At 39.9% G+C, this 72,089-nt stretch overlaps 1 protein-coding gene and 1 pseudogene across 3 annotated transcripts; one reads left to right on the forward strand and one right to left on the reverse strand.

Moving 5' to 3' along the window:
- The first annotated feature begins 4,909 nt into the window (after positions 1–4,909).
- LOC148036192 (uncharacterized) lies at positions 4,910–49,902 on the forward strand. Of its 3 annotated transcripts, XM_087678202.1 has the most exons (11): positions 4,910–5,313; positions 5,483–5,575; positions 8,517–8,559; positions 8,681–8,750; positions 8,894–8,939; positions 9,031–9,129; positions 9,242–9,310; positions 28,056–28,335; positions 47,806–47,954; positions 48,270–48,963; positions 49,065–49,200. In XM_087678202.1, exons 2-11 carry the CDS (start codon positions 5,567–5,569, stop codon positions 49,070–49,072), a joined length of 1,467 nt encoding a protein of 488 aa, XP_087534328.1. In that variant the 5' UTR covers positions 4,910–5,313; positions 5,483–5,566; the 3' UTR covers positions 49,073–49,200. The 3 variants fall into 3 exon arrangements, with proteins under 3 accessions (XP_087534328.1, XP_087534325.1, XP_087534326.1); XM_087678199.1 differs by having other exon boundaries at positions 4,919–5,313; positions 48,270–49,902; XM_087678200.1 differs by lacking the exons at positions 4,910–5,313; positions 5,483–5,575; positions 8,517–8,559; ... (2 more) ...; positions 9,031–9,129; positions 9,242–9,310 and adding exons at positions 15,412–18,729; positions 18,848–19,022 and having other exon boundaries at positions 48,270–49,902.
- Positions 19,387–20,623, reverse strand: LOC148036193 (uncharacterized; annotated as a pseudogene).
- Positions 49,903–72,089: the final 22,187 nt, after the last annotated feature.

Consider the following 72,089-nt stretch of genomic DNA (forward strand, 5'->3'; position numbering starts at 1 on the left):
GGACATCTCGATTCCTCCAAGGGGGAGAGAATGTAACAACTCCAAAATCCGAAATTTCCATATGAAAGCCCTCATAGGGATAATATTTTTTTTGAGTTAAGCAAATTTTTAAAAAATTATTTCCCCTCTCCTCCAGCCGACTGTCGAGCTGGAGGAAGAGGGGAATAGCAAGTGGCTCCTTACTGGAGCTTGCCTGGGCTAGTGGCCATGCCCGACGACACGCAAGGGAGGAGGGAGGATCCCCCTCCCCTTACCTATATAAATGGGGGGGGGGGGGGGGGGGGGGGGATGCAAGCGGAACGGCGGAGAGAGGGCTGCCATTAATGCATAAGGGGAGACTCTGGAGTATCGTGAGGGAGAGAGAGATCAAGGTCGGTGACGCCCTCCGCTGCCGTGAGTGGAGAGGAAGCGCTGCAGAGGCCGCTGTAATTACGTCTGCCGCCCAGTAGTCCGATTTCCGCCGCCGTCTATTGACGACCTCCAAACTCCCCCCCACGTGTAGAAGCATTAAAGCTTCTAGAAGCTTCTAAGGGGCTTCATAAGCCCCCTTTTCCTCCCAAAAGAAGTCTGACCTTAAAGGTCTTATTCTCCCCCGTGTTTTAAACCCTCCTTAGGCCCCCTTCCTGTGGCATCTTGAAACCCCCCCCCCCCCACCCCCCTTAAAATTCCTATTTAAGGCTCCCTTAGGCCCTTTTCCCCCCATAAAAGGAGTTTAACCTAAATGCCTTTTTCTCCTCGTGTCTTTAAAATCCCTCTAAGGGCTCCCTAAGCCCCTTTTTCTTTCCCCCCCTCGAATTTCCCCCTTGGACCCCTTAGGCCCTTTCCCACCCCCTCAAAAGCTTTTACCTTATATCCCTTTCTTTATTTTGTCCTGTATCGTAAATCCCCCCCTAAGGGCCCCCATTAGGCCCCTTTTTTTCCCGTGTAAAAATGAGCCTTACTCGCGGAGGGTTTTCACAATACCCCCTTTCCAGATTTTAAACCCTTTCTGTGGTTCCTCCCTCCTCCACACACCCATCCCTTCAAAGAATTTCTACGAAGGAAAGCAAAAGAAACTCGTAAAGTACGGTGGAATTTAAGAAGAAAGTTCGCAAAGCCGCATCTACGACGGAAAGGCTGCATTCACAATGCCTCCTAAGAGCGGCCAAGGCGCAACCACAGGAGGATCGTCTCATAGCATCCACATGGACATCTCACCCCAAGTCCAGGTTTTCATTCCTAATTTTTATTTGGTATTGTTATAATCGTGCGAGAATAATTGTTGGAAATAAGGATGCATTTTTCGTCTTAAATGCTTTATGAAACTGATAAGCATTTAGTCCATATTTACAAAAAATGGAATTAAGATAGCGTACTTCGTTTAAACATTGAAGTATAAATTGCATGTCGCATTATTAAGCCATATCTTCTTTGCAATGAGTCATCATGAGAAGTGCTAGGAATCCTTAGGAAAGTGCAAGGCATGAAATGATTCTTATGATGCATAACTCTAGGCAATTATTGTTTGTCAACTGCATAAATTATTAGAAAAAGGTTGCTTGTTTAGCATGAATTTTGTTCGCAAGTTATAGGAAGATTAGTTGGAATTAACCTAACCTATGCCTGACCTTAAATCGATAAGTTAGGGTTGAAAATCAATTTACGCGTAGACAACGAGTCATGTGTTTATGGAAATGATAACTTAATTATCTTCAAGGGTTAAACAAATTGGCATAAACCTAAACACCTAAACCGCGGAGTACTCGTTTAGAAAGAGTTAAATTCCAAGAAATTCACTAGGAATTAATACGTGACCTAATTGCACGTATTGCTAAATTTGAAACTTCTATACCCTAAATACTTGCCCACATTCACCGAATGTAGGGACAGCGGAACATACTTGAAAAGTGATCTAGGGTTTGTCCCTAAGAATCTACACTAGAAAGATGGAACTTGAAACCCTAGGATTGACGACATCAGCCTAATGTAATTAGGAACAGATTGTTTCGTGACTCCATTCGATGAGTAGAATAGTCTCATAGTTCGATGCGACACTTGTGCAACAAGTGCGGAGTCGTATGATCTTGTGATTGGATCACAAGGGAATGGCCAATTCTCGCAATGAGGTTGGCAGGTCTTTACGCAAGTTATCTTGCAAGAGGATGAATAATCATCCTAATTTAGTATCTTTCTTGAGTAAAGAAGATTGCTTGGAAGCAAAAGACCAGCCGATAAATTGGAATAATCTATGAACCTAAGGTTTGACCAAGTCGGGTTAATGGGTACGCCATAACCTAGGATATAGGGGATCTTGCCAAGTTGCAAGTCATCCCGGATCGAGTGCTGGGCGCATTCGAAAGGAAGGATTCATTTCTTAGCAGTTTGCCAACAAAAACGACCAATGGAAATGTTTGTGCTTGTTACAGATTTAAGAGCACTGTTTGGCTTTATTTGATCAATGAATTAAAAGATAAATGGATATCTAATACTTCAGGTTGAAGGCATGAAGGGAGAGGCAGCTTCAGTTACCCCCGACTACCTGCCTGACCCTAACCAAGGGGGTTGTTAACCGCGCCGGGAAAGTGGACCGAACCCACTGCGAGAGGTCTCTCCATTGAGCGCTACTTGGAGCAGGAGGACGCTTGGGTGCCAGGGGGGCTCTGGCCGTAAATCCCTCGCCTTCCGGGCCCTACACAAGAGGCTAACGTGACTCGGGATTGGATCTCGAGGCCCGCATACTAGTCTACGGGCGGAAACTTGGATGAGTGATCCATGTGGATTGCTGGATAGCCTTCGGGTGGATTGTGGATAAGCCTACGGGCTAGACTTTTTGTATTTCAAAGATAAATATGATAACTTGTTAATAAGGAACTTGTTTGACATTGTTTTTTTCTATGTTAAGTGATATGATTACGTGAAAGAACTAGTGCCTAACAGGCTAATTAAAGAAGCTAATTGTTACATGTCCAACTAAATGTGTTAGATAATTAGATAATTAAAACAACCCGAGGAAAGTGTGGTGGATGTGGCCATAGGTCCATCCTACGGATGGGTGGTCCCGGTTGGCCGGGAACTTTTCTCAAATCACGATGGACAGCCAGAAGATTGTCAACGAACACGAACAACAAGAGCGTTGACATAGAATTATAACTGATCTCGATTTACGCTGTTTTAAGGGAACGGAATGGGACTATGCCTTATGGCAGAGAGGTTGAGCTTCGCATCCCTCTCATTTTCCATTCTCCTTGAACCAAGTGCAGCATGAATCCACTTCGAACTTGGCGTTTCTGCATAAAGTAGTTCGCTTGGGTTCGACGTTAGTTGCCGTTAGGAGATGACCAATAGGAAAACCCTAAATCAGGTCGGTCCAAAGTGGGAGCGGCCGGAATACTTCCGCTACGTGGCAGGCGCGGAAAGTCCTAGATCACAAACCTCGTAACATTCCATGGAGTGCCGTGCGGAGCTTTCTAGATGTCCTTTCCGATGGACTGCTAAGACGTGTCCTAAAGATAACAGGTGGACACGTTACAACGGACACCTGAGAGACTTTTGACACCTATTTGCTCCACCATTGGGGTGAAGTAGGGATGTCCCCTCTCTCTGACATTATTTGGACTGCACATTGATGGGATCGCTAATGATATTTCACAAGAAGAAGATAGAGGAGCTCCACTAGTTTGCACTTGGATACCTCTCCTATTGTATGTGGATGATATTGTATTGATGACTCTCTAGAGTGTCAACAGAAACACTTGGATGGATTACACTCCTATACTTTGGACAGTGGGCTCTTAGTGAACCTTGGTAAAACCAAGTGGATGGTATTTAATACTACACCACAATGGGTCAGGAGATCAACACCTACATTCACATATGGACCTGAGGAGTTAGAGTATGTGGACTCTTATACATACCTAAGAGTCTTATTCACAGGGCCCACCTTTTCTATGCGAGAGGTAGCAAACACTAGATTGATTTGCAAGACAGTCATGAATTTTACTGATTAGTGATGCCTTGGCCTCTTTCTCGTCGAGATACGACAGCTTTGTGACGTGCACCTCAGGAGCACAAATGCTCTAGGACATTGTGGCCCTTTACAGAGGCAGCTCACAAACTTCTTTGCAAAGGAGACTCACGAGACTTCAGTACAGTTACAAACCCAGTCCACATGAGAGACTCTCTCATCACCATAGTCCACACACAAACAAGGAGTACTGATTGATCAAGCCGTTCAGCTTAGTTGATCCAGACATCCTAGGTCTCAACACAGACACTGACGACACCTTCATAGGCAGCTACAGGGGATTATTGCTCAGGCTAGATCTAGGCCCTCCATACCCACATGAGATCGTACCATTTGGAGCTCATTGTTACTAGATAGAGCTCTATGTTTTACACATAGCCATAGTTAATTTCCTTTCTTATTTGGCTTTATGCTACGTATTTTGCCCAGACATTTGTACCATCATACACATGATTGTAACTCATGGTCTCATAGGTCATTTTGGCCTTTTGTAGATGTTAGTATATCATATCATGTCATTTCATTTCATTTCTCTCTCTATTTCTCTCTCTTTTGCATCACAGTGATTAGGCACTTAGATCCTAGTTAGAACCTAATGTTTTCTACAAGACCTAGGGGGCTAGGAGGAATAGGAGCTTCTCCACCATTGGCTCATCAAATGTGGCCATGGGGATCCAAACATGTCAATGCACGGAACAATTGGGAAGGAGCCACCCTATGCCTATTATATTCTGGGCTTGCTCTTAACACAATTACCTCCTTCCGGGTCTAAAGTAGAGAGACATGGGCTTGCTCTTAACACAATTACCTCCTTCCGGGTCTAAAGTAGAGAGACATAGGCTATACAACCCACTGGAAAAAAAGTTGTGCAGGTGAACACACCTACAAGAAGACGTAGTTGGATCACACGCCGTCGATTCCTTTCTGTATTCGTTTAATGTTCCTTTTTCGTTCTTTAAAGCAACTCATGTAATGCAAGCCGTTTCATGGAAAAATACTCCTCCTCTTTCTTCCTCCCACCCCATGGCTTGGACATCGCATGATCGCACACAGCCAGATGCTGTGCTTGCCTGTTGGAAGTCCTTCTCCGGCACCATAGATCCTTGACGCCTCTTTCTGGAATCATTGATCGGCAGTGAGATGCTTGAGTTGTTCTCGGTAGAGACAAGACACAGTTCATCTTATGCGCAGCTTGCTGACGTAAGATGTGAATATACCACCAGAGCTTGGATGCCTTTATGAAATTTTCTGATGTCGTGAAGGAATGGCAACAATTGCTCTGCCAGAGCCGTGCAGAGAAGCTTTCCAAGGTTGCTCCCCTGCCGTCTGTTTTTTTAGAACACTTTTTGCTTCAGCGTTTTATGCGATCTCAGGGCTAGCGAGCTGTGATTGCTTTGTCTTTGCTCAATGTTTGATGAACTCACATGCAAATCACGCACTTTCCAGCTTAGCAACTCATTTAGCGTGGCAATCCTGCAGGTACCGTTGCCACAGTTTCACAAGTGCAATGGATGTTTGCTATCCATCAGTAAAAGATAAGGCAGAAAAACAGACTTGCCACCAATGTTCCAGGTCTGTCAATACGCTAAACTAACCTGTGAAGCTGCAAAATATCTTCACTTCTCTTGAATTTGAAAGAAAAAGAATGTTGTGGCAAACAAGTTCACTAAGGACACTGTCTACATACATAGGGCAGCACAAGGCCTCCTACATTTCTCAAGTCATCAGAGCTAGATTGCTTGTTAGAGTTATCAATGCTGAAGCTGGTCAAAGAGAGATAGGTCGCTCTTTTGTTGGCAGCCTAACTTGTCTAAATTGCATATATCACCTCATTGTTTGGTTTTGATTAACATGCTAAAGGGAACCCTCTTTTTCCTAATGAAGGTAATGATGCTACTCAATATGTTTGTTTCCTTATGGCTGCGTCTGGCATCAATACCTTAATTCTAAATTAAGGATGCATAGTTTGGCTAGTGAGATTTCGGGTTCTTACATGCATCCTAAATCTTTTTCATGATTGTTAATTACAAACTGTGAGAAGAAAAAAATTGAAGCACAAATATTAGGAATCAAGAGATTTGGATCATGAGTCGAAGACAACACATTGGAGGATTCAAAGGATTTAGATCATGAGTGGAGGACATTGCAAGTTCCTTGGAGTCGGATGACCAAACATTAAGACCATTGCAAGCATGGAAACCCTTATTATGTGACTTCTATTACACACTAGCTAATGTGAGGACAGTATAGGAAGCTTTAAATGACTGGCTTGAGAGGTTTTGTTTTCGAGCAGGAACCTATCAGATAGCCGGCAAAGCTATCCACATTCTAATGGTAGAGTTCATGGTGGTTCACTATGAATGAACACCATAGTATCCACATGTGAAGGGATGAGCCAAAATGCAAAAAGAAAATACGTGCATGATCTGTACCCCTTACAGTGGTATTGCAGTTCCTTCAAGGCAACTGCATAAGTGACACCCTTCAGCTTACTTTATAAAGGAAGCAGCTATGCCGATGGAGTTCCCAATTTAAAGCTCTAGGATAGCTTCCTTAGATGCTTAGAAGTGCTTGCTGCAAAGCTAGGAACTGTAGCATGTGTTAACAAAGCACGATTTGGAGCATTGGGTATTTTCAAAAGATGAAATTAGTATATATACCCTCCTCCCCAATGCAAATACACACGTGTGCGCACAGAAAAAAGCAAAATTGAAAAGTCTTGTGCAGCCACTTTGTTCATCACTTGTGAATTCATAGACATTCAGTCTTTTGATGAGAAGAAGTAAATGATTGTGGTAATATTGTGGGTCATGAAACAAACAGTTTCAAATGATCTAAGACAACAAAAAGCAGATCGGCACTCTAGGATTCACTGGGAGAAGCAGTCAGAGAGCAATTTTGACAAGTAAGAGGAGATTATTGCTGCAACATTTTGGCACTTCTCCATGCTTATTGCTCCTCCCTTTTGACTTTGAATTGTATCCAGAAAGAGGAGATTCACTATTGGTTTGCCAACAGAAATGGTCTTCAGAAGGGGTGAAAATGAAGGAATCACTAGCAAAATTGTTCCTTTTGGGGCTGCTGTAGCAGTGGAAACTCTGATCTTAGCTTCCCTTCTTGTTATGCTTAGTGTGCATTGCTGCTCCTGCGAGCCAAACGGGCTCACCCCCAAGCCGGGGAGCTAGTAGCACTCCAGGTCACGACCACATCCCAAGGGTTGGCATCCATTCCACCAGCCCACACCATCCTGGTGTACGGATGTGTTGGCTTGGGCCAAGAGTCCAAGAGTGGTGATCACACAGTGAATGTGCACAATAGGGCCTTGAGTCCTACAAAATAGGACTCGGCTACCCTAACCCCATAGTGTTGTTAGTGCATTCGCACTAAGTCACTTCATGACCATTGTGACCAATGCTACAAGCGCCCATTTGGATGTCCAAGGATGTAATAGAAAACCTTTTAAAAACACCTAAGGGGCAAGAATATATTATGTATTTTTCTTTATTGATCCTCAACTTAGTTCATATGAGTGCCATGATGTCAAATATCTCTAGCTATGGCGTTGAATTGTAAGAGTGTGCAGTGGAAAGAAAAAAAAGAACATAGAGACAATGGAATAGAGAGACTGCAAGAAGAGAAGAAAATGATCTGCATTGAACAAGGAACAAATGCTGAATATAGAAGGAGGACTGATCAATCCTTGCACGCAGCCCACAGTGCCAGTGAGGGCACCGGATTAGGCTGATGATAACGGCAGCACCGGAGATAGAGGACAAGGATGGAGTCAAAGTGTGCACCTGTAAAACTTGCAAGGGAAGAATGGGAGAATGTGTTTGCCAAGTGGGAGGAGTGCCAAATATATAGGCACAACCATAAAAAACTGGCTGATTGTACTTTGGGGCCTAAAATATATCTTGGCAAATATGGACCATGTCCGGTAGGTGAAGGCAGACTGGTGTATGTAGAAACTGCTGAGGAAATGCAAACATCATCCTGATTGGAGGAGAAAATGCATTAAAAGGCAATGAAATGGCTGCTCTAGAATGAGCTACTTCCTCCATCAAAACAAGTGATAGACAGGTTAGAGCTCCTGAAGTCCTCGTCTGACTCAGATTGAGGCTCACAGGCAGGAGATGACAAGGCATGACAATCATGATTGCTAACATGAATAACCAAATATTATTCACCAATTGAGAGGAGGATGGCTAACTGACAGAATTTCTATTGCTGGATCTTTGTGGCTTAATGAGCTATCACTGGCTTACTGAGAGCATCCAAAAGCATATACAAGCTCATGTCAGTAAACAAAACATTTTGCATTGCAAATATTGGGCCCAAGATGTATATGCAACAAAGGATGCATTAATCATTGGCTACAGTTGGGTCTTCAAACTGCTAAAGTAACAATATAACAGGCCAGATTGTATGCTAGTGCTAAATCAAAATACTTTATACATTGTCAAGTTTTCTGCAGTTTATTATTTTCTGTAACTTCAGTTCTTTTGCTCAACAGGATAAAGGACTTGCTGAGCTGGATCACTCGAGCTGTAGTTCAAGTGAGTTTCTTGTTTTCTGAGATTAGCCATCATATTCCTCGTGTGGGTTGCATTTCCTTGCGGATAGCAGCATCCTGTGAATCGGGCAGACATAATTCAGTCAAGTTTCATGCCTGTACAGAGAATACTTCTCCATTGGAGACAATACTTTCAAACAGTGTGCTAGAAGGAGTCTTAGACAAATTGCAAAAGTAAGTATTTTGAATGTCTTAAAATCTTGATATCTAAAACCTAAAATTGGCTTGAGACTAGCAGTTGGTTCTCCTCTTTTGCAATATTTCAAAAGTTATTGAGATGCTTCATTTGATCAGTCTGTTTGGTTTATTAATTCCAGGAAAGACACTTATGGAATGTTCGCTGAACCAGTTGACCCCAAGGAGGTAACTTTTTAAGCTGCTTTTGATTAGTCTTTGTGGTTTGATTTCTGATCTAGTTACACTAATGTTAGACTTGTTGTTATGCAAATGTTAGGTACCAGATTATTATGATTACATTAAGAATCCAATGGATTTCGGCACCATGCGAAAAAAGATAAGCGGGGGAGCATATATCTCATTAGAGATGTTTGAGGTCTGTAGGGCTTTGCATATCTGTTGCATCAAATTAATCATGTTCCAAAAGTCTTTTTAAAAAAAGCGGAGTGGATGAGATCACTAATTGGGATTGTTGGCCATTACTGCAGAATGACTTATTGCTTATTTGTAGCAATGCAATGAGTTACAATGCTAAAGATACACTATACTATAGAAAGGTCAGTTTCCTAATCTTGTATATTGATTGTTTAAATATTTTATAAATTCAGCAACATTTCAAATCAACAGCCTGCACGAACTTATTGATAGAATTAGCAATGCTCTTTATTTATTGTCTTCATTGAATTGCTATCTTTTAAAGGAGGAGAAAATAAAATTCTATTAATGACACCTTGGAGGAAAAATCCCTTGTGATAGTGCATAGTTCAAATAAGCCTTAAGGCCTTGTAAAAAGCAACGAAATACAACATAAATACAATGGTTGCATGAACAACCAATTTCGTGGGTTATAATGTGAGACCATAGGTCGAGCTTACATGAAAATAAGTGCTAGGATCCCATGTCCACTTGAAAGCATCTCTTCTCCTTCTCATCCTTTTAGAACCACCCTGCACATGGATGATCTCTGCCCAAATTGGGCAATGGAAACATCTTGAAGGTCAATAGCATGGCTTCACCTCATAGTTCAAATGAATTGAGGAATCAACTCCCATGTATGATAGTGCCCTTGAGGCCATTATACTCACGAATAATCTAGAATGGGGATTCTACTCAAATGTTGGCCAATGATGAGAAAAGAGCAGCTTCCTTCAGGGTCCTCATATCCACATGTCGGGCCTTTGTTTGTGATCCAAGTTATTGCCTCTTAAGTCACTATCATAGTCCTTTTGATGTGCTGTGAAAGACCATCCTAAGGGCTCCTCTCCTGACCTCATGAGCTTTGGGACAATCCCATAGTGCCTTTGTGTCTTCTCTAAATGTATGCATCTCACACATACCATTGGGATCTTTGCCATAGTTGAGCCATGTACTAACTGCCAAACTCTTATGAACTATTAGCCATATGAAGAGAGAAATCTTCATAGGCTTGAAGCTATCATCGAGCCTCCTCTAGGCTAGTGATGAGTGGCTGCTGGCTTGCTTTCATCTGGCTGATCATAGTAGCTAAGAAACATGTTCCTATGAATTTGAAACTTACGAAACGTTTCTTAAAGTACGAAATGTTTTTGAGAGTAAAAAATGTGGGTGTTAAAAAAAAAAAGGTGAGTTGGAACCCAAAACATGGTTTTTTTGACAAAAACTATCGGGCAATATTAAACATGATGATGATGATGTGTAATGACTTGTGAGGGCTCAAGATTTTGGACGAGAGATTGATTTTTTTGTGATTTTGTTTAGTTATTGGACTTTGTTAATCTAGTATCTATTCTTGTCTTGAGAGTTGAATATTATATGACTTTAGTCTCATTTATGAGTTATTTATGATATATTATGATTCATTCTCGATTTTGACATTTTGTCAGTTTGTTTTGAAATGAGAATCATGATGTTGCAACTTGACTCAGTCTATATTGTAGATAGGCTATTTACATGTTAATTTCAATCTTCTTTGTATGATATGTATGAATCATAATATTTGAATTCTAAACCATAGTATAGCTTGTCCAAAGACTAACTTTGACATAAGTGACAATTCAATAATGGATCATGGATATGTAACGCATTATTCTCAATTGACTCTATTATCACTCAAGCTCAATTGGCCATTCTTTGTTTAAGAGAGATTTTCATAGAGGTTTAGAACCTCTTTTCCTAGTCAAAACTATTAAAATCCCTATATAAAAAAACCTGTGTTTCTTATTTTACCCCCTCTTGAAAGAAACTTAAGAAACACGTTTCTGACGTTTCGTTCCTAAACATTTCTGACGTTTCTGGCTGCTACGCGACTGATTTTTATTCTCCTCCCTAGCTTGGTGGTGCAGCTAAAGAAGGCTACATCCTTCATTCAATCGTTGTTTATTAGTTGTCCTTTCAACTCAAAATCCATCAACTTAAAGGTAGGCGATTATGCATATGATACCTTGTTCTATGATCTTTGATATTGTAGATTCTTTTATAGGTAATCCTATCGCTTGAAAAATGACTGAGATAAAACAACAAAGAAATGAAAGAACAAGAGTGCGTTGTCAAGGCACTTTGTGTCTAAAGTGTGGAAATAAACAAGTTATTGAATGTTATAGGATTTCAGTGTGTGCCTATGGGATGAGTTATTCAGTGATTTGTGTGATCTGTCAAGAGTAAGTTAGTGTATGACATAGTGTAAAGTACTGGCTTATATGCCGGACATGTAAGTGACAAAAGTTAATTGTTAGAGATCATTTACCAATGTGCCAGGACTTATTTTGAGTGGTACAAGTCTTCCAAGCAGAAAAAAATCAGAAAGTGACACATTTACAAAAGTGCGGCGTTTTCAGCTATCCTAAGAGGATTTTTACAATTCTGCACGTGTTGGCTTATTGATTAGGTCTGTTCGCTTTGATTTGAGTACCATGATGGCTCTATTCCGAGTTTATATGCAAAAGTTATGGTCGAAACAAGTGGTAGCCAAATACAGAAAAAACGAATATAGAAAAAGCAATAGTGAAAAGAAGGCCTAATTGCTGTAAATGGTTATAAATAGAGATCTCAGCCATTGTAAAGAGATCTCACAGGGATTTACCAAAGAAGGACTGAAGTGGTTTTGGGCTGTTTTATGCATATTTGGGCTATTTTGGTAGGGTATTCTACTAGTATTTCCAAGTGTTTCCCTTGTATTTGTTGTTGTATTCTCTTCAAGGATGAAAAAGTGGTGCTGCGCTATTGTCTTAGACAGAGTTTGCCTAAGCTATCATCTTAGGTGCAATGTATTCAACTTGAAGGGATTTATTGTAGCTATATAAAAGAGTAATACAATCGCTTGTTGGGTTTATTTGTTTCTTGTGTACTATAGTGTATTCAAGAGTTTTTGTTGCAGTTTTATTTATTCTGTCTGTCTTTTTTTTCCTTGATCCCCAATGGATTTAGTCCTAGACCTTTCTAGTCCCCGATATTTGGTCAACCTGATGTGAAAGGCCTACCTTGGAGTCTACAAGATGGGAGAACTAGTGAAGATGAAGTTATTGTTAGGACAATAGATATCATAGATTTCATGAGGACTTACGAATTGATCAAACATGAAGAGGCTCTTACTAGGGCTTTGGAAGAAGTGATTGCATCGATGAATTTCGACAACATAAATATTTCCAGGTTTCTTTGCTGTTATGCAGAGAAGTAAGAGCTGGTTAGTGTGTTGGTAGATAATGTGCCGATATATTTTACTATGGTTGATTCTTATCAATTCTAGAGCCACATAGAGTCCATTTACACAAATAATGGAAAATTAAAATACATGGGTTGGTTTCAAGAGGATCTTAAAAGAGGAGTATTTCATAGAGGATGCAGACAGAGTAACCAAATGGATTTTCTTAGAGACAATTCATAAACTTGCAAATGGCATTTCTGCTCTAGAGCTACAAAGAGAGTATGAGACGAAGTTTGATCAATTGGACAATGTAGAGTAATTATCTTTGCTTATAGAGATTTTTTTTTGTTTTTACAAGCTACGGACCCTCTATTGTAGCTAGAGCTAGATAAGCTGTGTTAGAGGATGATACTACAGAGCAGGGCATAAAGACTGAATGGAAAGATGTCTAGGATGTTGTATCTAAGCTAGTAAAGAGACAAAGAAAAAGAGAGTTGTTCGCCATGCCTAGGCCTATGCCCAGTCGATCATGAGTGTAAGAGCTGATGATTAGGCAAGTGCCTCCTATGCCTTTTGTAGATTTTTTAAAAGACAATACCATGGGTGAACTTACTAAAAGTATGCTTGATTTATAAATCAAGCTTGCTAAGCTTGAAGAGTCAAGGAAAGCTTTACTTTGAAGACCTTGCCTAGGGAAGATTTTGTCCGCCGTTGGATTTGATGTGATAGTAAAGAGCATAGAGTGCAGAGATTGCAAGTCTTATAGAGATGCTTTAAGAAAGAATTTGATTTTTTGGAAGGATGGAAAGTTCATGCAAATGAAATTGATATGCCTCTTTTTACAAACTTTTGAAAGAGAGGTATGCAAAAGATTCTTGAAGATCTTGTAGTGCGGAATGAATATGCAGCTGTGGATGTTGCTACCTATGGACTGCAAATTGAGAGATCTCTAGTTTCTAGTACAGGCAAGAGAGTAGAGTTATGAATCCATGCCATGTAGACTATAAGTAAGGATAAAGTACTATAAGGCAGGTAAATGATGTAGGTCGGAGTATTAGAGAGAAGATTGGGTGGGATTGAGTCTATGCTTATTTGTAAAGCAATAGAACACATACGTACTAGTGGAAGATAAAAGAAAAAGAGATGACAGGAATCTAGGGACCTCAAAGAGGGTTACTAGAGGGGGTGGTAGTTCAGAGCGTGAGCAATCTACTCCTCCTGCTAGACCCAGTCGTCCAGAGTAGAACATGGAAGATGTATAGATGAAGAAACAATAGAAAGAAAGATACAGGAAAAGCCAAAGGGAAAGTAACTAGGATACAAGCTGCTCTTTAACATAGAGATGGTTACAGATCTTAAAAAGGCTTTGGAAGAGAGGATTCTAAATAACAAAGTTGAGTTTGCATTAGGTAATATCCTTGGAATAGCAAAGAGAGTTCCATGAAGAATAGACATTATAAAAAGAAAGACATTTTGTAGGTGAGACAACTTAGACTATAATATAAAGTGAAGAAGAAATAGGTTTATAAGGTAGATAGCTGATTTCTAAACATGATACAGATGCAGAGGCTACTTGTGAAAAAGCAGAGCTTATTGTAGACAATGCTAAAGTGAACAATATTGTAGAGAAGACTATGATATGTAGTAAAAATACAAGAGATGTACGACCTATGTACTATATAGAGGATGAAGTGGCTTTTGGGGTGATACCCAAGGGTCATTATTCCAAGAACCATTGGGATCGTGCTACCATAGAGACTATAGTGAAGGTTGGAGAGCTGGAAACTCTTATGTGTTGCATTGATAGACCATGATTCAGAGATACATGTCATGGTGAAGAGTATTTATGAGAATAGAAGATGGCCTATGGATGTCGACCATGGATAGAGGATATGGGCAACCAACAACTCCACAAAAGACCTATATGTTGCCTATCCAAACGTGAAGATTACCATAGGAGATGTACAAGATGATCAACATTTCTTTGTGCAAGACTCTTCATCATACCTAGTGATCTTGTGACAGCCATTTATTATTGCAGCACAAATGGAGACTAAAGTTCTGGATGATGGTTTTGTCTATGCAAGAATCAATAGCAAAGATAACAGAATACAAGATTATATGGTGGGGTATCTTTTGTAGACATAGTTTTAGAAATTTCAGCTATGCTAAAAATAGAGCAAAGTATTGGGTCTACCATCATACATATAAATTCATTGGATATGTTTCAAGTCGTTGCTGAACTTATGATGCATGAAGAGTCATATGGGGAAAATAGGGCTGAAGCTAGAGTTGAGACAAAGTACAAAACAATGGATTAAAAGGTGAAGCCAGTTGTAGGTGAAATAATCAAGATATTCAAGAGTAGAGAATCAGAGGAATATGAAGAGTCAGAGCTTGAGCTTGAAGATAAAGAGGCAGAGCAGGATATTGAAGAAGAAGAAGATTCAGAGCTTATAGAAGATGGTGAAGACCTTGAACTTGTAGAAGAGAAAGGGGCACATGCTAGAGGATGTGCAGGTTTAGAGGGGGTGGATATCGAGACATTGTGTATCTAAAGTGTGAAAACAAATAGGTTCTTCAATGCTATAGGATTTCAATGTGTGCCTATTGGATGAGTTATTCGGTGATTTATGTGATTTGTCAAGAGCATAAGATTTCAATGTGTGTCTATCGGATGAGTTATTCAATGATTTATGTGATTTGTCAAGAGTAAGTCAATGTATGACATAGTGTAAAGTACTAGTTCGTATGCGAGATATGTAAGTGATCAAATTGAAGTGTTAGAGACTATGACCAATATGCTAGGACTTATTTTGTGTGGTATAAGTCTTCCAAGAAAAAAAAAAAAGTGACATATGTACAAAAAAACGACGTTTCTGAGCATAGTTCTCAATAATAAGAACCTTTGTTTAGTTTGAAATTTATAAGTCTAGAATTTTCAAACATTTCTTTGCCACTTGTAAAATTGCGAGCATTGTGATGTTATGTGAAACCAATCTTCCTTCTTGGATAGGGTGGTGAATAACCTGATGAAGCCCTTATTACAACAAGCATCAAATTCACATAAACCGAGATACAAATGTTACCAATCAATCTTGGATAGTAGACACCTTATTAATCCCAAAAGTGGTGCCCCTTGCAGTATTTCTTTAACTTGTGTTGCTAAAGGCTGAAGTACACTGAGATCTAGTTTGATCTTCGTCAATCTTCAATACATCTTGCTGTCCATAGCAACCAGCCAACAAGCCTTGAAACCAATTTGACCCTTGATTTGCTTGGGGATCGGCCTTCAATTTTCTCCGTGGAAAACAAATTCTACCCCAAATTTAATGTTGGCTGGCTGGCCTCTTGAAATTCTTTGAAATCCCCAAATTTCAGCTGCTGAATTTCAAGTACTAGGCCCCAATTTATGAGTAGTCTTCCTAGGGTGGCTTGTAAACCGTAATTTCTGCTGCAAATTAGGGTTTAGCAACAGAAATTCTTCAATTGCACCCTTTGGGACTGAATTTGGCTGAGATCTCTTGAGGGAGGTTGTGAATTGACTGAGAGAATAGAATGAAGATGTAGAGAGAAATTTTAGAGTCTCATTGTCAAAATTGGGTGAAATTTAATGTTGCCCTACTGTGAATGGCTGATTGTTTGCAACCTACCATCAACAAGAGCAACCATTACCTTTGTAGTCTTGGTAGGTCCTTGGGCAGCCAACGTGCACTGTTGGCCCAATTTCTTGGCTGCTTTGGGGTGGGATGCCTTGGGGTGATTATCTAGTGCCTTCGTGGTTCTAGTTTTGGGCCCAAGAGGTGTTAAGCTAAAAAATACATTAAAATCGGAGTAGCTCTTTATTACAGCCCCAAAACTCAATTATAACCAAACGTTCATAAAAAAGAAATGCGTTCTTAGACAGTGTATATGTCCCATAAGTCAAACCCGAATTTGGGAGGATCCACTCATCTATAAATAGACAAGTTGCCCACCTCTTTACATAGGTGTGAAAAAAGGGACTAAAGTGATATACAAGAGAGGGTAATGTCTGTCCGGGAAGACAATAGAGGGATGATAAGAGGATATATGCAGCAACGTGTATCTAGATGTGTAGCTAAGCATGGGTGAGATACAATGATCACTAGCTCCATCTAGTCGAAATCGGTGGGTAGAGAATGTCATACATCCCTAAGGAGATAATATAGGGTAGGGGTAGTATCTAGCCTGATCTCCCAATTCTATGAGGTATTGCACATGTTGCCGGTGGATCTCTCTCTCTCTCTCTCTCTTTGATGTAGCCTTTGTGCTTGGCACCCTGGTTTCCATGGTTGGTGTGCTGCTTTGATCTTCTTAGCTCTCTTAACTATCACCCCTCTCCGTGCAGATAGTATGTGTGTGGTCATTGCATGGAAGAGGTCGGTGAGTTGTGGCTACCTCCCTCTCCTATGTATAGTTGCATCTTGTAGTGATCATATGTGGAACCTTTGAATCTCAATCAGGAACTGGCCCAAGCGGCGTTGGTTTGGTGACTCCATAATTGATTTGGGGGAAGTGACTTCTCTAAAAAGTGTAGGGTATTTGGCTCGGGCCATACTACATGCTTTGCATTTGCGTACATAGTGCTCCTCACTGTCCACCTCCTCCCGGCATAGTCTATAGGTCTGATTGTCTCTGGGGATATGGGATGCTCTCCTTGTCTTGATCTTGAGCTGATGAGATGAAACATAGAAAGAAAGAAAGATCTATTAACGTCTCTAGAAGGCTAGAATGGCCTATGAGATCATAACTAATACCTTAGTTGCCTCCGTACATGGTACGAAATAGTCCGTACGGTACGATCCATATGATACTGTTCGGTACGAATTGGTACGTTAAAACAGGCCTTTTTTGGCCACCTGGCCTGCGTGTCCTCGTTCTGCGTTTTCCTGCGTCCCGCATCCCACATTTCCCGCGTTTCCTGTACTTGCGCTTTTTCAGTAATCAATTTTTTGGGGGGGGGGTGGGAAGCCTTGGATACCTCACCCCACCCCCTTTTCCAAAATCCAAGCATGCAAAAGGTTCTCCTCTTTGGATTCCTTCCAGCTTGCAGCCCTCTCTTTGGATTCCTTCTTTCTTTGACGGTTTGAACTTTGAACTTTGACCCTTCTCTCATCTACAAAAGGTGCTCCTCTCCTCCATGCTTCCACACCAATTCAGCAAGTACTTACAAGTTACCATTCTCATCTTCCTCTTTCCCGCACCCTATCGAAGCATTTGTCATTCTCAAATCTCATCTCCCATCCCCTCTATCCTGCACTCTATCAAAGCATTTGCCATTCTCATCTCCCATTCCATCTCTCTCACTCTTGCTCTTTCAACTTTACCCCAACCCTCGGGCCTCTCGAATCTTCTTCCCTTTCAACTTTCAAGACTCAAGCTTCAAGAGTCGAGACTCAAGCATCTCTCTCTCTCTCTCTCTCTCTCTCTCTCGGGCCTCTTTATTCGTCATCGGCACCATGACTCGTGAGAAGCACGAGGCCTTTAATTTGCATGCGATCCATGTAGAGAGGGACACAAAGAAGTCCAACTCCTACCATTGGACATGCAAGTATTGCGGAGAGCACTATACAAGTGGTGCAACTCGGTTTCTCCAACATCTTTCCAAGACGGGGGAGCAAGTTGCTCCATGCAAGGAGATCCCTCAAAACATTGTGGAGGAGATTCTCGCCAAGATGAGAGGGGGATCCACAAGAGGAGGAGGAAGTGGCTTATCAGCACCAACTCCTATGCCTACTAACGAGGAAGCGTCCAATGTGGGCGTATCTTGATGCGGGAGAGGCCTCTACCATTGGTGGTGGGGGCTCCACATCCGCATCCGGCTCCGGTAAAAGACAAAGAGTGGAGGCTCATGCGGTGCCGAAGAGACAATCATTTCTCTCTCAAGCTTCCGATCATGTGCGTGGATCCGTTGCCTTTCTTAGAGAAAGGCAATGACTTGCGGACATTGAAATTGCACGCACGGTGAGTGAGTGCAATCTTGCATTCAATGTTCTAATGCAAGAGTAGTGGAAGAATATGGTAAAATCCATTGCCAATGTGGGTCCATGTGAAGGATGGACCGGTGTCACATACAACGACATGAGGACGAGAAAGATTGATGAAGAGGAGGAGAGGATTGATAGAGCCCTTGATCCTATTCGGGCCGCATGGATAAAATATGGTTGCTCCATTCTCACCGACGGATGGAGTGAGCGTAAGAAACGGGGCATCATCAACATACTCGTCTCATGTCCACTCGCCACTTACTTTTTGCGGGCCGTAGATACCGGCAAGAGGGGGAGAAAAATGACGGGTGCATTCATCTACCACCACATTCGACAAGCTATCATTGAGGTATACATTACAATTTTCGTTTTAAATTTGTTTCTCTTTCTTTCATTATGATAATATCGTGATTCATAATTGAAATTTGATTTATACATAACTTGTAATTTGTAAATTGTGATTGTAGGTGGGCCCCTCAAATGTGGTGCAAGTTGTTACCGACAATGCATTGAAGAGGCCGAGTTCCCTACAATTGTGTGGACTCCATGTGTAAGGCATTGTTTGGACTTGCTCATGGAGGACATTGGGAAGCTCAAGTGGGTGAAGAGGGTGGTCTGCAAAGCTACATCCATAGTTGTCAGGTATAAAAAGTACGATATGGTACGGTACGATAAAGTACGGTACTAAATGGTACCTTAAGATTTTGTAAGGTACGGTACGATATTAGTACGAAAAAAAAATCAACTTTATTTTTTTTAAAACTATAAATAATAGAATATATGTTTAAAGTGAAACTAGCAGTGCCATTACAAAATATGCTGAATACATGAGGTAAAAAGCCCTCGCAATCACATGTGAGCAGCAAACATACGGGTAATGGTACAGTGTACTGGATACACCATACAATCATCAATGAGTGAAACTGGATACAATCATTAGTGATAGTACTAAGTAGATACAAAAAGGTGAGACTCAAGAGAGCTGAGGCCTAGAGGCTAGGATGACTCATGAAGCATTACTATCATCAGCATCATCATCATTATCATCATCTGAGTGCTCATCAAGAGAGTTTGAAGATGACTCCTCGTCATCGAATGATGAGGCACTCTCATACTCATCCTCACTGATAAGGTTACCATTATCATCAAATGATGGCTCCCTAGGCAATGACGGTCTAATTGTAGGCAAGGGGAGAATGTCATCATTAGGGACTGGACGAGAGCTACTAGAGTTCTGCCTTATATATGTCTGCAAACCACATGAACCACCCCTCGTCGATCTCGGACGGCGCCGAATGACCATGCCCTTGCTGGCAACTCGAACTTCTTGCCCACAAGCACGCTGACTACGAGTGTTACGAGTGTCTGTTGCTATAAGCTCTCTATAGAGCTCTGCAAAGATTTGCTGCTCCTCCTTATCGACCTCTTGATGTACACTCGCAAGAGTGTCGCCCATCAACTTGAATGTATTAACATTCACCTACACAATGCACATAAGATAATAGATTATAAATACTAAATTGTTGAGTATAATACTATAAAGTAACAAGTTGAAACCAACAAATTTAAAAATTAAACTTGACTTATCATTTTATGGTTAGGTGCTTACCTGCTTTGGACTACCCATACTCATCATGGCCTTCATTATGCGCAAGTTAGTGCGGCAATAGACTAGCCGCTCTAACTGTCGCGTGCTAAGACAATTGTGAATCTTCGTGTGAATGAGAGAATAGGCACTCCAATTTCTCTCACATGCACTTGAAGAGCAATCCTGCACAAGGACTCTCATGGCCAAGGGCTGAAGAGTCTCTAGCGCATATCCAAAAATTTGCCTCCAAAATAGAGGCTTTACAAGTGACTTCCTTCTCCAACAGGTGGGAGAAGAAAATGCCACATGTCCTCTCTGATCTGCATAGCATTCAAGCTCCTCTAGGACTGTGTTGTGGTCATGTATGGGGACCACACGAGTCAAATATGCAAGTTGATCTGACCGGAGCTCTCTGTCATCCATGATCGCCGGCGACTTTGTAGGCCGGATGCACCAATGCTGCAAAACCATGGATGGGCCTATGCATCCATGTCCATCTCCTCTCTGCTATCTCTATGATGTATGCACGCTGAGAATCTGTGATCATCGTGCAAGCCCGTACCTCCACCAATGCCGCTCTGAAGAAGTGAACGAGAAGGCCCATGGTGGACCCCTCGTAATCAATCATGCGCAACACCCTATAAAAGGGAGTCATGGCAATCACAATGGCACGGACTTTCTGCCAAAACTGCTCATCAAGGCATAGCCACTACATAGCTTTCGCCTCCTCTGTCTCATGCTCATCCCACTCATTCCATAGAGTGGTCACCACTGTTTGGCGTAGGGGGGACCACACCTCATAAAGCCGCTCCAACAATAACCACATATAAGCAAACCGAGTTGAAGAAGGCTTCTTCAACTCAAGTTTGCTATGCTCGCGATACATCGCAAGCACCTTCACCTTCACCGTGAAGAAGGTGACAACAGATGTAGCCTTGTGTACCACCCTCTTCACTCATTTTAGCTTCCCGATATCCTCCAGGAGCAAGTCCAAACAATGACTTGCACATGGAGTCCATACGATCGAAGGAAACTCGGCCCATGCACCAACAATTGGATGCATTGTCGGTCACAACTTGCACCACATTCAACGGGCCCACCTACAAGCACATCATACATGGCACAAATTATAAAAGCTTCGGGGAGAGATGAATCATGAATCATGACTTGAAAATTCTAATTATGATTCATGAATAATGAAAGCAACTTTAAAAAGACAATGTGTACCTCAATGATAGCTTGCCGAATGTGACGGTAGATGAATGGGCCGGTCGTTTTTCTTTCTCTCTTGCCGGTGTCTACGGCCCGCAAAAAATATGTGCCAAGTGGACATGAAATGTGTATGTTGATGATACCCCGTTTCTTACAGTCACTCCATCCATCGGTGAGAATGGAGCAACCGTATTTTGTCCATGCGGCCCGAATAGGATCAAGGGCTTTATCAATCCTCTCCTTCTCTTCATCAATCTTCTTCTTTCTCATATCATTGTATGAGATGCCACTCCATCCTTCACATGGGTCCACATTGGCGATGGTTCTCACCATCTTCTTCCATTGCTCATGCTTTAGGATGTTGAATGCCAGATTGCACTCGATCACAATCTCAACATCGGCTTGTCGTTGCCTTTCTCTAAGAAAGGCAAACGATCCACATGTATGACCGGGAACTTGAGAGAGAGAGGATTGCCTCTCCGGTACCACATGAGCCTTTAACCTTTGCCTTTTGCCAATGCCGGAGCCCAAAGTGGATGTGGAGTCGGAACCACCAATGGTGGACGCCTCACCTGCATCGGTCGAAGATAGGCCTACATTTGAGGCTTCCTCATGAGTAGGCATAGATGTAGATGTCATCTCCGCCGATCCGCCATCTCCTCCTCTAGTGGATCCCCCTTTCATCTTGGCGAGAATCTCGTCCGCAATGTGTTGAGGGATCGACTTGCACGGAGCGACTTGCCCCCCGTCTTGGAAAGATGTTGGAGAAGTCAGGTTGCACCACTTGTGTAGCTCTTCCTGCAATACTTGCATATCCAATTGTGGGAGTTGGTGGACTTCTTTGTGTCCCTCTCCACATGGATGGCGTGCAAGTTGAAGGCCTCATGCTTCTCGCGTGTCATGGTACCAAGGCGAGGCCGGAGGCCTGATGAAGAGGAGAGAGTCGAGACTTGTCACTTCGATCGGCGGTGATGCCTGAAGAGGGAGGGGATGGGGGGAAGAGGAGAGAGTGAGATGATGCTTAAGCCTTGAAGAGGGAGGGGATCGGGGAAACTTGGAAAGTTCGAAGAAGAACGAACTTTGAAAAGGGAGAGGATGGGAGGAAGACTCAAGAGAAGAGGGGAAGAGGAGAGAGGAAGAGGGAGCTTGGAGGGGATGGGAGCTTGATGCAGCCTTGGAGTCTTGGAGACAAGAGGGAGGGCTGAGGAGGGAGTCAAGACTTGCAAGAGTGTGTGTGTGTCGCAGATGATCAATCGTGCCGAGTTTGCGCATTTTTCCCCAGCCCGTTTCATGCGGAAACTCTCTGGATACCTCGCCTTGTCCCGCAGGATACGTGGCCAAAACATGTCTAAAATCTCATACGAAACAATATGGATATGTATCGTACGGTTTGTATGGTACGAACCTGTCTGTTCGACGTACGAGTGCAACCTTGGCTACATCAATTGTCACATTCTTCACGGTAAAGGTAAAGATGCTTGCGATGTATCATGAGCATAGCACATTGAAGTTGAAGAAGTCTTCTTCAACTCGCTTTGCTTACATGTGGTTATTGCTGGAGCGCCTTTATGAGGTGCGGTCCGCCTTGCGCAGTGGTGTCCACTCTATGGAATGAGTGGGATGAGCATGAGACAGAGGAGGCCAAAGCCATGCAGTGCTTGTGCCTTAATGAGCAGTTTTGGCAAAAAGGCCATGCCGCTGTCATTGTTGTGACTCCCTTTTATAGGGTGTTACGTATGAGTGATTGCGAGGGTCCACCATGGGCCTTCTCGCTCACTTCTTTAGAGCGGCATTGGTAGAGGCACGTGCTTGTATAGTGATCACAGAGACATAACGTGCACATGTTTTAGAGATAGCAGAGAGGAGATGGGCGTGGATGCATAAGCCCATCCATGGTTTTGCCGCATTGGTACATCCAACCTATAAGTCACCGGCGGTCATGGATGATAGAGAGTTTCGTTCAGACCAGCTTGCTTATTTGACTTGTGTGGTCCCTGTTGATGACCACAATGCAGTGCTAGAGGAGCTAGGATGCTATGCAGATCAGAGAGGGCACGTGGCTTTTGCTTCTCCCACTTGTTGGAGGAGAGAGTCACTTGTGAAGCCTTTATTTTGGTGGCAAAACTTTGGATACGCATTGGAGACCCTTCAGCCCTTAGCCATGAGGGTCCTTGCCCAGGATTGCTCTTCGGGTGCATGTGAGAGAAACTGGAGTGCCTATTCTCTCATTGACACAAAGATTCGCAATCGGCTTAGCACACGACAGTTAGAGCGGCTAGTCTATTGCTGCACTAACTTACACATGATGAGGACTATGATGAGCGTGGGTAGTTCGAAGGAGGTAAAATTTAAACATTTAACCATAACATTTAAAATTTGTTGTTTTAACTTTTAAACTTTGAACTTTGAAGTTTAAACTTGATACTTTACAATTTAGACTTTAGCATTTACAATGATTAATCTTACGTGCATCACTACATTGTGTAGGTGAATGTTGATACATTCAAGTTGACGGGCGACACTCTTTCGAGTGTACATAAGGAGGTGGACGAGGAGGAGGAGATTTTTTTTACAGAGCTCTATAGAAAGCTTATAGTAGCAGATACTCGTGACACTTGCAATCAGCGTGCTCGTGGGCAAGGAATTCGAGTAAGTGGTAGCAGGGGCATGGTCATTCGACACCCTCCATCATTGAGGAGGGGTCGTTCGAGTGGCTTGCAGACATATGTAAGGCGGGGCTCTAGTAGCTCACATCCTGTGCCTATGATGACATCCCCCCCTTGTCTACACAGCCGCCGCCTAGGGAGCCATCATTTGATGATGATGGTAACCTCATCAGTGAGGATGAGTATGAGTCTGTCTCATCATCGGATGTCGAGGAGTCATCTTCAGACTCTCTTGATGAGCACTCAGATGGTTCTGATGATGATAGTGTTGCCCCATCATAGATTCATCATTCATATGACATAGGTCTCTATTTTTTTTTGTATCAAATATACTAGACTGTAGTTGTATCGCATGTTTTGCGTAGCCCATACGACCGCGATGGTCACCCTCATGTATTCATCTTATTCTGTAATGAAATGGCTATCTCTACTTTAAATATGTATTCTATGATCTATCATTTAATGATTTATGGTTTTTGTTAATAAAATACTAATATCGTACCGTACCTTATAAATCATAAGGTACCAATTAGTACCATCTTTTATCGTACCGTACCGTATCGTATCTTTTGTACCTGACAACTATGATTAATACAACTGGCATCATCATCTCTCATCAGAGAAGAAAACAAAATTATGTCTAGGTCAACATGATAAATTGAAATGGAAAATGAAGAGTATAGAATATCTCCCTCTTGTGTATGGAATCCACCAAGACTTTGCAAGCGACCCCCGACTGACTCGACGTGGTAATTTTTGTCTGTAACAAGCAATCGTGATGCAAATGTGTCGCATATGAGCATGCCTATATTGCCGAGTAGGTACCCTAGGGCGTCGTGCTCTGCACAACGCTGTAGCTTTGTCTATTTTGATGCCACCTAATGATGTCTCCTCCATGGTGCCTGTCAGTAGGAGGTGTAGTGTCTAAGGTGGCAGTGGCCGGGGGGCCAGCTATACTGGAAAAGTCTATACATATGCCGTGTTACCTTCATTCCGTGTCGTGTTACCTTGTCCCGTGACGTGTTACCTTCCACTGCTCATGACATGTTACGCTTCTGCGTTCCGTGTCGTATCGTGATATGCTTCTGCAAAATTGTGGGACCATTGATTAGAGGGTGATCCCTCATGAGGCGAGCTCCACGGGGTGGGTGTTGCCTGCCCCATAACGGGCCTCAGAAGGAGGGTCCGTTACACTTGGTATTAGAGCAAGCTCCTCGGCTGGTGCGTGATGACCCCCGAGCGAGTGAGCTTGGTAAAAGAAAAATTTCTCCTGTGCGAAAATCGAAGGCTGCCTTCAGAAAAGCAGAAATTGAACGGAGGTATGCAGAGAGGAGAGGCCTCCTATTAGATTACCTGAAGATGGAGTCTTTCAAAGTGGGGTTATGTAAAACCAAGGTGGATAAACTCAATGGCAAAACAAAGCCCCTTGGTACGGTGTTGTCGGAGCTGGACCAGCGCATCGAAAAAGTCTGCAGTGACCTGGTGTTATGCCATGATGAATTAAAAATTGTGAATGCAGGTATTGCACATTGTGGTGACTATCTTTTGAAAGTGGGCGACTCGGATACCCTGGATCATGAAAGCACCCTGAAAAGAGGGATTGCTTGAGATTTTGGTGCAGATGTTGCTATAGGCGGCTTGCCAATGTCAGACCTTCAGAAGAAAAATCTATTACGTCCAACTTCACAGTAGGTGACCAGGTCGACCCTAACTACCCACCCAAACCCACAACCCAAACCATGTCGTCGAGAGCCTGGTTCTAGCTCAAGCAACGATTATTCCAGTGATTATAGCGATGACTCTTCAGAGCCTTATGATGATAAAGATGACTTGGACGAGTCAAGTAAAGATAAAGACGACTCTGCGGAGTCGAGTGCTGATGAAGATGACTTTGCGGAGTCCAATGGTGATAAAACAACAGGAGAAGAAGAAGAAGATGAAGATGACTCTGCGGAGTCCAGTGCAAATGAAGATGACTGTACGGAGTCCAGTTCTGAAAAAGAAAACGAAGATGAGGAGCAGAATGCAGATTATGAAGCAAATGAAGATGAGCAAGACGATGCTGAACATGGGAGATCGGTCTGTACCGTCTCGAAGAAGACCGACATGGCAAAGGCTATGCTGTGATGGGCAGAGGCCCTGAAGGAAAAAAGGGGCCAGACGGAGCCGGGTGCGAGCTCGCGAGTTGGTGACCCTCAGTATGGCACGGAGTCGGATGCGAACTCGCGTGACCTAGTTATCGTTAAGTTGCTGGAGGCCATGGGCGTGTCTGAAGAGGACGAGTCAGAATCTGAACCTCCACATACAGATGATTTTATTGCTGAAGACTCCTGGAGCCGGGAGGATACACGAACGGCCACATCTCATGTTGAAGACTCCTGGAGCCAGGAGGATAAACGAACGGCTACATCATGTATTGAAGACTCCTAGAGCCGGGAGGATAAACGAACGGCCAATTTCCATGCTGATACCCCACAAAACTCCTGGAGCCGGGAGATTAAACTGATGGCCACATACCATATAGAAGACTCCGTGAGCCGGGAGGATAAACGAATGGCCATATTCCATGTTGAAGACTCCTTGCGCCAGGAGGATAAATGAACGGCTATGCTTATTGATAGTCTTTTTAAAGACTCCTTGAGCCAGGAGGATAAAAGAAAGGCCACTTTCCACGATGATGCTTCTGAAGACTCCTTGAGCCAGGAGGATAAACCAATGGCCATACAAAATGTTCAAATCTTTGAAGACTCCTTGAGCCAGGAGGATAAACCAATGGCCATACAAAATGTTCAAATCTTTAAAGACTCCTTGAGCCAAGAGGATAAAGGAACGGCCCTACACAATCATGTTATATTTGAAAACTCGCGACGCCACGAGTATAAAGGAACGGCTATCCCCCTTTCATTCGGCGCTTTACGCGCCACCACAAGTGCCACCTTCGCAAGACGGCAGCATACTAAAAAATTTTGGGCTTACCTGGCCCAATTTTCTTCAAGGGGAGGTGCATCTTCATAGCGCACCTCGCGGAACTATCTTGTTCTTGGATTGACAGATCAGGCCAATTGGGGCCTTCTTGCTTACCTCATTCAAGGATTGACAGATCTGGCCAATTGGGGCCATCAAACTTAGGGCGCCACTTACTCGGCCCTTGCATTCATGGCGTGGCACACTCCAAGCTGAGTTACGCGCCTCGCCTCTTCAATCCACTGACAGTTTCTGCACACTCATACTGTCAGGACCATCAGCTATTGCAAGTGAACACTTCTTGTTTTAACTTGGTTATTCTCCATTCTGTGCTTGTAAATCTGGTCAGCAGATGGATGAATTGAAGTGTTTCCAATATTACTTCTCTTCCTAGTTAGCCAGTTTGAATCACTCCACATCTGTAACTTGAGTCAGTGGGTGATTTCCTTTGAGTCCAAGTTGACCATGTTTCACATCTGTAATTGAGTCAGTGGGCATGGCACCTAGTGGGAAGACCCTGGTCGGCTTGATAGTGAGTCGACAAAGACCCCCAAGTTTGTGGTCATAGGTTAGGTCTAGCGGGCAGACACTGGCCGTTTTGATAGTGAGACGTGTTTAGACCCCCAAAGTTTTGAGTCTCATCACACCACCCCTGGTGGATTTGAGTCTAGTTTTGAACCTCGACGCGGTCGTCGAGTTCTTTCAAGGGGAGGTATGTATGAGGGTAGTACTCCTCCCTCACCCACGTGATGGCGTCGTGTGATGCGCATTGATAGCTCCACCCAATACACGTGAAATCTTGTCCCGCAAGCCTTTTGGCTTTCTTGTAAATATACTCATGCCTTCGTTGCACCTTGAAATACATATGCTGTGTTACCTTCATTCCGTGTCGTGTTGTGATACGCTTCCGCAAAACTGTGGGACTGCTGATTAGAGGGTGATCCCTCATGAGGCAGGCTCCACGGGGTGTTGCCTGCCCCATAACGGGCCTCAGAAGGAGGGTCCGTATATATATATATATATATATATATATATGTATATATATATGTATATATATATATATATATATATATATATATATATATATGAGAGAGAGAGAGAGAAGCTCAGAGCACAATTCTACTTTTGAGAGGTGCTTGTATAATCTTGTATAAACTAAGAATCTGGTAAGCATTATGTTTTTGTTTTTTGTCAGTTAGGATACAACATATTTGAGTTCTGTACATTGACAAAAAGTTTCTTCAGGCACGCTCAATTCAGGATGCTGCTCTCAAGATCCTGGAGGCTTTGAAAGCTGGTCTACCATTTGAAACAGGGACAAAATATCAGCCATCACCTGTTAAAAAGATGTCCTGCAAGAGACCATATTCGTTGAAATCTCGGTTTGAACAAGCTGGTTCAGATTACTCACGTGGAGCAAGCCTTGCCAGTGGAGCTGTCAAAAGTGGAAAGGTGCTCCTTGACAGATCAGGGTGGAGCTCCTTTCATAGCTTAGATGGTCGGGACTTTCAAGATACTATTTCAGGTTTGTTGTGTTATTGATCTCAATTTTAGTAAAGAGAAACACAAATAGAATCTTTCAAAAGCTCCAAATTTAAAATCATGATTTATGATCTTTGTTGGATTCATTATTATGGAAGGGCAAGTTATGTGCATTTTGACTTGGTTAATCCAAATACATTTTATAAGTTCAAGACTTTCTGTTCTAATATGTACAACAATGATATGTTGACTTTAGCTTGTCTCATGGGCTTTACTTTGTGTCATGCTGATCAAACCTTTGAGGCTCTGCCATTGTACATACTGCAGTATAATTGAAACTATAATGTATGGTTAACGATGTTGGGATAGTAATAAGCTACACTTTGCTTTGTAGCATTGTTAAATCTATCCAGGTATGCATGGTATGATTACATTCATCTTTGTGTGCAGATACACACATACAAGGTTAACATTTGTCTGTTACTCTACCTCTTTTATTGTATTAATTTACGAGCAAATATGGTTTAGTTAGTTTGCGCGTAACTATAAATTTTGCATGGCCTGATGAATAAGGCCCCACTAGTGTAATCCCTGTTACAATCTTCCCCGACTACCCCTCCCTTTGCAATAGCTGCTGCTGGTAAAAGCAAGTTACTTCTTCTTGTGCTTTTATGGTAATTAGTATGTTAATCTGTATATTTAAAAGTTTGGAAAAAAAGGGGGGTACAGATGATGTTTCTCTAAATATACTAAGATACTGCTACACTTCCATCTTATGTTCATTAACAGCATAGGATGTACTCGTTGTCTTAACCAAGGTCGTGGTCAGTCATGGTTATTGTAGCGCAATTCTAGGTTGATTCAGTTATGACAAAACAAGGGTAACCAGGGATATTACCCTTTGCACTTGTGATAAAAACCTCTTAAATGTTGGCCCCTCCAACCGTGTAATTCTTCCATGATTAAATGACTTTATTCAGCAGTATTAGTTGTGCTCTTTCTTTAACATTGTGGTCCATTTTGTTTATAGTTAAAAGATGTCTTAAGATGCTGATGATTACCCAATTTTTAATAGGTTCTTTTGAAAAATAACCAGTATACCAATGACAACTCTTAAAAAACACTTCTTATGGTCCTGTATGGTAAAGGGTTCTGGTTGCCTCAGCCACTTATTATGATTTATATTTCTTCTCTTTGAGAAAACTAGGCATGATGAATAATAGCCTGATTATTATTCCCTAGGACTGCTGTCCAGTTAACTTTGAAAAACTGTTCTAACTGGACAAAAATTACAGGCCTTTTGGCACTTGTGTTTTATGGGTATAGGTATCTAATTACATTAAAGGCTGATTATTCCCCAATTAGACTGCACATGGCAGGTGATAAGTTACAGTCCTTAGGCTTTGGTCTAATCTTATGAGTATCTTTTTCCTGCAGGCCTTATTTGATTGGCCTCATACTATTAAATTTTCCAAATAATACACAAAGCTGGTGGCAGTCTGTTACTCCCTCTAAATATAACTATGTGAGAGTGCGCAATGGAAGAACACGGACACGGAGAGAGAAGGAAGAGAAATACTGCAATGAAAGAAGAGAATGGAAGTGGTAAATCTGCAATAAACTCAAAAAGACAAAGTGAACAGTCCCTGCACACAGCCCAAAGCATCAGTGAGGGCACTGGATCAGGCTGATGACAAATGGCAGCAACGGAATATAGAGGAGAGTCTTGAATGTCGGAATGTGCTGAACCGACAAGAATGAATGAGGACCACCAATAGCTGATGGCTATATATAGTCAAAAATGGAAAAAACTGGCCGATTACTGATCAAACATATAGTCAAACTGGGTTGACTGCATAAATAATAATAGAAAAATGCAGTCAACCCCCCTAAAATGCTGATCGCTTCAAATCTGGTGTGAATACACCCTCACACTAGCGGAAAAGAAATGTAGAGCTCTCATGTCTCGGTTAGACTCTAATGGAGCTCACAACCATGAGATGACACCCTACATAGTACAGGCAAATTAGGTCAGTTTATGCAGCATTGCCATGTACAAGAGCGATTTGGACAACAGTTTTGGGCAATTGCCAGGTATGGGCAGTGATCAGGACAGGCTGTACAGTGTGGGCAGGAGGGGCAGATGTGCTATGTGGCATCCAGCAGTCTGCACAGCATTTATTGCAGTGTTTTATGCATTTGGCCTGTTTAGCAGTAGTCAGTCAGTTTTAGATTGACCTACCTGGTCTACTTTTTAAATCATTCTAGCCCTATTTAGGGCAGGCATGCCCTAAATAGGGCGGTCAGTCAGTTTTAAATTGACCCACCTGATCTACTTTTTAAATTATTCTAGCCCTATTTAGGGCAGGCATGCCCCTGGTCACATTCACTTGTTTTTTTTGTGTAGATTAAGAGAGAGTCCTCCGGCTGGATGTTCCTCACAACCCTGTGTACATACTACCTTCTATATTCAGCGTACACTTACCATAGTCTTCAGTGTTCTTCTGTCCCGTTATCTCTCTCTCTCTCCTCTCCATGTTCACTTCTTTCTTTCAATCCTGTCGTATGCTTCTACATTCACTGCACTCTGACATGGTTTCAGAGCAGTATTGAAGGGCTTATTGATTGTGGGCAGACAGGAGATTTCAGCATGAGACCAAGGTTGTGTTTTTAGCATTTAAGTGTGAGTGGGAGGGCTGCGCATCAACACAAGACTGGAGCAAATGGAGATGTGTGGGAAAGGAGATTAATTTGTTATTTTTGTGCGGGAATTGTTATCAAAAAAGGAGAAAAGGCTGCATTTCTAGCCTTTTGTAGCATACTTCAGATTTTAATCTCCTCTAGTGGTTAAGATAGGTTTGGGAGGAATAAACGAAGCCTGAGTAGGCTGCCTTTCCAGAGTTAGAGGGGGCTACTCATTTTCATGGTCTGGTTATTCAAGTGACTATGTCTTTTGACGCCGATATGGAGATTTAGGCTATTATGGACCGCAAGGTTCCAGTATATTGGCTATTCCATAGGATTAGAATCTTGAAGGGGACAATTGCTGCATTTGGTGCGGCTGATGATGCTAGCCATTTTGAAGTCTTATGGTTTGGTGGAGGTTGTGATCAAGCCTATTGATTGACCAATGATCAAGGACTTTTCCATCCTTTCTTAGAAGGAGGAAGCATAGTTGGTGAAGGTACAAGCCCATTGGGATAAACTGAATGTCAGCATTTTTTCATTCCTCTCTCTCTCTCTCTCTCTCTCAGCAACTGTGATTGCTCATATCGAGCATTTGACCAATGTTTGTGAGATACAGTTGGAGTCAAACCAACTCTACAATAGAATGGCTATCATAAAAAGGATACATTTGGAGGTGCAAATGTGGACTTTGAACCAAATAAGTCCGCTTCCATACATGAGTATGTGAATAAGCTTTGATAATTACAGATGTAGGTTTAGAATGCTGGCAAGGTCATTGCTTCTAATGATATGGTGCTTACCTTATTATTGTAGTTGCCCCCTAGATTCCATGCATTGTATTCCGCCTTGATTGCTTCAGGGTGGACAGAGACCCTTCGTTGCTCATGTCAAGCATTTGACCAATGTTTGTGGGATATGGTTGGAGTTAGACCAACTCTACAATAGAAGGCTATCATAAAAAGGGTATATTTGGAGGTGCAAATGTGGACTTTGAACCCAAATAAGTCCGCTTCCATGCGTGAGTATGTGAATAAGCTTTGATAATTACACATGTAGGTTTAGAATGCTGGCAAGGCCATTACTTTTAATGATATGGTGCTTATCTTGTTATTGCACTTGCCCCCTAGATTCTGTGCATTCTATTTTGCCTAGATTACTTCAAGGTAGATAGAGACCCTTTGCATACTCCCCCAAAAACTTACAAACAAGTATATTGTTGAGAAAAATGACTATCCACTTTCCAAGATATAAATGAAATAAAGAAATTGAAAAATCACATATTGGAAAGTTATGGGAGCATTAGGTAATCCAAAAGGTAGGACTAAATGTTAAGTGTCTATTAAGAAAAGTGATGGGATGGTGTGCACTCATACAAAGTGTATGGCAAACATTGAGAGTAGAAAAATCAAAAGCTCAGAAGAAGAAGATGGATGATGAACACCGAATTGTGTTGAATAAATCACGCTGAATAAATCATGCGGATGTAATGGAGCAAAAAGCTCAAAGATGACTGCATTATCGTGGCTAATCAAGTAGCAATATCTACAGGGAACTTGCACTGTGAAGGGAGCAAAGTGCAATCATTTGGGTAGTAGGGTATCGAAGGTAAATGCTAAATGATGAAAGGCAATTGGAGAGGGAGCGGAATGCAGTCAGATGATGCTATCAGTGACAGAAGATGATGACCAGCAACCATGAGCTCTAGAGTGAGAAGATCAACAAGGCAATGTGCCTCAATGTAGAATGTAGTAGTATAGTTTCTCCCAGCTGCAAAATGCAGCATTGAGAGGCAGCAGTTTGCCTGTGGAAACAGCCTAGAAACTGATTGCCTAGCAGCAAGGAGTAGTTGCCAATAAGGAGATGATGGTCACCAGCCAGCTTGGAGAGCATTGCCCCAAAATTTAGTCTGATGGAGTAGAGAGGGCGCTTGGTACTAGGTAGAAGATGGCTGAACTGTAATATCCTCCTTGTTAGGGGTGTGAATAGCAGTTGAGAGGGTTAGAAGAGAAGAGAAGAATGATGGATGAATGAATGATAGTGTATGGGAGAATGTGTCTATTGAAGGGAGTCAATGCCCTATTATAGGCAGAGGCAATCTCGAGTGGCACCCCAGAATGTGGGCATGCCTAGCCCTTTTTGGGACTGCAAGTGCAGAACTGGAATGAATAAACGAAAAGACATGCAGTCAATGAATTGTTTTCTCAACACCCCCTCTTAGGCCTAGAATGGAGCCATGAGAGAGAGAGAGAGAGAGAGAGAGAGAGAGAGAGAGGATCCACCTTGTAATCCTTGTATTCTATATGTATGGTGACCTATAGTGAAGAATAGTAGATATGATGAGTTGATAGAACTTGAAACTCAACCTTGGGAGAGAAGCCACAAGCTCTTTGACTCCATGGTGGAAGGAATACAAAGGCCTAGCCTCCGAGACATGGTTGAAACATCCAAGGCTCTGAACTAGGAAGAACCTATAGATCCTTGGTATCAATGGGAATCAATGTGTGAGATGGCATCATGATGCCAACTACCCCAAGAAGGTAAAGGGCTATCGACAAGGTGTGCAAAGGACGACACGATGAGTAGGGACCCCTTTTGAAACTGGAGAAATGGGATCCCCCATGGAAGTTGAAGAAAGATGAGCCCCCTCTGAAGGTAAAGATAGAGAATCCCTTTCTAAATCGCCCTCTAAGAGAGATAGGGAAGCTAAAAACTCATGGATCATGGCATTGGGAGCATCTCATGATGAAGAAAATGCTGCCATTGGTGCCAAAGAAGGTATCTGGGGCTCTAAGGGAATAGGGAATAGATAGCATCTAGAGGTGGTCTCTCGAGCGGCCTACAGAACCACGGGCCTTGGAAGCCACTGGATCCGAAAATGGGTGGGAGAAACCTTTCGTAGCAGATTGCAGTGGTCTCTAGGAGGGTTCATTGCCTCATGGGGTCTTAGAGCCTTCTTTTGCTCACAAGGGCTTTGTGTGCATTGTGTGAGCCTTAATGACTGGAGCATAAAAATCTCATAGCAGATGTAGAATGATCTTTGCAGCCTTGAAGGGTGAGGTGGAACAAGGAGTGCCGTGGGTAGACACATATACTTTGATGGGGTAGGGAGCAAAGGTCCATGACAATCTTTGATGTAGGGAACGGTGACGGGGATGGGTATGGCCAAAAAAAGGGGACGTGGGACGGGGGCCGGGACGGCATCAAAAAATTCAAAATATATTTAAAACATTAATAAATTTTTTGTGTGAACTTTGAAATTCAGAATATGCATCATCAAAGTAACTTAAAATGGCGTAACTTCAACAATCGTAGCCAAGCTTGGAATCAACTTTTTGCAAGATGCAAAGAATTATCTCCAAGAATTAGTGAACTAGGCTACAATACTCAAAAGCCACCCCAAGAACATCAGCTCTCAAAGGGCCTTGAAACAGTCTCAATAGACAAGGCCCTAGCTGTTTGAGGGGCTTGAAACAGTCCCAATAGACAAGGCTATAATACTTGAACAATTTTGAAATAATCTCAATAGACGAGGCCTTGCCAGCCTCAAAAGGGACCATTATTGTTCCCATCCCCACCATCACGAGATTAGGCTGAGTGGTTTTCCCCTCAAATAGTTCTAAAATAGTCTCAATAGACAAGGCCTTGCCAGCCTTGAAAAGGACAATGGAAGGGATTATTGAAGAAGAGCAAGACGATGAGGAAGAGGATAAGGATTATGAAGATGATGAAAAAAGTGAGAAGGGGAAAGATGATGATGATGATGATGTGTCCATCACAAATGCCATCTCGAATCCGTCACATTTCACGTCCTTGTTCCGTCACTTTGTGGCAAATGTTAAAGTGATGTCACTTTTGTAAGTGACATGTCCTGTCATGGATCCGTTACGGGAACGGGGTCCCAACGCCCCAAGGGTCCATCCTGCCCGTTACTTGTGACTATACTTTGACGGTATGATTGTTTTGCCATAGGAGCATCCAGTGGCCTATCCGTCTATGTGTAGAGAGGCCATAACAACAATATGGAAAGCTTGTAAGGGGAGGGTGGGAGGTAGAAGAAGATAAAGTATCTCTTGATGATGCACAGGAAATAGGGGAGATTTAAAGATGTTACTAAATCTGCATCCTTTGTTTGCCTTCTTCGATGAAGAGGATCTTTAGCTCTTTTTGCTAAGATACCATGTCATGAAAAGTGATGACGGGATAGTATACACTCATACCATATTAGAGAGGCAATATGGTTTGCAGGGAGAAACACATAGTGTACAACAAACATTGAGAGAAGAAAACTGAGAAACTTAGAAGAAGAAGACGACGAATGATGAACATTGAATCATGCTGAATAAATCATGTTGATACGATGGAGCAAAAAGCTCGAAGATGACTGCGCTGTCCTACTAATCTAGTGGCAACCTGTAGGGAATTTGCACTGTGAAGGGAGTGAAGCCCAATCCTCTAGGAAATAGGGTATTGAAGATAAATGCTCAATGATGAAGGATAGTTGGCGAGGGAGTGGAACGCAATCCTCAAATGCCGTCAAAGTGAGGAGAAGATGAGGACCAACGACCACGAGCTCTAGATTGAGAGGATCAATGTGGCAGCCCATCTCAAGAAAAAACACAGTAGTAGAGGCCTTCCAATTGCAAAATGCAGCAAATTGCTTATCGAAGTCGAATCAAATGTCTGAATTGGGCTGTCAACAAAACATGGATGAAAACAACCTAGAAATTGGTTGCTTGGCAACAAGGAGTAAGTTGCTAGCAAGGCGATGATGGTTGCCAGCCAGCTTGGAGAGTGTTGACAGTTGGGCAATGTGACCTACCCCAAAACTCAGCATAATGGAGTGTACCTCCTCCTCGAGACCATAATGCCTTCTAAGAGCCTCCAATGATGGAGAAGCTTGATAGGGCGTCATAGGATTCTAGAAGAAGGTGCCTAAAACATTAGGAGTGAGAATCGAGTCGCATGTGATTCTTGCACAAAGACTAGCCTCCACAATCATTGTAAGATGCTCTTTAGAAGAGCACTGGCTTTGATACCATTTGAAGATATGCTAGGGTTTGCACTTAGGAAACACTACATGTACGACCAATACTGAAACACAAACACTCAGACAGAGACAAGAAAAATTCAAACCTAAACGCAAAACATAAAAACTCAAAACTCAAACATAGGGAGAAGAAAATCTGAAGTAAATGAATACAAGAGTGTATAGAATGCCCGAGGGTAGAGCAATGTAGTGTCAGAGAGTGATGTCCATTGAAGATGGATCCCAAGTGCTGTGACCACCAATCAGAGCATGGAGTGTGGGAAACACCAAACGCTGATCACCAGAGTGTTTGGGAACTGAGGCGATTGTAAAGAATGATGCCTGATGATGAGGGCGGCAATAGAAAGCCGCAAGCATAGCAATAAAAGGGCGCTTGACAGTGGGCGATAGCCAGGGAGGAAGGCGCCAAGCACTATAAGGGCTGATGGAGAAGTGGTAGCAATCGTGAAGAGTAGACTGCCACGTGGGCGAAGGATGATGGCTGAAATCTTCATTGAAAGAATTAGGTTGAATGGTGGGCAGTCTGTCTATTTATAGTTGTTAAAGGGTGCCCCAAAAAATTAGGGTTTTGGGGGCCATTGATACTCTCTTAAACTGCACACCAAATTTGCATTTTTCATTAGTTAAGCTTGTTTTGGGGCTGTTTAAAAATGCTAATTAGTTGTAAAACTTGTTTTAGCTCAACAATGGTATCTATTGTTGGCAAGTCAATGCAATGGTATCTACCATTGGCATGTTAAGATACGACATCACCTTTGAGAAGTTCTTGGGTGTGAGATGTACCCCACACAACCAAAATCATACTTATTTTCATGTGAAAAGTCACGTGGAAAGTCATCTCTACTGATAAACTAGAGTATGCTAGAGGGAATCCATAGCTTTATCAAGACTAGCTTAAAAAGAATGAGTGCGCTCTAGGCATCATTGGACTCAGTCTCTCTGATAATGTGCTCCATCATCTTGATCTTTACCAAAACAATAAAAGACATACGGAAAAGTCTTCAAACTACATTTGAGGTTGACATTAATGATTCAAAATTATTCTTGAAGTTGCAATTATTCAATATTTCTTACAATCCCTAGGAATCTCTTAAACACTACCTTGATAACTCGACGCTCTTTTTCAACCTTCTTATCCCTAGGACCTTCACTACCAACTACTAGACCTTTTCTTAAGAAATAGTGGAATGAGCTGGTGGCCAAAACTATGCTTTCCAAACTCACTACAGCCTCTCGGAAATCTAAACCTACAAAGCCAACAATGGTATCTAAATGAAAGGACTTGCCAACCATTCTACCTTGGCTACAACAATCTTTAGTAAGCTTATCATCATTGGCTTTTCATCATTTTGGTAGAAAATCATAAAAGCATGATAGCATTTATTGGCCATAAGCCACATAATTAGCAGGTTGCCACTAGGCGGTGTGCACACCAAGAAGATGGGAAAAGGCGTTGGATTGATCATTGGCAATAAGTGCAATGTCTAGTCCTTTAGGAATATTTTGCTGATGTGGTCTAGAGTCTTCGGTTTATTATGAAGAAGGGGTGTCACCCTTTTTAGGACTTGCCTTTTGTTCTTGAGAGTTCTTCGCATCTAGGGGTTTCCCCTTTGTAAAATTGAAAATCAAGGCCCCCTTTAAAATTGGCAATGTGAAAGAGGTCTTCTTACGGACATGATCATGCACTCAAGCATAACGTAGTAGCGAGCATTGGAACTAGTAGACAATTTGGCATTTGCAATTGAGGCAAGATAATAAAATCTCACATAAAATTAAAGTAGATAGGTGGCAATAACAAACTTAACATTTAGATTGTCCCCTTCCCTAATGAAATCTCTTGGAGAGACAGATATGTCGTATTTGATTTCTAGTTGACTAGCAATAACATGGCTCCAATGTTCAAATGCTAGGGAAAAATTGTTGTAGTGTGAGTGAAACTCCAATAATAACCACTACAGTAACTCAACAATTGTTATGGCATTAGTGGCCTTCCATTGATGGACAAGATCATGGTGGGCAAATGAGGATTGGATATAGCCTCTTGACCAATGAGTAGGTGTCAAATGAGACTCAAGCACTTGTTCCGTGATGTTTGACCAAGTGGTGAAATTCGACCCCTACAAGTCGTCTCGTAAGGCATTTTTCTTCATAGCAATCAAAGTGTTAGTGTTGAGTGAAGAAGAGGGAGGACAAGGATGGGGAGCAAAGTACATTTGGGGATTGGTCTCAAAGTGCCCACCATGCATTATTGAGGCATTCACAATGGATCCAACTATGTAACTAGGTTGACTAGGCATAGGCATGGTCATCGGTTGAGTAGCCCAAGGAGAGGAAATAGACACATGATAAGAATAGGACAGATGTCCTTGCATGTGAGTGACCCAAGGAGTGTGGATATGCACACCATAAGTATGGAATGGATATCCCATGTCTAAGTGGTTGAAGGTAGAGATCCAAGGGGCATGAGGGAGATTCCCAAAAAAGCTACACCAATATAAACAAGTGTGCATATGTGTTGGTAGATGGGAGGTATGGTGTGCATGGATAGCGTTCTCAACAAGGGAGTACTAGTGGATAGAGTAGAATAGCTTGAAGTAGGACAAATAGCATGTTGAGAAACACGGATCTAGAACTATGCTAGCTATGGCGGACGGAGGTCATACACATAAACCATGACCGAGATAAAGAATTGTAACTCAAGTGAATTAGGTTCCAAGATAGATTAACTTGGACTCATAAACACAATCTTGAGTGTCACAAAATGATAATAGCATACTTATAAAATAGAGCCAAGTACATGCTTATATAGCTTTTGGATGGTTCTACTCTTCCTCACTGTGCTTATGGGATTTAGGATATCTCTTCCTAGAGCATCCTGGAGCATACAACTTTTGTAATCTCTCTTATACAAAGCCTCTTCTAGGCATACATCATTTGATTTCTCAACACCCCCCCTCAAATGATGAGTCCCTACACTTGCTGGCTTTTGCCCCCCCTTCATGATAACATGGCCCGGAAGACTAGCTCATAGGCAGCCTAGTCAAGTTAAAGCTTGAGACTTTACATCTTGGCAAGGGTTGTAAAATTCACTAAGGAAAAGAAAGATCCACTGTGGGAAAAAACATATGAAAGATACAATGAAAGTTCTTCAAAACAGTCTGTCAGAGTTGTTGATGGTAGTGGAAGCATATTCTTCTTCTTCTCTTTCTTCCATGTATTGGTTCTGATGATGATCACTTTGCAATTGTTGGGCTCTCTTCTTGTGGAAACATTCACTGGCTACATGGCCAGTCTTACCACAATAGTGACATGTAATCCGATCCTTGTTATTATTGTTGATGAATCCTCGACCTCTTCCTTTAGGTCCAGCAGCTCCTTTGGTGTACAAAAGATTTTCCCTAGATGATGAGACATTGTCTTTTGCATTCTTGGTTTTTACTTTGCCTTCTTCATCGAGTAGTGAGTGCTCAATATCTTTAAGTGTGAGGCTTGGAACATTACTCAAAGTGGACACAAGATTTTCATATGGATCCTTGTTTACACTTGCAAGCAGTACAGCTATTGCTTCATCTTCCTCAATATTCTTTTTAAGAGATGCAAGCTGAGTTTTTAAACTCTTAAACTTATTAATGTGTATGGTCATAGAAGCACTGTCTTTGATATCCAGTTTATAAAACTGCATGAGAAGTTTTACCTTTGAATTCTTTGCTTGAGTACCAAACATTTTATCAAGTTCCTCCCAGGCGGTTCTAGCATTTCTAATGCCAGATATATGATGTAACACATCATCACTTAATCCCCAGGCAATGATACCTAGTGCCTTATTATTCATCTTCTTCCATTCTTTGGATTTGAACTGGTCTTCTTCAACAAACCCGTCTTCATCATCTTCCTTCTTGTTATTTGCATCATCTTCAAACAGGTCCCACAAGTCTTTCCGCATTAGGTGATACATGGTCTTTTCCTTCCAGGCATGGAAGCCTTCACCATTAAACTTTGCTATATGTTCTACTTCAGTCATCTTAGTAGGAGGTCTTACCACGAGAACTCTCGGGCAGTGTCTATCCTTTTACAATAAACTAGAGATTTATAAGGATTTTAATCACTGAAGCATAAACTCACTTTTGAGATCAAGATTCTGACTAGAACAATAGGCCTTTTTCAATGCAAACAAAATTCAGTCCAAAATAGTTTAGTGTGAAAAGAGGTTGAATAGAGAGGGTGTGAATAGGTGTGAAAGAGGCTTAAAAAAAAAAAAAAAAAAAAGGCCCGCAACTGATCTAATGGCGCGATTGATCTGATGGCATCTTTCGATTTGCTGATATCGACTGTGATGAGGGCTTCCCTTTCAGGCTTCAGCAAGTTCCATATTCGTGACTAGCTTTTGTTCTGATCATGGCTGCACCCTCTGTATTCTTCGCAAAGCCTCTCCCAAGTTTCGACATCCACAGACAAAAGGAATACGAAAATTGTGCTTGTTTATGTGGTTAACATCATCTGCAGGTGTTAACACTTCGCTTTCATCGATGTAATCAACACCAATAGCCTCAAGTATCTGGGCGTCAACAAAAATGCCCAATCCTTGCTTTTGCCATAACAGGGATAGTGACTGCATTCTTGATTTCCTTGATCAGGCTGGGGTCACTCATTCTCGCAACTCCACCTTCAGCCCTTATATCAGTGGTACACTCTCTTGCGCATGTCCCTTACCGCCTCTCTGTGGTCTGCTGTGCTTTTTAGATTACCGGGACTGATTCCACTCGCAAATGGCAAACAATGGAGTTGTTGCCGTGTATGGGAATGGGCCTATTTCAGACCCGAAGAAATCATCCTACGCCGTTAAGGTGGGCCTTGCTCAGATTCTGAGAGGAGGTGTCATCATGGATGTGGTGAATGCGGAGCAAGCACGCATTGCTGAGGAGGCTGGGGCCACTGTGAGGACCAAAAAATGACGTAGTAGAAGTAGAAGAGAGAATGGGTGTGGCTAGACATAGCTCATCATGGCTCTGATACCATGTTGAGAAACACGGATCTAGAACTATGCTAGCTATGGCGGACGGAGGTCATACACATAAACCATGACCGAGATAAAGAATTGTAACTAAAGTGAATTAGGTTCCAAGATAGATTAACTTGGACTCATAAACACAATCTTGAGTGTCACAAAATGATAATAGCATACTTATAAAATAGAGCCAAGTACATGCTTATATAGCTTTTGGATGGTTCTACTCTTCCTCACTGTGCTTATGGGATTTAGGATATCTCTTCCTAGAGCATCCTGGAGCATACAACTTTTGCAATCTCTCTTATACAAAGCCTCTTCTAGGCATACATCATTTGATTTCTCAACATAGCAAGACAAGAATGAGCTAAGCTTACATGGGAAAATGAAAAGGAGCCTATATTAGATACAAAAGACTTTGAATATAATGGAGAGACTAAGGTTGAAGATGCAAGAGTGATGTCTAATCCTAAGCTGCTAATAGCATGAGGAACAAAACCGAAATGCATATATGATGGAGGAGGGACGAGAAGGATTTGTGAATGAGTAAATGGAATAGAAGGTAAAGTAGGAGGTATATTTGTATGTTCCCCCTTCTAGAGCCTCCTCTATTTACATTTGCATACTAATACTATCTTGGGTCTCCAATGAAACTTACAAATGTTTCTTGCATTATAGGATCAAAAGAGAGGGTTTTGGCTCATTCAAATCAAATGGATTATACAAAATTTCCACCATGCTTGGCTTTGATGAAGAGCAGTGGATCGTTAGTTTTTTCCTCCCACAGTTGATAGGTGGCCATCCTCATCGATTGCCCTTGGCTGGTGTGCACCTTTGACGATGTGCTTTTAGGAAAGTAGAGGGAAGATTGTGAAATATGAGGAGGATAAAACTTGGGATACCTTCTTCGCAAAAATTCAGTATCCTCTTCATCCATCATCTGCCCAAATTTGGTCTACTTGGAAGAAAAGGGGTAATCAAGCATTGTCCTGCACATCAAGGCATCCAATGAAGGAGTGGCTTGATTAGACACCATAGAATCCCAATATGGAGTCTGAGATGTCTAGGAGCATGCACTAACACTGCACCTAAGGATCCTCAAGTTGGATGTGTCTAGTGGTTCTGCCCACATTGAATGAATAAGGTGGATGTCACTTGTGCAAGACTACCTTTTCACAATAGCTATGCAAGATACTCTTTAGAAGAGTACCGACTCTAATACCATGTAAAGATATACAAGGGTTTCTAGAGAAAACATTGTGTACAAACATAACTAACACGTGGAACTCAAACAACAACACAAAGAGAAATGGAGAAGTTGATGAATAAATGAATACTAAATGAATAATTGAAAAAAAGTAGAAATATATATGTCATGAGAACATGTATTTTAGAAACCTCACTCAACATGTGGATTAATTTTTAATTACATTGTTAAGTAAATGTTGCACATGTGAGGTATAATCGGAGTTAGAGTAAATTTACGAGCCCAAGACCCGAGGAAATCACGGGATGTCAAAGAAAAAAGTTGTTATAAGTTATGCTGCACAGGTACTTGGTGGTATCTGGAGCCAATTGTTGTTTGGCCAGAAGTGTTAGTTGGTGACACTAGAGAAGCGGCGTTTAATGGTATCTAACGCCAATCTGATAATCAAAGATAGCGTAGAGACACTCGAGAATGGAAGTTGCCAAGCCAATTTAGTTATTGGCCAATGAGATTATTATTTTGGGCATTGAAATAATTATTAGATTAATTTGTATTTAAATCCTATTAATTAATATTTAGCTATGGATAATGCTGGCAAAACCATTTGGGAAGGCTTTCACTTGTCAAGAATGCCCATGTAAGATTGAAAAATGTCTTTAGAGGCTAGAGAGAGGGATTTTAGTGCATTTAGCTTGCAAGAGAGAGGGAGGAGATGTTGCTCTGATCTGTATCCATTGGAGGATCTTTTAAGTTTTAAGACCAATTTGTAGTAGGCAATAGCATCTACAGACTATTAAGACAGGGCAACAGCAGTAAATGATTGATTTTCTTCAGTTCTTCGTGAAGAAAGTCCAAATTGTCTCTCTCTTTCGCATTCTCTCTAATCTCCCAGCCTTTCTACAGCCTTGCTCCAAAGATTACAGCATTGAGATAACTAGAGGTTGAGAAATTTCAGATTTTTCTATTGTAAAACCTAATCTGTAGGAGAAATTAGAGTTTAGCAGCAACCTTAGGAAGCATGCTAGAAATTGGAAGCTCCAAGACTTGGATTCAATAGGATTGAAGTTGTTTTCAGTCAAATTCAAGTGGAGGGACCAACAAATCAATTAATTTGGGTGATTTTCCATCTCCATCAAAGTGGGTGAATGCCAATTGACTACCTGAATCAAGGGTCAAATCAAATTGAAGACTTGTTGGTCATTTTGGATAGTAAGGGAGTTGGAATATTGAAAGGGATTGGGAAAATCCCATTGTACATCAACTTCTTTTTCAATTAAGTTAAAGAAATACCGAAGGGGCCACCAGTTTTGGGGCCAACAGGGTGTCCATTGTCTAAGATTGTGAGTTAATTTGCATTTCTCAGTTTTGTTATAAATGTTGTTGCTGTAACTAAGTCGTAATCAGGAAATTGCCACCCATCTGTGGAAGGCTGGTTACAATATATGTGGAAACTCAACAAGCAAGGACTTGAGATTGTCCAACACCCATTTTCTCTTGTGGGAGTAGGGTGATGGTGGTGTTGGAGGGTATTGTCCTCAATAAATGGAGCTCGAGAATAGCAAATCACTAGTGTTGGAGAAGAAAATTGATGCATGGAGATGAAGACAGCAAGACAGCAATCTGAATGTTAAAAAGCATGTCAATCTTTCCTTATGGAGCAGCAGCTGGTAACAAAAATACAGCCACTAGGATGAGCTGAATGTGCAGGTGACAGCTTCAAATGAGCAACCAATGCAGAACAATGGGTTGATGATGAAAACAGAGTGGTTAGATGGGTGCAGCAGGGGCAGCAATGATCTGCAGCTTACTTGGATAGATAGGTGGCCTCCTATGGATAATCATTAGTAGGGTGACAATTGCAAGAGTGATACACAACCACTTGATATGCTAGGTTTTGCACTAAGGAAACACAGAAAGTTTGACCACGAGTGAAACACAAAGACTCAAGACAATGACATGCATCATTGAGACTTGCAAAATGAAAAATGCAAAAACACAAACTTAAACAGAAAAGAAAGAGAACTCTCAAGTGAATGAATCAATACTGTAAATGAAGGAAAGAATGTACAAGATGCTGAAGGGTAGAGCTGTCAAATAGCTGGTGGCTCTTGTTGGAGCAGGTTAAGGGGAGGTGTCGATGTGTATCGTCCATTGGAGATGCATCTTAAGTGCAACAACCACTAGTCGGAGCATAGGTCGATGAAGAAAAGTGTTGACAGTCATATCATGACCCCAATCTCTACTTTTGGTTGGATGGTCTTGAGTGTGTTCTTATCACCCTCTATGTGGACGATTTCATTCTGACCAGTGGCCACATGTAGGAGGTGGACTGTAGGCTAGGCATTTTATACTAGGAGTGTAATGTGATTGATTTGGCATCCTCCACTTCTTCCTGGGATTGGGGATCTATTAACTTTCACATAGCATTTTATTTCTTGACATGTATATTTCCAAGCTTCTCTCAAAGTTTGGTATGGCAGTCAATTTCATGCCCGTGGACCTTAGTCCAAGCTTTCTATAGTAGGTGATCCCCTTCTAGATGCCACCCACTATTGGTGCCTTGTTGGCCCCCTTATCTAGCTCATGTGAGGCCAAATATTTCTTATGTTGTGGCTCAATTGTCTTCTTTCTTGAAGACTCCATTGTAGGCTCATTAGAGAGCCTCACTCCTCAATTTGCAATATTTATAGGGTCTTGATCCAACAGGATCATCTAGGAAGAGGGAGCCACTCTTGCAAGTTAGAGTGACTGTGATTGGGCTGGAGACATGAATACTTGACGCTCAACAATAGGTTTTGCTTTCTCCCTTGGATTTGGAGCTATCTCTTGGAGCAACAAGCAACTTCCATGGCTCTTTCATCAACGGAGGCCAAGTAACTCACATTATGTTCAATTGCACAAAAGGCAATATGGCTCCGCCACATGTTGGCAAGATTGTTTTTCCACAAACAAGTTCTATAGTGCTACGAGCTGACAACCAAAGTGCTCTTGCTATGGTGTAGAACCATGTGTATTCCATGCAGCACAAAACACATTGAGGTCCGATATGATTATATCCAAGAGTGGATTTTGGAGTTAGGGTTAGCATTGTCTCAAGCTTCTTTGCTCCATCACATTCATTTGTTAGCCTTCAGCCACTTCTAGGATCTACGAGGGAGTGTTAGCATTCCATGTATTTTATGTTATTCATCTCTTGATTGTGAGCTTTGTCAAAGTCTGACGGAGACATTGAAGCTTTGACAGTCATTGCATTTCTTTTTCCAGCGTGCCAGTTTGTTTTGAGGTATTCACTGTTCATTGTGATTAGGACCAAGTGCATTTCAGTTTGGTGCCAGTTTGTGGCCACGTTCACACTGGCAGCAGATTTTTTGCTGTGGCAGCAGCATTTCAGTCAAATCAGCTGCATTTAACTGCTGCTGGTTGGCCAGTTTAGGGCACCAGCAGCTATACATGGCTGCCCTCACTGTTGTGTGCTCTTTATTCATCTTTCTTGTCTGTGTGATCCAATACCCTCACTGATGCATATCAGCTGCATGCAGAGCTGATCAATCCAGCCTTGTCATCATCACTCTATATCAGATCAGTCCAGTCTGTTCCTTCATTTTGTGTGTTAATCTCTCTCTTCCCTTCTCTCTCTGTGTTCATGTCTCTCTTCTGTTGCACACACTCTCAACTTCTACATTTGATGTGGGATGTTTTCATGAGCGACCCATTATTGTGGCTCTCTTGAGCCATATATTGCTGCTCATATAGACCTGGTGTTGAGGAGTTTACTTGCTGGTAACATTGAGAGGATTGAATGCTGCTAATGGTTCACTTCAAGTCTGTGGGGTCCTCCTAGGCATCTCACTTTCTCATGGAAAAAGGTGGGATGCATACTTGGCACGCATATTGCCAATGTTTGTTCTTAAATGCCTTCAGGGTTATCTCCGTACGTAGTACGGATTGATCCGTACAGTACGGTACGGTATGCATCCGTACGATTTGGTATGAAAAAATTAGCACTTTTTTGCCACTCTCCTTCAACCCTACAACTTTATTTTTTTCTTTCTCCTTTCTTTTTTTTTTTCTTCTTTCTTTCTTATTTCTCTGTCCCCCAAGCCTCTCTCTCTCTCAAGCTTCTCACACCCTCTTTTTCTTGCAAGCCTCTCTCTCTCTCACACACACTCACAACCTTCTCTCTCACTCTCTCTAGCCTCTCCCTCTCTCTCAAGTTCCATAGTTGCACTAGTCCCATGTATGAAAGGTTTCATACTATACCATCCTTTAGGTACTGTACCTTATGTATTAGTATCATAAGGCACCAACTTAATGGATACATCTTTTCTTGTTCGAACTTCACTTTGGGATGAGTGAAATGCTCCTTATACTAATATGATTCTCCCATTAGATTAGGTTATTTGAGATTCAAACAATTTCTCTCAACCTTCTCTCTCTCAAGCCCACACTTCTCTTATTCGTATGATCATTCATATATGATGTATCCACTCCTATCTATGTAATTATAAGTTGTAGGTAGTAGTAGCGCATGCAACATCAGGTTTTGGCATGTTACCCTCAAGTATTCATCTTATATACTCTAATAGCATTGCTATTTAGACTTGAAACATCTATTCTATTATCTTTAGTCCAAAATAATCAAGTTAAATTTTTTTTGTACTAATATCGTACCGTACCTTGTGAAATCTTAAGGTACCATTTAGTACCGCATTTTATCGTACCGTACCGTATCGTACCTTTCGTACCTGACAACTATGACTGCCTTGTCATGGGACCAATAACACCCATCGTTAACACCACCCTTACTTGCTCTTCTTGTGCTTGATCACACCCACTGCTTAGGTCACTAGTGCTGGAGCTTGTAGATCACCATGTTGCCACCTCATAGCTGCTGTTCACGCATTGTGTCCTGTCATACTGTATGGCAGTGCTCCTGGATGCCTACATCACTCGTAGCTGTGCTGATATTGTTAGGTGGATTTCATGCTGGAATTGCTGCTGCAACTGCTGCCAATTCTATTCAAAGAAAAACCAAATATTCTACCTGTCACTTCTTGTTTAGTACCACTCAAAATTGGGGACCCAACTGTGCTGCTTTGAAGTTTCTCTTCAAAGAATCGTAATGTTTGGGCTTTTCTCATCTAATTCAGCATGTGTAGCACACCATTCCTACAGTTACTATTAGGGTTGCTTTAATTTCCTGGATGAATGATTGAACCGTATGGACTGCTGCGAGTCATGGCCTTTTTCAAGAACCTGACAACATTGTCCCTTTCTTTAGAGGTTCTCTCAGATAATCTAAAAGTGGTGTTCGAAGCTAAATCAGCTGGAGTAGAACCAATATGCTTCATATTCTCGCTGCTTTTAGTCTATCATATAGAGTGAAGTCTTCTCCGCTCTGAGGCATGCCTGAAAGAGTAGGATGTGGGTCTCCCATTGTTTTTTTGCTTATTACCATGTTTCTCTTGGAGGATATAAATAGACAGCTTTGTTCTTTTTTTAAAAATGTGTTTCCCATCATTTTCGAGCCATGTCTTTAATCACCAACTATGGATAAACTATGCAGTTTTTTCTCTCAGCTCCATGAGTATAAGAGAGGGCCAAAAAGTGCAATATTGTGAAGATAATCGAAGTACGTATATATTACCAGAATCTCTTTGTGGTATCGTACCAGTCCTTGCAGCATTTGGAGGTGAATTGCAACAACTCTTTCCTGTAAGATCACAGTGCTTTAGTCTTTTTGTAGTCTGGTTTCTCACCTGCAATTGAGCGTTCCTGCCTGCATGTCATCTGTTGTAAAGGTTGTGGCATATATCTGGGTCTTTTAACTTTTCCTTTTTAAATGGCAAAAAAGTCCCAGGTTATGCAATATTGTTATTTTGTTTCACTCCATAACTTTTAGGAGTACAGCTTGTCCATTATGCAATCGTTGCAAAATTATTAGCTGGGTTGTGTGAAGTATAGTTTGGCATATTGAGATTGTTCCATGTTTGGGAATATTGAGAGTCATCATCAGCTGGTGTTGTACAGGTGGGTTATACACAAGACTTTACGTATGCAAGGAGTTTGTCTCGTTTTGCTGCAGACTTGGGTCCCGCTATATGGAAAATTGCTGCAGACAAGATCCGAAAATCACTCCCACCAAATGCCCCTTTTGGCCCTGGATGGGTTCTTGAACCTCCACCCAACATACTACCAGGTCTAACTAAAAGTCAGTCCACTTTGGTACGATCTACTGAGCCTAAGATTCTTCTGAGGCCGTTGCCCAACTTAAAAGCTGGCGACTTAATGCAAGGTACCAGGAAGTCAGTTTCTGCTTCTGGATCTTCGTTGAGTTCTCAATCAGGTTTCCAGTTTGTGCAAGCAGATCAGTGTAAGCACCACCAGCCTGCACAAAATCTATCATCAGAACCACTGACAACCAATGTCATCCACTCTAAGCTTCTAGAGATTGCTCAAAGCAACCAGGTAGCCTCTTGGAATGCTGGTAGACGAGTGGAGAAAATGGCCACTTTATCTCGATCTTGTGCTTCAACTGCAAGCCATCTTGGTAACAATAAATTTGAGACTAATCCATTCCATCAAGGTCATGATATTCCTAACCAATCCACGTTTGCACCAGAAGAGAAAAATAAGGATTTTATTATAAAGAGGTCAAGTGTACTTCCTGTCACACCACCTTCAATTGGCCCCTTCTCCTCCAGCTATGTTGCTTCAACAGCAAGTAGGGGGATTTCAAGCATAATATGTGGTCCTTACAGCCAAACTCAGACTATTGAGAACCAATCTCTGATTTACAAATCACAATGTACCTCTGGAATGCAGGTTGCTGAGAATGTTTTTTCACATCCTGGAGTGCAGGCACTCCTAGCTACTACACAGCAAGGAAATCCAACTTCAACACTTACACAACTTCAGTTTTCCTGTGATGCACCTTCCCATACAGAGCCGCAATCTATGCAGATGAATCAACAAGCCTCAATAAAACTTCGGCCATTGCCTGGAAACAAGAGCTCTTCAGGTTTACAAGTTTCTGATTTTGTTTGTGAAAAAACTCAGCCTTCTGAATGCATGAGCTTCTTGCCAGATCTAAGCCTTACAAAGAGTAATTCGAGCATGTGGAGTTTCAATGGCAGTCAAGATCCGCCCCCGAATACTCATGCTCCACCCCCTGATCTAAATGTGAGCCTACCCACATTGAATCCACACAGCCACGTCTCCAGTAACAGTGTTTCAGATTATCAGCAGCCTGATCTGGCATTGCAGTTGTAACTGTTTCACTCACAAGTCACAGCCTCAAATTGCAATTTGATTCTTTGTCATGTCACTAATGTGTTACCACACTTTGGCACTTTGACATGATGAGGATTAAGGATGCCATGTTGTGCTTGTAGTTTATTCTTTGTTACAGGTACACTGTGTGTACATTCTTTGTAATCTATAGGATGCTAGTCAGAGGTTTCATCTACTGAGCTGCAGCACATCCAAAGTGCTTTCTTGCACGAAGTGGATGGCTTACATATTTTTAAAAACTTGGTACGGGGGCCGGTCATTATCAGGGCAATAGAGTGTATATTGCACGCCCTTTTTGATCTAACCTGTCAACAAATGAATACAAATCTTGAAGTTTCCCTTTTGAGCATTATCATGATGTTTGGAACATTCTTTATTTGAAGCACAATATTTCATCTGTGCAATGGATGATGTATGAACTCATAATGGCACGTCTCCTTGGCACCATTCTTGTGAAATTGTGTGGGGGTGTTCATGCATTGCTATGTGCAGAAACCATGTGGCACTCAAGTCTGTAGAGAGAGATGCGCCAACCGCCTTTTAAATCCTGTGGTGTTTTATTCCTAGGTCGAAGAGGTTGGGATAAAACATTATCTATTTATGCGTCTATCCAAACTAGATAGACCTGAATACAGTTTTAGAATGACTGCATTACGAAGTGTGTATGCATGTTAACATGGTTTTTAAGAGAGTTTTATCTACTGCGCAAGCCAAATAATTTTTCATAGTGTTTTTCCCTGCAGCTTCAATGGCTGGACATGAGTCTGCTTTTTCTTTGTGTATCTAGAAGCATATCTAGAATACTGAAACAAAAGGGACAGGTGTGACAGTAGCATGCCATTCTAACCCCGGTTTACACCTGCTTGTGTCCAATGTTTATTCATTTTCATCACAAGAAGATAACATGATGCATTTGAGCTGAAATATTGGCTTCAGAAAAATGTCATATCATTCTTGACACAGAAAGACATCCAACATGATATAGAAAGATGGTGCATGCATCATGGTAACAACATGACCTTTGTTTTTTTTTTGGTGCAAAATCATGTGGATTTGTCTTAGAAAGTATGTGGTTTAGCCTTTTTGAATATTAGACCATGCTCTTGCTTGGATAGAACTCTGGTTGGACATGCCAAAGGCCACAACGTGTTCATTCTTCGGGTTTTCCATTTTTCCTTAATTGTAAGCCGTTTCAAGAAATCCAATAGCAAAAATCTTACGCTGAATATTTAAAGCATCTAAAAAAAGGGTAGATAAGACTTTCTTTAGAACATGTCATCTCCAAGAGTTTTCAAATATTGTACTCTCTCTCTCTCTCTCTCTCTCTCTCTCCTACCCCTATTTATCCCTCACCATATCTGCCACCCCATGCCCACATGTGCTAGCTCGTCCCTTTTTATTTTTACACGAGCTAGCTAATGGATACAACTATCACTATGATGGGCTCATAGTTTGAGCATATTGCCCCTCCCTAGGCTAGCTCACCTCCATCTTACATTGAGCTGCTCTCTAGAGCTTCTTCCCATATTCCACACACACAAGCAAACTCATAGAGCTTGGGACCATGTCCCAACACAGACGGTACGACCTGTAGGGAGCTACATATACACCTCCGGATCTAGAGAGGACTAGGGTCTATCATAGAGAGGAAGAGCCACAGGTAGATGATGACTCTAACTTGCTGCAAGTAGCAGGCATATGAGGAGCCAGATTACTGGGATCTATACCATTTATTCATGAGCAAAGATGTAGCCACAACATGGTGCAAATTGTGAGAGCCACACCACCCCACTCATTAGTGACCCAAAGGCTTGGCATATCACATTCACCTTCTTTACACATGATATGGTGAGAGTGATAGTGCATTTATAGTATGGACAATTGTGGCCTCCCCCCCTTTCAATATGACCCTAACTCCCCCTTCATACACCTCCCCCACATTGAGAGCAACTTATCCATGAAATAAGACCTTTATCAATTGTACATATAGCACACATGGATTTCACCCCAAAGCCTCCTCCATTGAAGATGTACTACTACATGGATCACTTGATGAGAACTATAGGGGATGACTTCATTGAGAGATTGAGATACCTAGATATATACATGCCATATGAGATGCGAGAAGTCATTGGCTAGCTCAGAGTAACCACTTATCAACTTGAGATTAACACAATGAGGGTAGCCCACATCCCTAGAGGTGAGTGGATTTGCAAACTATTCTAGGAGGAGGTGGAGAGTAAGGAGCACTATATTTGCAAATGTAGAGCCTATATATCCCACACTATTTAGAGGAGATGCCTCCCTCAAACAAGTCATGGAGTCCCTAGACCAACATCACCTCTTAGTCAACATTGAGAGACTACACATCATTATTATAACTAGGCACCATACAAAGAGGGGGAGGTCGATCATTGCTTACCGATTTCTTCTAAACAATGACTCCATATACAATAGCCACACAAAGAGGGGTGATAGTGTAGAGAGCTAAGAAGTTCACAGTAGCATGCTAACCAGAGATACATGGATACCACACAAATGCTACACCACATAGAGATGGGGGAGATCCACCAACAACATGAGTAGCACATGACAAAGCTGAGGGTTCAATCCAGAGAGCTAAGAAGATCACAATAGCACATTGACCACACATACATGGATACCACACAAATACTACACTAGATAGAGATGGGAGAGATCCACCAGCAACATGAGCAGCACATGACAAAGCCGAGGGCTCAATCCAGATATTACGTTATGCTATTTCATCAAGGATGTATGACATACTACCCACCACTCTTGGCTCGGTGGAATTAGATGTATGGATATCACTAGCACACTGACCACACATACATGGATAGCACACAAATACTACACTAGATAGAGATGGGAGAGATCCACCAGCAACATGAGCAGCACATGACAAAGCCGAGGGCTCAATCCAGATATTACACTGTGCTATTTCATCCAGGATGTAAGACATACTACCCACCACTCCTGGCTCGGTGGAATTAGATGTATGGATATCACTTAGCCACATAGCTAGACATGTACTCCATCTCTCGTTGTATCCCTGCATGGGCACTATTTTGTATTGTACATCACTGTAGGTTCTTTTCATAGTATATCATTGATCATCTTTTAGCACGTTAGTCTTGGATGTCTAGTGATGATTAGCATTGTAGAAGGTTTTGTCTCAATAGGTCAATTTTGGTCTCAGAATATGTTCTCTTTCTCTCTCTCTCTCTCTCTCTCTCTCTCTCTCTCTCTCTCTCATCATGTCTCTATATTGTTGTGACTAGTTTCTTGGACAATTCCACTATACATGCCACTAGATTTGTGAGACCTATTGAACAATCAGCATTATCCACACTAAGATATAGTTCTTGAGCAAGTGTGAGGAGAAGTTGCATGTGCACACACATGCACCCGCACACAAACACACACAGAGTAATCATACTAGTGTAGTTGGTGTAGCTAGCATAGCTACGGAAGGAAGATAACTAGAACATGAGTTGTGATGATGTTGAAGTTATCATGTCTCTTGTCTATTGGCATGTTTTCTAAGAGCTTTGGAATTCAAAATAAATAGAACTTAGACTTAAGTTCAATTTCTTCAATCTTACAAGAAACTAATTTGATCAACATATATTTTTTGTCAATGTTGTTACTAAGTGTTTTAGAGATTGATTACGTAGATAGTTTGTAAGCACAAACCTTTGGAGCTATAATCTAAAACTAGAGATTCTTTTGAGCCTTTATTAGACTTATTCTTCTTTATAATGGGGTGCTATTTGACAAGTTTCATGTTTCTCTTGGCTAAAATATTTATATAAGAGTAAATGACAATGGTCAAGTAGGGGTAATTGTAGCTAGCCTCCAAACAAGCTATTTCTAAAGTAATTGTTTTAGGATGGTCATGTTTTCATTAACTTAATATGAGAAGCTTTTACATCTATTAATGTATCTCATTAACTAAATTGACAAGCCTTTCCATTTGTTAGGGTATCTACTTTGTAGTTGTGGCAATATTGAAGCATTTGTTTTTGAAGTGTCTAAGATGAAGAAGAAAGTGTTGCCATGGGAGGATATGTGTGATAATTCTAGAGCTCGAGGTGCTTAACCAAGCTTGCATTTTTTTCCATGACCTGGCAACACTTGGGTTTCTAGCCTAAAGCAACAACCTTGAGTTCTATTTTTATGGAGCTTGATTTGACTCTAAATATCAAGGCTAATTGCTAGTGTGGCATGTATATGTGTCGGCAATTTGAGATGAAATCGTTGACAATTCACAAACGCAATGTGTAACATAATGAAATTTGAGACGTATACAAATTTGAGCAATATAAGGGATTTCAAGAAAGACTTGATTGCAGTAATTATTTGGGCTAGTGCTTTTTTGGCATTCTCTATTCTTGATAAATGTATGTAATGACAATTAAACTATTCAATATATTATCAATATTGTTCTTTTCAAGATTACTTTTGTGTTTGGATATGAAATCTCACTTAGACACTCAACACCACTCTATACTGGTTCATTTTTATGGTGTCTTCCTATTGTGTGTATGTGCCAAATTTGTCTAACTATTAGAGTCTAAAACTACAATTCAATTATATAGAATAGATGTTGTATCTAAGGAGGCAACATGAATCTCAAGGAATCCTTAGGTAGGTAGATGTTACATGATATGAGAAACGACACTTCTTTGAGTTCCATCTTGAGATAATGGTTACATCTTTCCTTAGATAGATATGCGGGTGCAATCTAGTTTCCTATAGAAAGGTAGCCAAGCAAGTTGGCTCTTATAAAAAATTATCCACAAATAATATTTTAAAGATCCCAATTGTGAAGATATACGATTGGATTGAGAGATATTCGCTCTGCAAAACTACTAGCAAAGATAGTAACCAAAAATTTGCTCTTGATTGGATAAGACTTTTTCACCATCTAAGGAACATGTATTGTATATTGTGACAAGTGCATCCATGAGTCAAATGCACGACCTTGGGCATAGATCTTCACACTAGGTTATCATGGTAATATTAATCATGATAAGAATTATCCATACCTTAGTAAAGAGATAGTATGAGCTTGTATTCTTAAACACCTCTCAAGTTTGGCAAACATTTCTACATACAATTGGAAAATATGAAACGAATAAAGAAATTTAAAGAGCTAAAGAATGACCAGAAGACTTCGGAGCCTTCCATGATGGGCCTTCCCTTACTCCTCAAACACCTCCCTTAAGGGAAGCTATATCATGCAAAGTCGTTCTCTATATGTGAAGAATAACTCTTTTCCTACAATTATAGTAAAAATATGAGTAAGATCCTTCTTGCATTATAGTGATGCAACACTATATCACCATCATGCACTTTTCTCCCTAATAAAGTGCTCTTTAACTTCAATATGGTTGGTCATTTAATGCACAATTCATTAAGGGAGTTTTAAGGTCTCGAAAATGTCCTGTAAGCAATCCTAGACAAAGAAAATATTTTAGGAAAAAAATAAATTTTTAGATTTTTAAAACCATGTATATTTTGGTAAGTAAATATATAAAAAATTGTTAATAAGTCATTGTTGCAATTTTCTCATGGTCACATCAAACCTAGAAATCTAGGCTGCCATAAAGGTGACAAAGATTGTCATAATGAAGATCTTACTTATCCTCATTAAAGTGAAAACTAATATTCAATTTGAATTTTGTTCGAAATTCGATTACTTCCCTCCATTCTCACTCTCTTCTTTTTTTTCCATCCTTATTAGTTTCTTCTTCGTTTTCCTTCTTGTTTCTAATTCACATAGTTTTTCAATCCAATCTTCTAATCATATCCTTAGCTATGGATTAGTCATCCAATGATCTCTATAGCTTTAGTAAAATACCTCTCTATCAACTTCATATTGAGTTGGATAGTAAGTATGAACCAATAATGAAGAGAAGAAAACCCATTACTATTACAAAGTCTACGAAACATATACTCAGGTTTGAAGGAAAGAAGAATCTTAATTTTTCGTTATATGACAGGCTATATCCTAAAGATCCTAGCAAAAATAGCACTCTGCCTTTCTATAATAGCTCTTCATTATTGAGGTTCATTGGTGATGGTTATAATGGGTTTCTAGATTATACACTTCACTTGGTTGTAGCAACAGAGGATTCATTCGTTGGAGAAATGCATCAAATCTTATCACCAAAAGCAAACTATTTTAGACCTTCGAAATCGACAAAAGGCTCTTAGAAATATTGAGAGTCTTAGACAAGGAGAAGGTGATTGTAGTAAAAGAATCCAAGCAACAATGTACATTTTTTTCCACTTTAAAAGATAAAATATGACTTTGTTTATAATTAATTGTATTGATTTATGATGTTGATTTTGTTTAGGTCTCTTCTTCTACCGAATGTTAGTGAAAGAGATTCTTTGAAAGCATCTCAATTTTATTATCATCTTCTTCCTTTAGTAGTTTCAAAAGATATTTTGGAGAGAAAGAAATTTAAAAAGGCAAAGAAACAATGCTTGGAGTCATTTATAAAGGATCATTCTTTGGATACTAAGTTAGTACAAAGGACACTAGATAATATTGGTATCAGTCGAGATGCTTATATACAACTTTTCCAGCTTTTACAGCCAAATATGAAGCAAGGACAAGTACGTAATTGCATACTTCCAAGGCCATCTGTGGTTAGAACTATTAGACAGAGAGTGAATAACAAAGTGATGGAGATTCTTGGTGAGCCTTTCCATATCAAGGATATCTTCAAGGGCAAGAAAAAGGAAGTTGTATTCAATGAATTTAACAATATTTTCCTTGACTTGCCCACCCTACAATGTTTAATGATTAGATTATATGACTTGTCACTAGAAGAGGCACAAGGAGTGGCTAGATTTGTGGTTAAACTTGATGAAAGTGAGATTCTAAAATATACAAAACTGGAGAGGGTCTCTATAACCTTGATGAATAGAGCACTTTCATTAGATCATTGCAATCACTCTGTCATTTAGTGTTCAATCAAAACACAACATCTGGTAGCTAGGAGCATTCGAAGTAGATACAAAGGATTTTGATATATTGCATTGGATTTTTCATCGAACACCAATACGTGATGTTATTAAGAGACAACAAGCAGGAGAAGAGCTATTTGTTGAAGGACTTGGGAACTATAAGATTGAGTGGTACATAGCTGGTGACTTGAAGACACTTAAATGTATGTACAATGTATCAAAGGGAGCCAACTCTAGATCTCCTTGCCTATATTGCATGTCCCCAGTCCATAGAGTTGAACTCAAACAATTGGAATAGAGCTCCCTCTAGGCACAACAAGGATCCACAGTTTAAACCAGTCCTAGATATTCCTTTAGTGAATGCCTATATCTATACACTTCATGCGCTTTGTAGGATAATTGAAAAGCTTGTTTATCTTTATATAGGATTTGCTTGGAAGCTGAAGCCATTATCAGCTAGAACAGATGCTATAACAAAGATTAAAAAAGTCTTATTTGCAATTGGTTTGCATAGTGGTATTGTTGTTATTGAACTAGATCTTAAAAAGTCTAAGGATGGAAATTGTGTCCCCAAAAAGTCATCTATTGGTGGAGTGAAGGCTAGAAGGTTCCTAGACTTTCATGGAAGACTTGGTAAGATAAACTCTAGGAATGGTGGCTTAACTATTAGATACAATCAATGGAAGTGTCTACATAATGCAGTTAAGGATCATGCTGATAATGGACAAGCTCGGAATAGAAAATCCAATGTTTGGGAAACACTAGACAAAGTATTCTTTTATTGTGATAAAACTAAGTGGAATGATGATGATCTCAAAGACTTCAAAAACCAATTGAACCTTTTTAAAAAGGCAATGACAAAAGCTTGGGGCAATCAACATTTCACTCACTATATGGTAAGAAGTTTACATATGTATGTCTCTTTATTGTCTGACTCACATAGGGTTTTCTGATTGAATTTCTTTATTTATTAACTATGCAGCATATTTTATACAACCATGCTCCATATTTTGTCAAGAAATATGGATCTCTATCTATCTGGTCAACCCAAGGTATGGAAAAATCACATCAAGCAAAAACAAAATACTTTAGACACACAAGACATGGAGGTGGAAGATAAAAGGAAAACAGTTTACTAGAAGTCTTTCAATGGTTCTACATACAAATTTGGCACAAATTCAAGTTCAAAGACACAACCGCATCATATAATACATCATCTTTGGCAGGGACTATATCCACTACTACTCAAAGAAGAAAAGAGGGATATTTAAAGTCTTGTGCAAAGCAAAGATATTCAGAATGGTTATAAAATAGACAAAGAGATGGAAAAAGATGGGTTTCAAGAAACCCTTAACATCTTTAGTTTGACTCTGTTGCAAAGAAGAGTCTTTAGTTTTAGGGAATTCAATAGGCCCTCTAAAGGAATATTTTGTTTCATCCCACTCGATGAGGCCTCTACATTTCAGGAACTCTTGTTTCCTGTAGCTTGGAAGAAGCTTCAAATTATTGGCATCTCCTATATGGGAGAGCAAATAAGAGCCAAGAACTCCAAAATATCATGATCTAGATCCATTGTATCCAGGCATGAAGCCAAAAACTCTTACATCTTCTTCTTTCTGCACCAAAATCATCTTGTCTGAACCTCTATTGAAAGCTTGGAATCCAATCACCTTGGAGATAACTTTCAAAGCCATTATTGGTAAGCTTGGAGAGCTTGATAACCTGCTATGATAAATTACAACTGTTTGATTATTTAAGCTTCCAATATAATGACCAAGGCCTTAGCTTCAATGTTCTTGAGCCCTTGGCTCTTCCAAGAAAGTTGTGTACATCTTCAATTTCTATATGCACAATAAACAACAATAGTACAAGATGTCAATAGATAAATATCCAATAATATTTGTCTATAATGCATAACATACTCTAATATAAATCACAATGGATATCTTAGAATTATCTTTCATACCTTAGGATTTTCATCTTCTTCAAGAAGGCTATCATTGTATAGATTTATTGAACTTTTTGGTTTCTCCTCTAATGGAGACTTCAATTTCTCTTCGTACCCCATGTTATCAATACCAAGTCTCTTCTAAATTTGTAAGAACTCTTCCTCTGTAGGTTTCCCCCCCTTTTCATATTCCACGATCTGATTAATACAAGAATGCAAGGCTTTAGAGCTGTCTTGAAAATTCTCTCCATCAACATCAAGAGTTCCTAGCAATTCCTCTTCATAACCTATAAAATTCTTATCATTGTAACCCCATGCTACAAGGATTGCCAAGCAGTCATTTAGCAATACATATCTCTTTTTGTTGATGAAATAACTGGGAAATGTTAGGACACATGCAAGAGGACTTGTTTCAATCTCTACACTCAACTCTATCTCCTTTTCTTCCACTTTTATAATGTTCTTACTTTTAAACAAAGCAACATCAAATCCCTGCACTAAGTGGTTCTCAATATCCTCCTAAAATATTTCCCCCTTCTCTTCAACTTCTTTGTCTTTGCATGCAATATCCTCTATCTTCTTCTCTTATATTGTATCTGAAGAAAAACGATCCATATATTGAAGACATACAAGAAATCCAATATCCTTCTGTACAAGAAGACATTGATGCTGATTCTGAAGAAAAGAGCAATCTGCTTTTCACTTCTTGGATTCCTCATCATCAATAAGGCTAAACCTTGTTTGCAAAGTTGTTCTAGCAACATTGGTAGCTTCCATTACATCGCTATAATGGACAAATCCCTCAATCTCTAGGCCTTCCACATGTCTATCATAAAACTCCCTAAAATCCTTCAGTTTATCTTCAAGATCATTCAAGAGCTCTTTCAAATCAAAGGAAACATTGAGCATATCTCTGATGTAAATAAATCTAGATGAATTTCTAGTTTCATGAAGAAAATCAAAGAGCTTTTCATGACAAGTATCCTCCAGATCCTCCTCCTCCATTCCCTCCAAGGAAAACTTCATTTTAGTCATCCTGATCACTCATTTTAAAAAATTCAAAAAATAAAAAAAATAAATTAGGAGCATAATATACCAATCCACATCTGCTTCTATCCAAAAGACTAAAGAAAGATTGCTAAAAAATTTAAGTCAAAACCTACAATGCATTGCTTTTGAATTTTGACAAATTTAACATGTTTGTTATACATTCACGGGTCATGAAACGTGAGAACGATGATCCAAACCACTTCACACTTCATAAAATTGTGTTTCACACATCACTTTAAAAAAAAAACTGACGAATTTGCATTTAAAACATCCGAAACTGTTTTCCAAAACAATGCATCTACAACATCAAAATCCCATAATTTAATGGACACACTACCTTGAACATCATGTTGCCACTAATGTTGTCCCTCAATGTGAGCTCTTGATAATTTCAATGAAGTATTTGATATTTTCCAATGTGGAAATATCCTTGTTTTTCCCCACACTATTCAAAATCATGAACTCTAAAGGAAAGACCACAAACGTACTAGGGGCAATTGTGTAAAACTAGTTTCATAATTCCTAGTTCCATGAAATGCGATAACAAACTTTCAGAATTACGTAAAACTAGGAAAGACCAATTTTCAAATTTTTTGTTTTATTATTCATTTTTTATTTGACATTGAAGACTCATGAAACATGAAAATATACTTTCAAAACAATTTAAAAGTTGTAAAATTGTGTTTCATACGTTTGTGAATCACTTGATCATTTTCAAAACCTCAAAATTCAAGATTAGCGAGGAAAATTTACAAGAAAAAGTTTGTTACCTAAGATTTGCCGTCCCTGCCCTACTGAGAATAAATGGTCTTTTGTTAGAATACGCTTGGTTAAGCTTACGATGCTTACAAGATAAAATAGCTCGTCAAAGACAAGACCAAATACATCAAATACTTAACCCTAAGTGTCATATATATATATATATACACCAACAGTCACCGCATGTTTGTCCAAGATGTACAATGCACTAATTCGGAGGAGGTGCACTTAAAATGAAAAAGAAAATGCTAAGAATTATACTTTACCTTTAAAAAAGGATCCATAAAAGCGCAATCATGCAAAAAAAAAAAAAAAGGTGCCACGTGGCACAACTTCCCATGCAAAAGCGGTTTTCCCATCGCATGTGTGAAATTAATTATGCATTAGGACAGCCACACATGTAAACCAACATCCTTTTAAACCCAAATCATGAACCGCAAAATAGTTTTTTTGAAGACAAAGCTATTTCTATGCTGGATCACACCAACGCAAGCTAACTTGGACACAGTGCAAAGTTATTCTTCAGTGCAAGGCAACTAAAGAAGGTTTCATCGCCCATCGTATGCACCGAACCCTCGAAAATATAAGTTCTTCGACCATTTTGAGGTTACTCTACAACACTTGCCAAATCTTTCCAAATTATACAAAAAAAGGCCTAACGTATGAAAAACGATTAGTCATGATCTTCCAATCGACAAGAGTTCATTTGCGTTACATATGTCACTGAGAATGCAAGTTTCATATGTCACTGAGACTTGTAAAACTTCATGACATTTATTCTCTTTGATCAAATATGTGTCCTAAAAAGGAGTGATGTGTGAAATGCAAGGGTATGAAACATGATAAGTTTCTTCTAATAATCCAAAAAAATCGTGATGTACCAAACGTGATAAGTCATGGTTCTTCCCATGGACAAGACTTCTTTTGTGTTTCATACATCACTGAAATGCAAGTTACTTGATATTCAATCCTAGCTTGTAAAACATAATGATAATAAGATATTCTATTTTTAGGATACTTGTTGATAATAAGATGGTCTATTTTGAGACTTGTAAAACTTCATGACACTTATTATCTTTGATCAAATATGTGTCATAAAAAGGAGTGACGTGTGAAACATGATAGGTATTTGGTTCTCTTGTCTAGAAGGTGTCCTCGTGTTTCATACGTCTTTTGCCTGCATTGTTTTATTCAAATTGGAGGTAGACTATGTATGTGATTAGTGTTTGTTTGCTACTATGTGATTTTAGATAACATTGTGTCAAAGATTTGGAGATCTGTCTTGATTTACTTGTATTATTTGTTTTCTTTGATGTTTTAGATGGCTAGAACAAAGGCCGCTGCAAGGAAGCAAAAAGTTGATCCTAGAGGCCTTGCCTCAAATATCCATCAGTCCTCCAAGCCTTCCAAACTTACAAGGAAATCAAAGCCAAGGAGAAGATTCTCACAGCATGTTAGATGCCTAAAGGAGATTAGAAGTGCAATGAAGGCTTTGAGTAATGCAATTCCAAAACTATCTTTTCATAGGCTTGTTAGAGAAATTTGTAACAAGCATAGCCTTGATAGTTTTAGATGGACTAGGGCACCTCTCAACTGTATTCAAGACGCTACATAAGATTTTTTGATTGAGTTTTTTCAAGATTCTTATATCTGTGTTGCTCATGCACATAGGCTTACACTTATGGATAAAGACATGATAATTCTCAGGAGATTGAGATACAAGTTCTCAAAGGTCCTTGAGCCAGTCCCCCTTTCTAATGTGAAGGATTTTAATATTTTAAATGTCTCTCTATATAAAAAGAAGAAAAATGATCCAGGTCTTAAGATTGAAGATGTCACCCATGAAAACGACACAAGACAACATGAGAAAGAGGAAAAGGCCACGGAAGAGCAAGCAGATAAATGGAGGTAGTATAAAAGAAAGAAGGAAGAAGAAAAGGAAGTAGAACAACTCCCATCTTTTGAAGAGGATTTATTCACCATTCTTGAAAGGGTTGACCCTAAGGGCTTCAATGTTTGTTGCTTTTTACCTGGTGATATTAACAAAAGATCTGATATGGTATTTTTGGACTTTAACTATGTTCAAATTCTCAAGAATAAAGTGAGAGAAGTGAATGACTCTATTCTTCTTGTTGGGATGAGATATAGTATACCAAATTTTATTTTTACTCACTATATTTTTCTAGCAATAGACTTTCATGTTGATGCTTTCTATCTTTATTCCTTTGCTAGGTGTGTAATGCATGAGCTTCCCTTTGATATACAACAAAAGATTAAGATTCTTGATCCATCTATCTCATACTATATGAGGAGTGAGCTTGATGCAAGTGCATTTGACCATTGGTTCAATTCAATTGACTTTGAAACTTTGGAGGTTCTTCCAATTCCATACAATGAAAAGTAAGTGATATGATATTTTGTTAGATTTTATGAGATCTTGTTTTGCTAGATTATTGAAATATTTTTGTTTTCAGTTCTCATTGGTGCCTACTTGGAATAGACTGTGTGGAGAGACAATGTTTCCTCATCAATTCTATAAAAGGAAGCCATGGAAATGCCAAGTTGTAAGTTATATAATATAGGGTCTCCTTAATATTTTGATCTTTCTTTTGTAATAACTCTAAATTTTATTGCCTTTTTGGTACAAAGCTGTAAAAAATTTGATTCAAGTGCTGGAAAAAAGCCTCCCATGCCTTCTAACTTACTTGCAACAATGAAATATAAACAAGTTGCGGTAAGTTATTGATTAATATAGTTGGAACATAATATGAAAATTTATTCAAAAAACTACCATAAACAAGTTTCATAGTTTTACTTTATATTATTGATTGCAGTGTCCTCATCAGGATGATAGTTACTCTTGTGTCTAGAGAGTAATTGTAAATGGTAGAAGATTGGTTCAGTTTATTTATCTCAATGATGATAAACTTATAAAGGTAATACGAAATATACTAAACTTTAAGATAGAGGTTTATTGCAAAATAGTACATTGTGAAAAAATAACAATGAACTAAAAATATTTTCTTACAAATGTATGATAGTTTACAAGGGATTGCTATACAAGTGAGTATGTTTGACATATAAGAGCAAAGCTTATGAAGTACATAATGGTCAATTGTATACAACCGACAAGAATGGACAATAGTGGGGGCTTAGACATTGAAGGAGAGGAGGTACATGTAACTACAAAAGGTGAAGCTATGCCTTCAACACCCAAGGCAACCAAAGCATCAAAGATAGGCAAAAGAACTCTTAGAAACGATGTCCCTTCTCCTAAGAAAAGTTCTCAAAAAAAATACCACAAAATTTGTACATGTATTTTATATTGATAGTAAAGAAATCTTTTCTTCAATATTCTTGCATTGTATATTCTTCTCTCTCCTCGTTCATATCTGTAAAAAAATATTATAAATGTTTATTAATCAAGAAGTGAAATTAGATATACACCTAAGTGGATATAATATGATATAAAAACTTACTCGTTTGTTATTAAGTTGGAACACAAATGAGTATGGTAGTTCAATATCTTCATTCTATAAATCCATCCTCACTTGATATAGTGTACATAATGGTCTAACCTTTATTGATCTATCTTGCATATAATTTTTCCTTCTGTCCTAGTGTCCCATCCCTCATCAACAAATTGTATAACATGATCATATGTTAGTCTCTTCACTGAAAGCATAGCCTTTGATATTCTTATCTCAGCATTAGAAAAGAAGTCAACAAATATATTAATAGACATGAACAAAGTAACTTTTCTTAGCCTACTTGAGATACTAGGTTTTAATGCTCTCTGTATCTTAGAAAATATTTTACATCTATAGCCCTCATTAATAGCTAGACTTGGCAAAAGGCCACTCAAAGCTTGAAAAATCAAGCAAAGGAAGGGGAAAAATTGATCCCCATTGGCTACGTTGCATGGGGACAATATAAGAATGGTCATAGAAGAATATTCCATTCTCTGCAAGCTCTGTCTTCTTTCTACCTTTATACATCTCTTATCCAATCCAGCCATGCATCACATCAATAATAGACTCGACTAGTTGCCATTCCTCAAAATTAGAGGGATGGACATCTACAAGACAAATGAACAAATGCTATAATGAAAAACCTTAAACAAGGTCCAAGAAAAGAAAGACCTTAAGAATGAAATCCTTACAATTTCGTTTATGCATTGGGAGGGAGAGAGAGAGAGAGAGAGAGAGAGAGAAAGGAGGGAAAAAAATATGTGCCAAGTTTTTTACTAATTTGAATTTAGAGTAAACCTTTCATTATCATTAATCCAGACATATCATTAAATAAAAGCGGTCGGGATTGTATATCATTAATACAAAGAATATCATAATCACAAATACAAAAGACTAAAAATAGTTAGTGATAATACAAATTTCTATATATATATATATATATATATATATTCTTCTTTCTTTCTTTTTTAAAATAGAAGTTTCGTTACAAAGGTTTTTCTCCTATTGGTCTAGAGCACTCTCTTTCTATCTCCTAAAAGGCATTTTCGAGACTCCAAAACTCCCCTAATGGGATCCCTTTGCTAGAGATTTAGCTAATTTGTTATCACAAAATATAGGACTAGGATCAAACTTCAACAAAACCCAAGTTTTTGCAAGTATCTCTTTAATCATACGATTTTACAAGCTAACGTAGCTAAGGCTTTATATTCAATCTCTAGAGATGAGATATTGACTATGGTTTATTTCTTGAAGCACCAAGAGATTGCTACACTTCCAAGAAGGAAGAAAGCATTGCCATTCATGCTCTTTCTACAAACCAAATTAGTTGCATAATCAAAGTCATTAAATCCATGTAGGTTTATATTATCACTTGCATATAAAATGCCCCAATGTTCAGTATCTTTCAAGTACCTCAATAATATTTTGGCTACCACCCTCTGAGAGGTTTTTTGACTTGTTATAAATTGAGCAAGTAAATAAATAGTAAAATGAATATGAGGCCTTGTGATAGTCAAATAAATGAGGGAACCAATAGTATCACAAAAGCAACATTTTCATTTGGGGATTTTTTTCATGGGTGTGGAAATGGCTTTGTAGTTAGACATACTAAATCTTTCAAGAATGGAGTGAAGATACTTTTATTGAGAAATGCGATGTCACTTGAGTATATCTTGCAAACCTCAATGCAAAGAATATAATGGAAGTATCCAAGTTCTTACATTTCAACCTCATGGGAGAGTTTGGACTTGACATCCTCCACCAAAGCATCATTAATTCCTATTGAAATCAAATCATCCACATAAAGTAAAACAAGTACAATATCATTCCCACTAATTTTATAGCATAGAGTATGGTCGATGTTATGCTTTTGGAAACTTTGAAATTGAAGATGGTGGTATGTTCATCCGTTTAAGCTATTGGAGATTGTTTTAATCCATACAAGCTTCTTTTCAACTTATATACCAAATGCTATTTACTTATTACAACATAGTCTATTGGTTACTTCATGTGGATCTCTTTCTCAAGCTACCCATTGAGAAAGGCATTGTTGACATCCATCTATCATAACTTCCATTCGTGGAAGAGCAACCAAAGAGAGCAACAAACTAATGGAGCTAATCTTGGCTATAGGAACAGAGGTCTCTCATAAATTAATGTCATATTCTTTAAATATTTTAGTAAGCAATCCAACTTTATGTCTATCAATCTATCTTTTCTTATTGAATTTTAGCTTGTAGATCCATTTACATCCTATGGTTTTCTTATTAGATGGGAGTTGACACATATCCAAAATGTCATTCTTATGCAGTATAAACATCTCTTTATCAATAGCCTCCTTCCATTCCCTTTTACCACATATATCCTTGTATATAGTAGGTTCATCATGTTGTAAGGATGAGATGAGAAGGCCAAGATTGCATTGCTCAAAATTTGAATTAATACCTTTATGTAGTTTTATCATGCTGTAAGGATGAGGTGAGAAGGGCAAGATCACATTGCTCAAAATCTTCATCCTTGTATGTAGTAGGTTCATCATACTATAAGGATGAGGTGAGAAGGATAAGATTGCATTTCTCAACATCTCAATTGTTACCACATTTGTCATATTAATGTGAATAAAATTAAGTTTAATCCACATTATTATATCTAAAAAACACACATTTTTTGGACTTGTCATCAAGTTTCTTTTTCCCTAATTAGGAGAATGAGCAAAAGAGAAGTATCCGAGTAAATGAGATACTTGAGGCTTGGTTTCATAGAAAGCTTCATATGGTGTTAATATCTCTTAATAATTTTATAGGTGACCATCAAGCAGTTAGCAATATTGACTACTTCAATCCAATAGTAGTTGGCAAGTTGCTCAAGTTTTAGCATGCATTTGGCTACCTCAAAAAAATGCCCTAGTCTTCCTCTTTGCTACACTATTTTACTAAGGCGTATAGCTATAATAAGTAAGTTTCCTATTAGGAAAACTTGAAATGCTCAACCCTTCTAACTCTCATAGTTCCAACTATAATATGAAAGTGATTGAAAGCCTTAGTTTTCATGAAGCATACATATTTATATCTAGAATAATCATTAGTAAAGCTAACATAGTATTTTCTATTGACCTATTTAAGGTATATGGATTGATTCACATACATTTGTGTGAATGAGATCAAGGAATCCTTTTGATCTCTATTGGTACTTCTGAATAATCTTGTTCTTGGCTATTGTCCAATGCAACATGCTTCCCAAACTTTGCCAATCCTGTATGGTAATGGTATGCTCAAACTCATGTCTTGAGATTTCAAAGTGGAAATATATTTATCTTGTAGCTCATTGGAGAAAGAGAAGTTGATATTTTATCTTCTAAGGTTGCAAATACTAAAGGTTCATTTCTTTGGCTACTACTTATCGTTATCTTTTATGCCTTCAATGAGGCATATCTAGCCTTAAAACTCTAGTTTCAAGTGTTTTTCTATCATGTCTCAAAGTATGAGTAGATTTTTGTCACAAGGTTCCAAAAGAACATCTCCAAGTGTCTTCTTCAACCTTATGTTCAACTAGACATATATTTCTCCTTTACCTATAATAGCATTAGGAGAACTATCTCATTATAGACATTGCTATTGTGAGTAGAATCCAATGGGAGAAATAATCAAAATGAGCTCAAAGTCACATGGAAGTGTGCCCCACTATCAATTCACTATGATTCTTCTCTAGTTCCAAGGTCGACAGTATTGGCTTGTATAATATCCTCAATCGAGAGTATAGGGGTTGTCATAAGAGAAGCTTTGAGACCTTCCTTTATCATCAATAAGCTAGCTAATTTTCCCTTAGAGTTATATTTCTTCTTCATACAATCCTTCTCAAATTTTCCATTTTTTCAACAATGGTAACATCGAATTGAGTTATGATAGCATATGCCTCTTTCTCTTTCTCTTCCTCTATCTCTATAGGAATGGCATCATCTTCAATGAGAAGAATCATTACCTTCACGAGATTATCGATCATTTTTGTGGTTGTGTTGGTTTGATGGATTTCTTCTTCTTTCTCATAGGATGTTGAATTTTCCTCTTCCTCTTGTTGAAAAGAGGGCTCTATCAATTGTACTTATAAAAGCACTTTTAAAGTTGCCATCACGAAGGTTCTTCATAATTGTTTGTCTTTGATCTTCATCTCTAAGAACTTTCTCCATCTCATCAAATGAAGGTTTTTGCCTTAAATTGACAATTTCATGAACAAGGCCTTTACAACTTTCCTTCAAGCTATAAATGATAATTGTAGAAGGCTCATTGTCTAGCATTTTATCTCAAATATCAACTAATAGCTAATTCGTTGTTTCTCTTTTGAGAAAGTTTTAGCATTTGCCCCTTATTCCTCTTTGTATTGGTAAGCTCATACATGAGGGGAATTTACCTTGATGTACTATTTGACTCACATATGTTCTTTGAGATCTTCCATCCTTTCTTAGGAGTCCATATCCATTAGATGGCTAAGAATATCATCGTTGACACAACTTCATCATGTGGACATCAAATGTGGCCTTCCTATCCCACTGGGCCAATTCTTTTTTATTTTGTTTAGTTGCTCAATCTATCCATATAAACTAGCTCCTCGAAATATTCAAAGAAGAGGAGCAATTGTATCTTCACTTTTTGAATAGCATATTTGGTTCCATTGAGCTTTTGTGCTCCCTCTAAGTGCAAACTATCCAAATTAGGTGCAATTTTCATCTCTTAAAGCAAATAGTGTACTAATTGGGGATTTTTGCACACACAAAGCTCATAATAAGCAAGTTTCTAAGATGCATGATCTAATACTTGAGAAAGAACATGTGAGACACCATTGTGAGCCAATGGAGAGCAAATGACAGTAATCTTTGTGATAGTGAAGGGCAGCAATGGCTACCAACTAAAATGAAAATTCATACAATGATAGAAGTGTCAACTAAACGCGCACCACTCTATACCCTCAATACTATACATTTATAATATCTTTGCTATAATTGCAGTTCACTACACTATTTATGTGAGTAGTCACCTCTATTTAGCAATTCTTTGCATTGAGTTTGTGGAAAGCTCATTACTTGGTCAACACACCTAGTTTTCAGCTTGCTCTAGCATAGGTTTGGGGGTTGATTTGCATGTTATTACAACAGCCTATTTTTCCCTTTTGTGCATTGTCTTGGTCTTAGTATGTCTAGTGGTTCCAATCATAGTGCTATCTTTAATATTGACAAGTTGGATGGCACTAACTACAACTATTCGAAGGCCCAAATCTAGCAAGTTTTAGTGCAGAAAATGCAGATTAAACCTTTGAAACATGAGGATGTCAAGCTAGAATGTATTGATGTAGAGCATTGGGCTAAATTGGATGAGCTATGTAAGTCCACCATCATTTTGTCCATTTCTAAGCAAGTGTTCTATAATGTTGTCTCTAATGGGTAGTCCGCATGGGACTTATAGGATAAGTTTTGCAATGTCTATGACAAGCAAAGCCCTACTTCTCAGATGTGTTGGCTAAAGCAACTCATAGACCTTTGCATGAAAAAGGGCACTTCCATGTCAATCCACTTAAATGAGTATCATTCCATTCTCAACCATTTTTCTTCGCAAGGGATTGAATTCAATAATAATCTTCCCCCTTTGTTCCTCTTGGTTACACTGCCTGAATCATGGGATACATTTCGTACTGCTATGTGTGTAAATATGTCTATAGATGGATTAAAGTTCTTGGGTCACTCGTTTGATTTTTGGGGTTGCACTCCTACTAGTGGGTTTGTTTCTAGCTTAATCCCCCTTATTGCATTCCTTGTTAATTTAAACACTTATACGCTAGAGCGGTGCGACTCGACATGAGTTGTGTGAAATCAGGCTTTCTAGCTTTCACGTGTGCTTAAGTGTCTACAATGCAAAGTGTAACCTTTGATGAAGTCAATCACATCCAAGCAACTTCGCACCTTGCAGTTTTTTTTTCTCTCATGGATCGTGATCATTCCTACCAAGTGGTTTTGGATTCCTTATGGGTTTTGATAGATGGTTTGATGGTTGCCGAGTTAGTCAACTTAGGTCTCTATCCAGGGTAACGGTCGATGGTAAGGATGTAGAGGTTGCACTCTAGAATGAAGAGGTTAACAAAAAGAATATCGATGCTTCCTGCACCTCTCACGCTTTGATAGTTAGAGGCAATAATGGTAGGAGCGGTAATGACCGTCCTACCATTATTGCCTCTCACACTTTGATAGTTAGAGGCAATAATGGTAGGAGCAGTAATGACCGTCGTGGGAGAGAGTCTTGGTAGTCTCGTTCTCAGTTATGTGGATAGTCTCACAGTAAGTCCAATGGCCATAAGTCCCCATTGACTTTTCATTACTTTGGGAAAGCATGATATATTCGACCACATTGCCATAAAATGCACGAGGACAAGTGCAAAGAAAAGGGCAAGGGTAAAGTACATGACAAAACTAATGGTCACAGCATTGTCCCTAGCATGTCTAGCGTTAAGATTAAAGAGATTAATATGGTGTAGACTGATTCTGATGATAATTTCATACTTGCAGCTTCTTCTCTTAATACTTGATAGCCGATTGATGCCTTGTCAGGATATACTCAATATTGGCTAATAGATTCAGGGACTTCCTTTCATGTGATCCCTCATAGAGAGTGGTTCCACTCATATCTCAGTTTGATTGAATCTATTTGTTTAGGTAATGACCTGGCATTAGAGATCGTTGGTGTCAGTGATGTCCAACTGCAATTTGGTTCAAGTTGCATGTTTATTCTTCATTATGTACATCATGTATCGGCTCTCACGAAGAGCCTTCTCTGCTAGCACTTTGAATGATGCAAGTTATGTAGGTGATTCCTCATGGAAGATTACATGTGGGAATCTTGTCATATGGTGTTAAGTCCAATACTCTCTACCCCTTGCTTATATCTAGGTCAGTTGACCATGTTTTGGCAGTAGCAATTCCAAATGTATCTCTTTGGCATCGTCACCTTAAAGGCATATCCTTGAAAAGAATGAAAATGCTTACCCGTTTACGATATCTTTCGCCCCTTGACTATAAGTACTTTGAGTCTTATGATCAATTTTTATATGGCAATCAGACATCTACTACACATAAAAAGTCTGGTATGACCGCACACGAGTGCACATGAGTGAGCCTTTGGCTCTTGTTCATTTGGATGTATGTGGTTCCATGTCCTAGATGTCATTAGATGGTGCGAAGTATTTCATTACCTTCATTGATGGCTATGCGCATAAGGTGTGGACATATCCTATTAAGCAGAAATCAAAAATCTTGGCTACATTTCAGTGTTGGCTTTCTTTGGTTGAGAACTATTCTGGGTATAGGCTCAAATACCTAAGGTTAGATAATGGGGGTTAGTATGTCTCTAAAGCCTTTGAGTAATTTTGTCACAAGAGGGATATTAAGTATCAATTGACCACCCTATACACCCCACCTCAGAATGGTATGGCTGAACACATGAATAGGACAATGCAGGAGCGAGTTCGCAATATGCTTAGCTAGACAATCTTACCACAGCATTTTTGGGCTAAGGTAGTTACTAATGTTGTACACTTGATTAATCGGTCCCCGTGTATTGCTCTTGACTATTAGCTTACAGAGGAGGCATGTTCTAGAGAACCTCCTTCATATGCTCATTTGCATATGTTTAGTTGTGAGGCTTTTTGCCATGTTTCCAAGGACAAGAACAATAAACTAGATCCTAAGTCTAGGAAATACATCTTTCTTAGTTACACGGATGCAAGTGAGATTGGCTATCGCCTATGGGATCCATAGGCTCAAAAGGTTATCCATAGCCATGATGTTGTTTTCCATGAGGAGAAAATGCATAAGCATCCTAAGTATGACATTGAGGTATGCAGGGTGATATTTCATGAGGAGCCTCCTACTATTGTACAACCAGCTAAACAACCTGCATCAATGGTGGATGCTCCAATGGCCCAGGTCAGTGATGCTCCACAAGATATACAAGCCCCACAACCTAGTCTACTAGAGATAGATGACAACATGTACTATTTGAGCCCTCCATGGATTATGTTATAGTGACAGATGCCAGTGAGCCTCTTACTTATGATAAGACCATATGCAAAGGTGATAGTCACTCTTGGGAGAGGGCCATGTAGCCAGAGTATGACTCATTACATTTTCCAAGCTAGCATACAAGACCAGATTGGTTGCTAAAGGTTTCAAGTAGGAGCATGGTGTGGACTAAATTTAATGAAGTCTTTTCTCTTATTGTGAAGATGACTACCCTACACTTAGTACTAGCTTTGGTTGCTTAGCTTGACCTGGATCTTTGTTAGATG

The sequence above is a fragment of the Lygodium microphyllum genome, chromosome 5 (assembly GCF_053477565.2).
Source record: "Lygodium microphyllum isolate KBCC chromosome 5, Lygodium_microphyllum_v1.1.10, whole genome shotgun sequence".
In the NCBI taxonomy this organism is placed as follows: domain Eukaryota; kingdom Viridiplantae; phylum Streptophyta; class Polypodiopsida; order Schizaeales; family Lygodiaceae; genus Lygodium; species Lygodium microphyllum.

Excerpts from the sequence above, each read along its gene's own strand:
- LOC148036192 (XM_087678199.1), top strand. Across the intron at positions 9,130-9,241 it reads TCTCATTAGAGATGTTTGAG|AATGACTTATTGCTTATTTG; the intron begins GTCTGTAGGGCT and ends CCATTACTGCAG. Across the intron at positions 47,955-48,269 it reads AATTGCAACAACTCTTTCCT|GTGGGTTATACACAAGACTT; the intron begins GTAAGATCACAG and ends GGTGTTGTACAG.